The following is a 72089-nucleotide window of genomic DNA, read 5'->3' on the forward strand; positions in this document are numbered from 1 at the left end:
GAAACTTTATACAATATTTACATAAGAGTCCATTTGTATAGTCATGGGGAGACCGTCCCTAGAGAAGGTGTCGGCTGGGTAGTCGTCCACTCTCGATCTCGTTGTCTCTCTGAGTCTCTCGTTGGGTCTCTCCCGTCTTTACAGTACCAACCATATTTATATGATTGACACTCCACGTATGCTAATTAGGTGGATCCTACCACAACTTGTGTCAGCCGAAACGTTGTACAAATAACATCCTAGATGAAAACAATAATCCGAATAATCGAAAAAATAATATTGTTAAAATTATGGTAAGAAAAAAAAAGAAGAGCGTAGTAATAATCTCCCTACAGAAACATGCTATCAATTTTTCGCATTGTTTTTATATTCGTCCCAATCGGTTAGATTGTTTGAGCGGCAATAGTTTTTTTTTTTTTTTTTTTTTGTACTTTACTTTTATAAGTAATTTTTTAACCGTTGTTCTATTTGCGAACAAAAAGAAAAGGATTGCTACAAACATGAAACTGAGAAAGTTGCAATCGTTTTTTTTTTTGTTTTTTTTGTTTTTGTTTTTTGTTTTTTTTGTTTTGTTTTTTCTATGGCTTGTATGAACAAGAGATGAACGGAGATTGCAAAACGTGTGCATCCCAAAGATAAGAAGTGTCAAGAATATATTTTTTTTCGAAGTAAAAATAATTAGAACATTTTTATAAGCCTGTTGAGTCAATATTGTTTTGCATATAAAGCGAGTAAAAAGTAAACGGGCGGTCGAAAGCATTTTTAGTCAGAATTAGCAGTGAGCGCAATAATGGTCCCACCATTCCCCGGGTTAAATAGCCATGGCTCAGCAAGATGGTACAGTAACAGTGAGATCCTTGGATCGTAAGTTTTACGGCTTGTCCTTGTCCTTGCCCAGTTATACCGCCGGGTACTCGGTCGCGCCATGACATAACAAGCTCAGCGAACATGAGGGCACGACGTAACGGTTTTGCTATAGTTACAGTAATATACGAGGGGCGTGCAATAAGTAATGCCCCTGACCCACTTCCCATAGCAGTAGAGCAACGAAACTTGGCACAGTTATTAGTATTTCTCTACATAGGAACCACCCAGAGTTATGCATTTCTCCAATCGTTTGATGCAGCTCTGGAGACCGTTTTTGTAAAACATCCCAGGTTGGTCATCCAACCACGACGTGACTTCAGAAATCAAGGCTGCATCATCTGGGAAACGCTTTCCTTTCATGAATAATTAGGAAGATGTGAAAGTCAATGGGTTCAAGGTCAGGAGAGTAGGGAGGATGGGGAAGATTTCATAACCACAAGCCCGTGCTTCTGATCTGGCGACATGCGAGTTGTGGACCGGAGCGTTGTCCTGCAGGAGTAGGGTACTTTTGCTGATCTTGCCCCGCCTCTTGATTTTGGTAGCTTCCCTTAATTTCTTAAAAAGTGAAGCATAATAGGCTCCTGTAATTGTGGTACCCTTTGCCAGGAAATCTGTCATCACTACTCCGTCCTGGTCCTAGAAGACTGTGAGCATGACCTTACTTGCGGAGGGCTGCACCCTTGCCTTTTTTGGAAGTGGTGAGTCATAGTGCTTCCACTACATTGACTGGGCTTTGGTCTCTGGATCATAGTGATGGGCCCAGGTTTCATCCTGTGTAATCAGTCTTTTGAAAAACTTTGACTCATCTTCATGATACATGTACATATTAATCCTCGAGCACTCGACGCGTTCTCGCTTCTGTAATGGTGTGAGCAATCTGGCAATCCATCTGGCAGACACCTTATGCATATGCAAATGGTCATAAATTATAGTTTACACAGACCCTGTACTACTCCTGACATCTTGGGATATTTGGCGAAGAGTAATGCGCCGATCTTCCAAAATGGCAGCCTCAACTTGACGGACAGATGCCTCATCAATGGCAGAAGGGGGCGACCTAGTCTGGGAGCTGTTTCCACAGACTTCCGGCCATGTTTGAATTCACGATTCCAGCGTTTTACAAGGTCATATAATGGGGCATTATCACCATAAGTTTATTTCATTTCATCAAAAGTCTCCTGTGGTGTGCGTCCTTTCAAATACAAAAACTGGATCACTGCTCGACATTCAACACGCTCCATTTCACACCTGACTCAGTTCAAACACCTGTAAAACAGAAACCACAATTAGTTCAGAGCTGTAATTTGCCACATAACCCGTAGAGATATAAATCATCGTATATGCAAAATTTCGGCTAGATCAGACAACTGGAAGTGGGTCAGGGTATTACTTATTGCACGCCCCTCATAAGAGAGGCCATGTACAAGTGTTTTCTTGCTTGTGAATCCAAGCATTGACCCCGCGGCGATTACTACACCTGGGAAGAGGGGCTATGGGAAGCATAGGCCTCACGTATCACTTCTCATTGATGAGTGGAAGAATCAGCATTAGACCACACTAACGTTCTTCAATTCATATAACTAGAACACTAATAACATTTTGTTATTTTTATTAAAAAATTACTCTCTTAAATAAAATTGGAAAGCAATGGAAAGAAAGAATAAATACAATTTGTCTGGGTGATTGCGTGGGAGTTAGTAAATGAGTGAATCAGAGAGAAAAAGAGAGAGATAAAAGCAGTTATCTTCACTTCTCCATGACATCTTTCGTTCTCGCCAGTGAATTTTAATTGAATTTAAATTAACTCCCTTGAAAATTCATAAATAAATATTTTCAAAAGATTTTCGTAATATACTCTAATAACTTTAATCTATATATTAATACGATATGTGTGTCACGCTTACATCCGGGTCATTTACTTGTTATGTACGTCCATTTCTTGGAAATAATTTAACCAAGAAATCTTTATAAATTTTGATTTCGGTTTCGATTATACCTGACGGCACTCAAGTCATTTAATTTTTTCATATATAATTTTACTAAGAATTCTTCAAAATTTTTGTTCCGGTTTCGATTAAGCTGATGGCACTTAAGTCATTTATTTTTTTAGATAAATAATTTTACCAAGAATTCTTCATAAGTTTTCGTTTCGGTTTCGATTATAGCTGAAGGAACTAAAGTTGTATACATATATATATATATATATATATATATATATATATAGGGAGAGAGAGAGAGAGAGAGAGAAAGAGAGAGAGACTTATATGTAATATACTGAGTTCGTGTAATTCAGTAAATTTTCATATACCAATAGGTTTTAAGCCAAAATAGTTTGACTTAAGGATTAAGCTACAAAATTATCACATTTCATAATTGAGCATTAATAACTGTGTGTGCAAAATCAAGACTTCAAGACAATGTGTTGATGGCAACGAAGAGTGTATTTCATTTTATGTTACAATTGTTTCAATGTCCAGTTCGACGATTTCAAGCATTATATCGTTTGAAAATTTTCAAAAACCAGCATTTACTTTGGTTGTGGTTACGGAAAAGGCGTTATGTTTAAAGGTAAATGTTTCTCGCATGTTTTTCCCGTTAGGGATCCCCCCTCTTTTTTTCTTTCTATTCAAAAAATGTTACATTGCCAAAAGTGTGTTTATTCATAAAGTCTGAAGAAATGCTGTTTTTTTTTAAATACACTTGGCCAAGGCCTTCGGGACAAGATCAAAGTGTAGTAGTGAGACAAAAGCGGAAACACATAATCCCTTCTGCCACCGTCCCACCACCAGCCCAAAAATCGAGGCAGGAGCCTCTGAAAATGCAGCAACAACAACAGCCACCGCAGCCAATGCCGCGGAAACAACTGCAGCAACAACTACTGCAGCAGCAAAATCAGCAAGTGCAGCAGAAGCAGCAGCAGCAACGACACCAGCGAGAGCAGCAACAACAAAAACAGCTGCAGCAGCAAATAGAGGAGCAGACACAACCAACGGTCCCCACACCAATCGAGACGGGGATCAAGCGGAGAAAAGACTGCTCCTCTGAGGATGAATCCGCAAGTGAGAGGGAGAGGAACTCAACCTCACCTCTCCCCGGTTCATTCGAAAGAATGAAAAAGAAAAACAAAAGAAGAAAAGAGGAAGAAAAGGTGGCCCCCACTCCCTGTGAACATACACCACCCCTAACAACAAAATCCACTTCCACCCCCAAACCACACACTGCACCAACACCAGACACCGCACCAACACCAGACACCACACCAACACGAGACACCACACCAACACCAGACACTGCACCAACACCAACACCAACACCAGACACCGCACCAACACCAAACACCGCACCAACACCAGACACCACACCAACACCAACACCAACACCAGGCACCACACAAACACCCGTCCCCACACCAAGGCAAACTGAGCCACTACCCCAAAAAGAAAATGAAAAGAATGAACCGAGGGAGAGGAGAGACTCCTCTGCCTCTTGCAGACCAAAGGTCCTTGCCCCTGAGGAACTATGTAATGTAGACCCTTTATCTGTGGCCACAGACATTTCCCATCGGCAGAGGAAAAACTTAAAACCTCTGCTCGATTACAAACAGATAGAGGGGAAAGATGTAAATATCCCCTCAAATTTCCCGGACGCCCCACTCCTAATAACTTTTGTCAGAACTCCAGAGGCCTGCAAGACCAACTTGTGGACAAGGCTACAGGCCGCTGAAGGGGCGTTTCCGGGAATTGAACTGGTGAAAAAAAATGACCCTTCTCTTGATGAACTGTCAAAACAATGCAAGGGAAGGGTCCCCGTGTTGGTCCATCCGTCACTCTACAGGGCCATAAAATTAATTTATCCTTTGGACGTCGGCGGCATTGCGAGAGAAGGTCAGGATATGAAAAACCTGACCACCTTGAGCATGGCACATAACGTCGGCGTCCTCTCCCCAGCTGACTTCGGAGCTGAGTGTGACACACCCTAAGGTAGGTACCATGGCTTTGAATTTGGCTAGTTTGAATGCTAGGGGCTTGAGATCACCGGGCCGGGCGGCTCGCCTCCGGCACGACCTCTTGTCCCTGGGAGTGGATGTGGCTGCGATTCAGGAGACGCATTTCGTTTCCTCTGTGGACTGTCAGGTGCTGGCCAGAGATTTTGAGGTTTTCTCAGCATATGGCAGCCCGCGGGGGAAGGGAGTTTCCGTGCTGGTTAAACGTACCCTGTCGGCGACGGTCGACGTTGTCTATAGAGATGCGGCGGGCAGGCTGGTTGTGGCCGATGTTGCCGTAAAAGATTCTGTGTTTCGGGTGATCGCGGTTCATGCGCCCAGCGCCGCTCGTGAGAGGGTCTCATCCTTCAGTCAGCTTGACGCGTTTGTAGATTGTCGGAAGCGGGTAGTGCTAACAGGAGATTGGAACGCCATCTTAGACCCCGAGATAGATAAGGTAGGAGGCGATGCTAGAGGATCGGAGAGGTGCGAGTCCAGCCTGGCTGATCTGATAGCTAGATGCGGTCTGGTCGACAGGTTTCGGTTCGAGCATCCGGGGTGGGAGATGTGGACGTGGACCAATAGCGTTTCCTCCTATCCAAATACCTATTTGGACAGGATGTTAGTTAGGAGAGGCGAAGTAGACTTCTTATCTTGTCCCACGTTCACTTGGCTAGGCCGGACGGACCATAAATTAGTTATGGCCCGGCTGAAACTAGGAAATAGGCCTAAGTTAGCGGGGTACTGGAAGTTAAACACCTCCCTTCTGGAGATACAAGACTTCCAAGATCAGTTAAAAGAATTGATTAAAAAGGCACTAGTGGAGGCGGTTACCGGGAGTAAGTGGTGGTTAGGTCTCAAAGCCAAGATCAGAAGCTTCTCCGTCAAGTATGCCCAGCGCCTCGCACTAGATAAGGCCAAGACGAAGAAGCAGCTAGAGCAGAAACTAGCCCAGGCTACGGGGGAGGGTGATAGGGTTAGTCAGGAACTAGCTAAGCAGGACCTTCTACGCGAGACTAGCGAGCGTTACGAAGGCCAAGTAGTTAGAGCTAGGCTTAGAAAGATAGGCAACGAAGCAGTCAATTCTGATGCAGACGTGCGCCGTGAGGTTTCTAGGCGTGGCTCGGACAAATATATTGCGAAAGTCAAACATCCGAATGGACGCACCCTGGAATCGACTCGGGAGATCTGCGAGGGGTTTCGAGAACATTTTGAGAAGCGTTTTACGCAGCAGCCCGATCTTCCGGTCCTTGAGTTTAGCGACTATTTGGCTGACTCCCTGCCTCGAGGCGGCTAGAGCGGCTGGTTGCGAGGGCCGGGTGACGGAGCGGGAGGTCTTTACTGCGCTGAAGCAGGTCAGCTGTGACAGATCGCCAGGACTTGATGGTCTGCCATACGAACTGTACTTGAGGCTGTCGCCCATGTTTCTGCCTCTTTTGACGGATATGTTCAACCATTGGTTTGCTCAGGGATCCATCCCAGGGCAGGTGACCAATGGAGTGATCACATTGCTGAAGAAAGGTTACGGGCATTGAGGGGAAGAGTTAGACGACTACAGGCCCATAACTTTGCTAAACACAGAGTTGAAGATTTTGGCCAGGGTCCTGTCGAATCGGCTGCAGGTTGTTATCGACGAGTTGGTTGAACCGGAACAGAACTACGCTGTGAAGGGGAGATCGATTCAAAACAACTTGCACCTGATCTGCACGATCCTAGAGGGGGGAATAGATGACGACACGGAAGCCGCGCTGATAAACTTAGATCAGTCCAAAGCTTTCGATAGGGTCGACCATCGTTTCCTGGCATCTGTCTTGGAGGCCGCCGGTTTTAAACCGGACTTTTGCAAGTGGATCTCCATAATGTATCGACAGCCCATGGCTGTCGTGCAAGTCAACGAAAAGCGCTCGAAACCCTTTGTTATCTCTCGGTCGGTTCATCAGGGTTGTCCACTGTCGCCCGTGCTTTATGTCCTGGCTTTGGAGCCTCTTCTCTGCAAGCTGAGACATCGGGAGGCAAATTCGGCCCTGCGCGGAATGGCTCTGCCTGGCGGCTCAGCTGCCAAGGTATCCGCGTTCGCCGATGATGTCACGATCTTCGTGTCGGGCTTCAGAGACATTGAGGTCGTGTTGGAGGCACTCACACAGTACGAAAGAATCACGGGGGCCAAGATAAACCGCAACAAGTCGGTAGGACTGCGGTTGGGCGCATGGAGTGGCAACGCAAACCTCCCTGCACCCTTCAGCTGGACAGATGGCCCGGTCCGGATCCTCGGCGTGTGGTTCGGACCGGGTCTCCAGCTTGACAAGAATTGGTTGGAGGTACGGTCAAAGGTGGAGGCTGCAGTCAATTCGTGGCTTCCTAGGAAACTTTCCTTAAAGGGTAGAGCTGAGGCGTGCGCCACTTACGTCTTTCCTCTCATCCTTTACCGACTGGCCGTACTTCCCCTGCCTGCACAACACCTAAAAGCTCTTGTCGAACTCTTGTCCTCGCTCCTTTGGGACAGAGGAAGACACTGGGTGAGCAGACAGGTCTGTATTCAACGTCCGTGTGAGGGAGGCTTGGGAATGCCGGACTTGAAGTGTCATCGAGATGCTGAGAGGCTGGCCTTCCTGAGCCATTATATGCAGGATGACCAATCGTGGCACCCCGTGGTCACTGCCGCCTTCCCCGACCTCGTTCTCGACCCTTCCATCGAGAGCCGTCGCAGGCCGCGGGGAGAATCTGCCTACATGAAAGAGTGCCGAGCCGCGCTAAAACGACTACCAAGGTCCAGTGACCTTGTGACTGCTACCCGTAGGGAACTCCACAGGGATCTAATGAAGGGGGCCGCTGACGACCCGCTATGCGCGCGTTTGGGGTGGCAGCAGAGTGAGATCCGCTCCGCGTGGAGCTGGGCGCCAGGTTCTAGTCATCTGAACAATTCGGAGTTCTCTCTGACCTGGCGATTGGCCCGAAATGCACTTTCACTCAACAACATACAATGCAGTTCCGGGTTTTTGGAGTCGCCTAATTGTCCCCGTTGTGGGACAACGGCCGTAGAAACTACGGATCACGCTTTCTTCGATTGCCGCGAACTCCGCCAGTACTGGTCGTATGTCAGCGGAGTGACGGCTCGCATCGATCCTGAGCATCCTCGCCCAATTACTGTATCCAATGTTGTGGACAACGTGAGGCCGCCGTGGGACCGGGAAAGACAAATGGTCTACGTTACGATCCTGGCCGTGGCGAGAATGGTGATTTGGACGTCGCGTCTGCAAGGTTGCCGGGGGGTGTTGTCTTTTTCTGATCAAGATCTGATCGCTTTCTTTAAACACCAACTACGGGTGAAGATCAGATGTGATAGAAAAAGGCTGCATCGCGCGGCATTTGACAGAAGATGGATACATGTAGCAAGTCTGTGTGTACGAAGAGGAGCCAAATTTGAATACGTCTTCCCCGCCTAGGTGTGGAACGCGCAGTTCTGTAAAGTAAAATTAAACAAGTAGTCTCTCAGCTAGCTGAGTGTGTGCTCCATCCCTCCCCGATTAGGAAGCCTCCAAGATCCCCATCCCCTCTTACCTGCAATTTTTGTTTTCACCCCTTCCTCTAAATTTTACCCATCTTGGAGAAAAAGAAATACAAACTAACCTCCATCCCTTACCCACAAAAATTTTCTTTTCTCCATTCACCCCCATCTAGAGGGCATCCCCACCTAGAGACTGACCCGCAGAAGCGAGGTTCCTTTTACAAACCTAGTGGAACGGGCAGTCTATCAACTAGACGGGGTTGGGAGGGTCTTACTAATCACCTTTTGTTTTTTTATTCCCCCGCCCTCGACACAAATGAATTATTGTACCATTTTATTGTTATCTTTTTTGTTTTTACACGTCAATAAAAAATGTTTTAAAAATTGGGAGTTACTAGGACGTCCCCCAATATGAAAGGGTGAACGCGGTATTATGGTGAAAGAAGATACTAGCTGGGAGAAACTTTTGACTTTGTTTAGTTCTGGAGTGACAAGGATGACCAACGACCTCCAAAATCCCCCCTTTTGAGTTGGCCATGTGCCTAAGTTTTTTGTTCAACGTTAATTTTCAATGTATTTTTTTAACATGAATAAAAGATTTAATATCTCAAAGTGTAGTATCTGTTCCGGCAGATGCTGCAAGCTATGACTAGCTATGACTAGCAAAGACCAGATGTAAGGGAAACCCCACATGCCTGACCTTTAACCAGCTCCCATGTCCCACCTCTCGGGAGCTGGTCCCCTTTTTCCCTTCCCCCTCCCTTCACTTCTCACATTAAAAATTGGCCTTGTGCCTAATTTGCTCGGTGGGGGAGCAAATAAATACCATATGTTCCGGCAGATATTGCAAGCTATGACTAGCAAAGACCAGATGTGGGGGAAACCCCACATGCCTGACCTTTAACCAGCTCCCATTTCCCACCTCTCGGGAGCTGGTCCCCTTTTCCCTTCCCCCTCCCTTCACTCCTCACATTAAAAATCGGCCTTGTGCCTAATTTGCTCGGTGGGGGAGCAAATAAATACCATCTGTTCCGGCAGATACTGCAAGCTATGACTAGCTATGACTAGTAAAGACCAGATGTGGGGGCAACCCCACATGCCTGACCTTTAACCAGCTCCCATTTCCCACCTCTCGGGAGCTGGTCCCCTTTTTCCCTTCCCCCTCCCTTCACTCCTCACATTAAAAATCGGTCTTGTGCCTAATTTGCTCGGTGGGGGAGCAAATAAATACCATCTGTTCCGGCAGATACTGCAAGCTATGACTAGCTATGACTAGCAAAGACCAGATGTGGGGGCAACCCCACATGCCTGACCTTTAACCAGCTCCCATTTCCCACCTCTCGGGAGCTGGTCCCCTTTTTCCCTTCCCCCTCCCTTCAGTCCTCACATTAAAAATCGGCCTTGTGCCTAATTTGCTCGGTGGGGGAGCACATAGATACCATCTGTTCCGGCAGATGCTGCAAGCTATGACTGGCTATGACTAGCTATGACTAGTAAAGACCAGATGTGGGGGAAACCCTACATGCCTGACCTTTAACCAGCTCCTATTTCCCACCTCTCGGGAGCTGGTCCCCTTTTACCCTTCCCCCTCCCTTCACTCCTCACATTAAAAATCGGCCTTGTGCCTAATTTGCTCGGTGAGGGAGCAAATAAATACCATCTGTTCCGGCAGATACTGCAAGCTATGACTAGCTATGACTAGCAAAGACCAGATGTGGGGGAAACCCCACATGCCTGACCTTTAACCAGCTCCCATTTCCCACCTCTCGGGCGCTGGTCCCCTTTTTCCCTTCCCCATCCCTTCACTCCTCACATTAAAAATTGGCCTTGTGCCTAATTTGCTCGGTGGGGGGGGCAAATAAATACCATCTGTTCCGGCAGATACTGCAAGCTATGACTAGCTATTACTAGCAAAGACCAGATGTGGGGGCAACCCCACATGTCTGACCTTTAACCAGCTCCCATTTCCCACCTCTCGGGAGCTGGTCCCCTTTTTCCCTTCCCCCTCCCTTGACTCCTCACATTAAAAATCGGCCTTGTGCCTAATTTGCTCGGTGGGGGAGCAAATAAATACCATCTGTTCCGGCAGATGCTGCAAGCTATGACTAGCAAAGACAAGATGTGGGGGAAACCCCACAGGCCTGACCTTTAACCAGCTCCAATTTCCCACCTCTCGGGAGCTGGTCCACTTTTTCCCTTCCCCTCCCTTCACTCCTCACATTAAAAATTGGATTTGTGCCTAATTTGCTCGGTGGGGGAGCAAATAAATACCATCTGTTCCGGCAGATACTGCAAGCAAAGACCAGATGTGGGGGCAACCCCACATACCTGACCTTTAACCAGCTCCTATTTCCCACCTCTCGGGAGCTGGTCCCCTTTTTCCCTTCTCCCTCCCTTCACTCCTCACATTAAAAATTGGCCTTGTGCCTAATTTGCTCGGTGGGGGAGCAAATAAATACAATCTGTTCCGGCAGATACTGCAAGCTATGACTAGCTATGACTAGCAAAGACCAGATGTGGGGGCAACCCCACATGCCTGACCTTTAACCAGCTCCAATTTCCCACCTCTCGGGAGCTGGTCCCCTTTTTCCCTTCTCCCTCCCTTCACTCTTCACATTTAAGGTCGGCCTTGTGCCTAATTTGCTCGGTGGGGGAACAAATAAATACTATCTGTTCCGGCAGATATTGCAAGCTATGACTAGCAAAGACCAGATGTGGGGGCAACCCCACATTCCTGACCTTTAACCAGCTCCCATTTCCCACCTCTCGGGAGCTGGTCCCCCTTTTTCCCTTCCCCCTCCCTTCACTCCTCACATTAAAAATCGGCCTTGTGCCTAATTTGCTCGGTGGGGGAGCAAATAAATACCATCTGTTCTTCAGATGCTGCACTTCTATTTCTTGTTCTCTTTCGGTGGAGGAGAAATCCTTCACGACTGAGACAATTTTTATTTTTGTACCTTTTCTCCACGGTAAAAAACGCCCCCGGTGTCTAACTCTGTCCCGTTGGGAGACATAGTAAATAGGTACAATAATATCAGACCCTCTCCTTTTACTCTGAATATCTATAGAATCCAACATCAATATATTACATATGAATCAGTCCACTGTAGAATTTCACCTCTCCCTCTAGTTAGTTATTATTAGTATAACCAAAACTATTACATATATAAAAATAAATTAACAAATGAATCACACCAAATGTTATTTTATATAATATATAAAATGCACTATGTTTGTCTGTCTCCATATTTTCAATCTCTATCTCCTCCGAAACTAAAAGTCGCAGAGCGGCATTAGGGGCCTAAAATAATTGGATTTTTATAGACCGTTCTTTCATGGGTCTTTAGCCGGTAAATACAGTTATTAAGGAGTCAAAAGTTCGAAATAAATGTTTCTGTTTATAGCACAATTGAACTATTGACTTTTGCATTTTAAACTTTCAGGGAAGCCATTATGTATAGAAAATTTTATAAAATCAACAGTAGATTCTTTTTTTTTTTTTTTTTTTTGCAATGTTGACTACAATGGGTTGTGGACTAAGTCACTGCGGGAAAGCATGTGAACCTCCATCTCGGTACGCTGCGGTACCGGATAGGTTTCTAACTAGAACAGGCAAGCAACCGATTTGATTTGAAAAATGGTCGATTGCACCGATTTCGATGAGAATAAAAGTATTGGAGATTGAAATATTTGTTGATCATCATTCAATCCCGAACAACGTCGAGCATCTGTACTTATATATATATATATATATATATATATATATATATATATATATATATATATATATATATATATATATACAATATTTCAAAATGATATGTTGCATGCTTGATTTGAATAATAGTAAACCGTGTTAATGGTAATATATGAATGATAAATGAAAATAATTTCGTTTCGCGTTAAATTCATTTAAATTGCAAAGTTCATTGATATTTAGCTAATACATTATTAAATGTATATGTATATGCGACATTAAAGGTACGTTTATGAAGAAACAGACTAGAGAAATAGTTCGAAAATCCTACCTTTCCACAAAGCCCTCAACTCCAGACGCAATTCTCTACCGATATAAGAGTTAGACAGTTAAATTATCTAGATAAGGGTTAGGGTTATGGTGAGGTTTTAGCAGTTCTGTCACATCTAGAGAGATGTCTGTCTGGGCACCTTTTTCGGGCTTAGTAGATCAACTTCAAAAATTAATAAGAGTGATCTCTTCTCTTTCTTGCGAACTGTTTGTCACAGAAGATCTTGTTAGTTACTTATAGTATGTACTGTTATTCCCAAGGAAGAACTGACCTCACATCATTGGCTTATTCATGTAAGACATTCACAGTAAGGACTTGACCTTCTACGTTAAGAGAAAAAGGCTTTCCATTTACTTTTTCCTGTGCCTACCATCAGACGTAAAGGTATTTCGTCTGTGAAACACATTGCTGCGTAACTGCATCTCTTTAGATTACAACTTAGTCGTTTTTAAATTTAATGTAACCAAATGATTTTCACAAACCATTCCATGATTAATTAAACTTGTTTATTCAATTAAGCATTTTTATACTTCCTTAGTTTTATTCATCTTTCTGATGACAACAATTCATCATATTAAATATCTTTCCTGGATGACTCTTGGTCTTTATATTAGTAAAATACATTCACATGTACCCGTTGATTTGAACTATTATGTCGCTTTCGACTGCTCGATCGATTGCTTTTGTTTTTTAAATTCACCACGTGGTTTACTTTTATAGTACGTTTTTGCAATAAATACGCGATCTTTATTTGGCGAGTCTTGAATTATTCATTTCTGTCATTTCTAAAATACGATTTGCAATATGAACTAAACGCACACAAAATTGGTTACTTGTGGAATACATAGTCTGGGCAATATGGTGAGTAATGTGAGTTTTGTACACTTTTAAACTTAAGATGTACGCTCAAGACCTACATGTTTTTAAATAATGTAAGTAACCTGAAAATTAGTAGTGAAAATAATTGCCCTATACAAAATTCTTAATTGTATTATGTTACAAAAACTTGTGTGAGTGATCATCAATAAGACGTATATGCGAGGTAAACCGATGACGCTACGCATTAATTCTGGCATAATGGTAAATCGAATACTCACTTATGCGATACATGCCTGAATCCTTTGCCAACGACTTCAAGTCATTAGTAGAATTAGGTCAAAAATAGATGATAATGCTTAAGGCTACTAAGACAAAGTTCCTCTTAATAAACAACTACAAGAAACCTTCTCAACCATCGATTGTCATTGGTGATAGTATATTTCGTAAGAGTTCAACGTTCAAATACATTACAAGGTAATAGAGTTAGAATAAGTATAGAGGACATGTTGACAAGTTATCTATTTATTAGCTATTTTTTATTTCTGGCTTAATTTTATAAATGTGTTTTATCTTATTTTAAAATTAACTATTTTCAATGAAACAAATCCCTAACCTAAGCGGCGTGTGATCCGACTGTTTAATCGCATTCATTCGTTAAGCTAAGAAATATTATCAGTTGGCACATTTCAAAAACTCATTTATTCTTAGTATAAATCAGTGATTACTTTGCAGAATTCCATCGGCCATATTTCCTGTTGGTTTAGGAAGTCGTTTTAATATCAACTTTATATTCTCTTTACTGAATTTTACTGTATTTTTGAGATGTAGATTCCTTATTCGTATTATTTGGATTCATCGGACTCATCTTGAGCGTGATTTTCACAACGTTTCGGTCGAACAAAAACCTCCAAACTTCTTCAGATGTATCTTGTCGAACTACGGGATTTGGACGGAATTTCGAACGCACACCTTTATTTACTATACGGGAGTAGCGTACTCTTATTCCATCAGCTATAACTGGATAGGATCTGTGGCACAGTGGTTAGAAAATCCCTTGTAAAAGTGATATTCTCCTAAAGGTTGAAGATTCAATTCTCAGTGCCGGCGACCGAAAAAATACAATTTCGAATTACTTCAGATCTCTATCCAGACTGACGGAACAAAAGCATGCTAACTCCGTGAAGTAAATAAACAGTTTCGTTCGAAATTCCGTCCAAATTCCTGAGTTTGACAGAAACATTCTCGGGTTTGAGAAGATACGCCTGAACAAGGTCGGAGGTTACATCGACCGAAACGTTATAAAAATGACACTCAAAATAAGGACAGTAGTTCGATAAATCCAGGTAATAGGAACAACTTTATATTGCTTATTCATTTCGATTATCGGAAAAGCTGACAATTGTTTTGTGGCCTACACAAGGCAGATGACCCAATTACGTACTTATTACTAGCCATTGTAGAAACTATTGATACAACAAAACGTCTTGATAAATGACATTGCTTTTTATCGTAACATCTAATATATATATATATATATATATATATATATATATATATATATATATATATATATATATGTCACTGCTTTCTTAAGATATGCATTACAATATTGTTTTGTTCGCGACTAACAAGTTGCCAAAATTATATCTGTACTGTATTTTTAGTCGCTCACTCTTCAGATGTTCATCTGAAAAACATTTTTTACTAACGATCACCCCAAACAAGGCATAATATTGTAACTTGGACGTAATTATGCTTAGGGAAGATAAACAAGATGTTTGTTTACGTTATATTTAAACTTTTTTCATATAAGAACAGTCAGGAAAGAAAGCAACAGGAAGAGAATTCCCAAGTCTAGCTGTTTGATGGAAAAAACTATTAGAGTAGAAAGTTTTCTGGCATATAGAGACCTCAAGATTGAAGAGGTATGATTTTATTGCTAAGTGAGTTTATCGGGAGTATGTACGTCGATGGGGCACAAGTGCTTTGAGTTACTCAGAGCATATTCCATTAAAATGCTTGCAAATCAGACACAAGAATGTAACATTGCGGCGATGGTTCAGAAGTTAGAGCTTAGTTTACAAAACATAGAAAAAATATTTACACAGATAATATATATATATATATATATATATATATATATATATATATATATATATATATATATATATATATATATATTGCAAATCTTTGTTGAAATTTCGTTTATTTCATCCCGGATTTCTTCATTACAGCCGTTTCGTTAATGGGATGGCAATTTTATGATTTTATGTGTCCATAAAAATTTCCTGTCCTCACCAACTCGTCAGATGTTATTTCAATTTGATGTTACCAACAAAATGGTTGATTTTGTACAATATAAACCTAGTGTTTGGGAAAAAAGAAATTCCATCCCCACGTTGCTAGATGTCAGCCATCTTAGGTGTCATGCTAAAATAAATTTCTGTTTTAAACCATAATTTTGTCTTTTTATTTTTGTTTTAATTTCCATTTTTTTTTCATTATTTATTCTTTACTATTTTTTATAATTTTATTTCTACATTTATGCCTGTTTATTCTAGTATTCCTTTGTTTGGTTTTCGAACTCTTATTTATTAGTTAATTTCTTTGTTTCAAATGGAGGTTACTCTCATGGCATATATTTTATTTCTAGAGTTACTTCCCTTACACCTTTTCTTTCCCTATATTGTACGTGTTGTGTTTTACTTACTTTATTTAATTGTTTCTTTCTATTTCTTTTTATTCATTTTTAGTTATAGTCATCCAATTTTTTATTTATATTCTTACGTTCCATTTTGTTGTTTTATGCATATTAACTTTTTTGTTAATCTGGTCTAATGCGTGAAATTAAATAGATTTCTGTGCAGACATCCGTGAATTACGTCTTGTCGTCTGTTTAATTTTTCTTCCGATATTAGTATATGGTATACTTCTAGTATACATAGGTTGCATCTTTTTGATTTGCTTTGTTCATATTTTTCCGCGCTATATATTATGGACCATCTTCATTTATATTCAATTTTATTTTTCTTTAATTCCTTAACCCATACTGCTAAAGTGGTTGAGTTTATCTTAGTTTTTTTCTTGTGGTTTTTGTTATTACTATTATTCCTGTTTCTGTCTTCATTATTGTAATTGCCACTATTGTTGTGATCATCTCTTCTGTTGTTTTCATTTTTACTTGTTTATTTGTTGTTGTTTTCGTTATTTGTTGTGTTATTTTCTTTCTCGGTGTCGTTTTTAAACGATGCTAGGTGATTACGATATCTGTCCTTAAAACAAGTTCCGGTGCTCCCAAGATATACTTTAGTGTCATTATTTGTTACAACTTCACAGTTTTATACTACGTTTGAGGTTAAACAGTCCCCTCCCCCATTGCTCATTCAGTAGGGTTTCGGTCGTTACATTCTTTTACGTTGTTAGATTAATTTTCTGTCTTATATCTATTTTTTAAGAATTTGTTTTATTTTGCGTTGTTGGAGTCAATTATGATATTGGTTAAGTTAGATGTTGAGAATAAAAACTATATATATATATATATATATATATATATATATATATATGTATATATATAAACAGATAATTTATCGCAGAATTGCCCTTTTTCATCAAATTAAACTGAAAAGTATTAAAACATAAACTAACTAAACAAGAGATTGAATGTAATTTGAAAACCTTAATTATTAGATGGATATGGTTTTATTTACTAATAATTCACAACTTATAAAGGCAAACTACTTTTTCATGATAACGATTACTGAAATAGATTGATTTTCAGGTAAATCATGTATAATGTTATAAAAGGATTGAAAACGATGGATTAAATAAACAAGATGTTCTTACGTATGAGCTGTCTTACTTTCCATTCCACGGGCATCCCCAAAATAAAATTGCCTATATCGTATTTTTTACCTATAATATCTTATTATTGCCTATGATATAAGTTCTTTTCTTTTATAATATACAAGAACATTGTTAACATATCTTATAGCTCGACGGCTTCAAATTAAAACAAGTAATCTCTATACTGGATACACAATTCATGATTGAATCGTGATAATACAGGATAGAACGATCAATTTGTCGCCCTAAAGAAAACTAGTATAGCTGTATATTAAAACTGTTATTGAAAAAGTCAATTCAGGTAACTTGATTATGTAGTAAGGCTGACATCTATTCAATGTAGCCGCCGTCAGCCTTAATCTGGGAGCATGTCTTTTCCACAAACGTCGGCGGAAGCTCGGAAAATACTCAGCGGATGACTGTAATAAGGCTGGCTTTGGTGTTGTGGGAGGTCACGTCGGTGATGTTCTCGTCATATGATCAAACGAAGTAGTCCAGCTGGCTTAGGTCGGGGGAGGAGGGAGCAGTGAGAAAAGGGCACAAAGTCGTGGGTCTCCTTCTGAAGCCAAGTCTGGGTCTCTTTGGACTGGTGAGCAGGTACACATAGAGTCTGCCTGCAGCCATCTGATTACACCAGGGAATCACTATACTCTTCCATACATCCAAGTACACTTTGGTATTGACTTTCAAGCCGACTTCGAAATGCGACGTGGCACAATGTCGTCCTCACTTGAAACCATACCAAAAACCATAACCGTGGCCGGAAACTTCGTTGAGTTGTGTCCTCAAGCGTTGAAATGCGTTGATTTGCATTATGACGGTGTTCACAATGGTCCTGTTGTCATAACTTGGATCGGTAGAGATCATGCGTTTTACAGCGATGCATCTTCGATTTCGCATGTTGAACATTATGTCACTTTCAAACATGATAGAAGACTCCTATTTCTCTTGGGATTTGTACATAAACTGCAACAAAAACAGAAAACCGGTGTTCATTAAATGGAAAAGGAATCATATCGTCTTTTCTATGGCGACAATTTTATCGTTCCATCCTGTACTTGAAATCCATTGGTCAAAATTAGGACTGAATATTATGCCGATATGCATATTGATTCGCATTAATTAAACTAGATATTTTTTTTAATATATCTATAATTAAATATTTTTTACATTCAACAAATATAAGAAATAACATCGAAATATACGAATTAAGATTTAAAAAAGAAATGGACACATACGGACTTTGGTAATTTTATCTACAATAATGTTATCAAGAGAAAATAGCCGTTTGTAATAATTGTCTTGTGCATTTTGTATAAGATTCTAATCACACAATGTGGACATTTAAGCGGTGATAAGTGATTTGTCATTCAAATGACTGTTCCTAATTGTCTACCGAATAGGACAAGGATAAATGCTCCGTAATAATCAGTTTAAAGTGAAAGTCTTCTGGGGGTTGAATGGTCAGGCGATACGAAAATATAATTAAGAATTATCTAAGATTGTAGCTGACAGTATCAGAACAATTAACCTTATGGATTAAATCAAGATTCAGATTTAAATTCTGTGCAAATGTTCGACTCATGAAGGCATATCTGAAAGAAGGTGGGAGGTTGTAGGACTAACATCCTACATGAGAATAATATGTTTGGTCTTAATAAAATATGCAATGCATACGTTTCTGCAATTACGAGAAAGAGAATATATTGAGCGTGCATTGAATCATCTTAATGGCGGCAGTGATGATAATTGGACGAGGTAATTCTATTTATTTGCAATCGAAAATGAAATGCTTGGATTAGTTTAAACGATTTTAGGAAGACATACTCTCAGATAGATTTATGGATGATATACTATAAATTACGACATAATAAATCATAAATTAACAGTGAATGGTGTCATCCGTAAAAGACTGAAAACAGATACCAGTGCCGTTCAATGTAATGATAACATGTGTAACGTTTTCATTTTTAAACATCCGACAAAGTGAGGCAAGGTTTATGTAAATAATTCGTTTTGCACGGTCAGTGATATGAAAATATCCACGGCAACAAGTCCAATTATCTATATATTAATACGATAGCGTGTGTTATTTTCTGTGTCACGCTTATAGCGGGATCATTTAATTGTTATGTACTTCCATTTCTTGTAATAATTTTATCAGATGATTCTTCATAAGTTTTGGTTCTGATTTCAATTATATTTGATGTCACTCCAGTAATCTATTTTTCTATAAATAATTTTATCAAGAATTTTTCATAAGTTTTGGTATCGGCTCAAGTTATATATATATATATATATATATATATATATATATATATATATATATATATATATATATGCGTGTGTGTGTGTATGTATGTATGCATGTATATATATATATATATATATATATATATATATATATATATATATATATATAGTCATCCACATACAGTACTGTTTCGCTGTTTCACAGCTCATCAGTGCGGCTAGATATATATATATATATATATATATATATATATATATATTTCATAAGCTTTTATTTCAGTTTTGATTCAAGCTAAGGCACCCAAATCATATGGATATTTTTTTAATTATAACTATATATTATATATAATATATATAATTATATAAAAATCGAGAGAACATTAACTTTATAATAATAGATACGAAATCTGCCAAAATTAAAATATATTAAAGCGTACTTTACGGCCAGACTTTGCCGGACGTTCGTGCAAGCTTAAAAAATTATGTTTTCAGTTTTAACAAAAAAGCTACAATATTATCAGAGCGTCTCCATTTACACTGAACATCTACAGAATGCCAACATCAATACATTACATATAAATGAGTCACCTGTGGAATTTCCACGGTTCCTGCTTGGGTTTTTTAATTCCAATGAAAAGGCGATAGTTTTATATTATAATTTTGTTGTACTTGATACTATTGATATTAAAATTGGAGAGAAAATGATTTTATGGTGTATATATTTACGTTCAGAGTTAAAATATTCCACTAGACACCATCCTTGAACGTCTTCGGTCTTTCCGTGCAAGGTTTTGTCAGGACCACCTGATATGAGGATACTTAACTTTTCAAGTAAATCTTGACCAAATATTGGAAATGAAGTAGTATTCGAAGCCCAAGTAATCTCCCCTCGACACGGCTGTACACTAGATTATAAGAGAAATGCTACACCTTCTCCGAGAGATGCTCCCTTACGTAACAACACCTAGCCGGATAATTACTCAGACTAGATAGAACTATTTCTTTTGGAATTCAGCAAAATTCAAAATATACAACAATAATGATAAACTATTACATCATTAAGCAGCTAAATGGGGAGAGAAAAATAGTGTTTTGTACTGCTTTACAAACACAAAGATAACTTTAGTAGAATATTCGAATATCTGTGTATTTCATTTAGAGATCAAGTATTAATCCTTAATTAACCCCTTGCTTCCTGAATAAAACAATCATCTATACTCCTATAATTTTGTGGGTTTTTGTGTGTATATTGATATTCATATTAAATCATCTGTTATAAGGGTGGCCGTGATTAAAACTGTAATCTATAAGGAATAGAAAGGGGTGACAGCACTCGCACGACTTCTTTAGTTCGGTTTGTTCTATTGGTGCCAAAACACCCGACCCCCTCCTCTCCCTAATTCGCTCTCTTTAATGCAGCTAATTCATTCATTAGAAAATTAATACATATAAAAGTACACGCCCCGTACGATCCTTAAAGGTCATTTCCCGTACAAACCCATACCCATATCTATTCCTAAACACAGTCGGCCATCATTCTATACCGCCGGACACAACTGGTTATTACTCTACATCGACAGACAGAGCCGGCCATCACTCTACACCGCCAGGCAAAGCCACCTATCACTTTACATCGCCAAACACAGCTGGTATAGCACTCTACACCGTCAATTTTCAAAAGTGCAACTCAAATGGTGATTTAAGATTTTCCATAATGCGACGACTCCAATTTTCAATAAGTTCGACTCGAAAATCTTACTCTCGAAAATCTTACTCTCAAAGTCCGACATTCAAATTCTTATTTAAAATTCTTCATAACACGATGACAATTTTCGCAAAGTCCAGCTCTCGAATTCTTATCTAAAATCTTCTATAGTACGACGACAATTTTCAAAGTTCGGCTCTCAGATGCGTACTCAAAATTGTCCATAATACGACGACAATATGTCTGACTTCGGAATGCTGATTCAAAACTCTCCATGTCACCACGGTAATTTTAAAATGTTTAATTTGAATCGTAATTTAACCTTCTCCAAATTACGATGACTTCAATTTTCAAAACAATATATTTGAATCGTAATTATCTGCTTCATAAAATGCTGGCTTAAAATTTGCAAAGGTTCTATTTGAATCGTAATTTAATACTCTCTCAATAACACGACGACTTTAATTTTCAAAAAGTTGGACCGAATCGCAATTTAATGTCTTCATTTCATGATGAATTTTCCAAAATCCGACTTACGAATATTTACTTGAAATTCTCCAAGAACGAGAATCCTTGCCTGTGTTCCGCTTTGACGATTGGGTGTCCACAATAAGCCAGGCAGCAATATGGTTTATCGAAGGGAATTCTGAGAGACGAGGATGACTAAGGACAAGTGATTGATTCAATGGCGGAATTGCAGCTGACTAAAGTCCCCGTGTCAGATAGAAGCAGGATCGCATCCGTGAATAGTAGTCATACAGCAGCCGTCCAATAAAATTAAACCATAAAAACTTATTCTATTCGTACACTCATATTCTTCATAATTGTTCCCATCAAAACGGTGTTCAATCTTATATACACAACTACGAAAGCTAACTACAATTCGTTATCCTCTTATCTATTCGTTACATCTAAAAACATAGAATGAAGAAATAATATCGACAATACCATAGTTTCTTATTTTTCATACAAAAGCTGATTCAAGCTGATGGATTTATTATGAATTGTATACGGGTGTTCTATGTGAAATCATTCAGTTTAACAGTTAAAAAATTAAATCATATATTCATTTTTTGCATATTTCATTGTAAATTACATTTGAAAAAATACGCACTGTTTCCTGTTCACAAGCTAAACACAAGTAAGGGTCTTGTTTCATTTCATTTGTAATTTAGAAAATGCAATTGGTACTTCTACACAAGCTTTTAAGTTTAGTTTGGCAAAATAGAAGTACAAGAAATACATACGGTGATTTCCCATTCTAACACATGCAATATTTTACGGATTTCTTTTTATGTGTAGGAATGGAAATCAATAATAGATGTTCAATTTTTTAACACATAACTAAATAAATAATAGGTTTCTAATACCAATGAGAAAAAAAAAATCAACTTTATAGGTATACTAGCATCAAGCGTCGAAGTTGCTTGGGATTAAATAGTGATTAACGAATGTTTCACGCTCCCATATTTTTTAGTGTCATCAAAATCGGTGAAATCACCCATTTTTCAATCACATTGAATGATCGTATCCATACTGAATGATATTATATATTATTTTTATTATGTTTTTAATCCTGTGATATGAGTCTTCATAATTTGTGTACCAAATGAAAATGAATTTTAAATAATATATAATACCATTCTGTGCGGATCCGACCATGGAAAACCAGATAAGAACAGAAAATTGGATTTATAAAATCATAAAATCCGAATTTGATCGCCCATAGAGGCTCATGTCAGTAGATAGAGGTGTTGACTTTCTATGGTTCCAGGTGAGAATTGTCTAAAGATAACGGTTTCAATCCTTACGCAAGCAGAGCATTATTTGGCCAAAATGTGGTGAGACAACAACAGCTATGGAAATCAGTAATTATTGGGAATACAGTTACAAGACTCAACATCCATATTTCGGCGCAGTTAACCACTTGAAAAAGGCCAGAAAATGAGTTGGCTGAAACGTGATGAAACAACTGATAAAGATGAGGATAAAATCCGAAAAAGAATGAATACAAGAACTTGTTTATGTTGGACTTGATGACCATGTTGTAGTCAGCTAAAAAGTAGATCAACGAAACAGAGTTTCACTGGCAGGCAGTTTTAGGAAGAAAGCTTAGTCAAGGAATTTGCGTTTGGGTTAAGGCATAGATAAGAATGGGGACATTGTTGATAGTGGTTGTAGCTAGACGAGTTTTTTTGAAAAGTTTGGCAGGTATACCATAGATTGAAGCTCAAATGGTGACATGAAAATAACGATAGAATAGGGGCAGGATCGCAACGTTTCTTCTGTGAGAAAGAGTTTGTAGGGAGTAGAAAAGGGCATTACCTACTAGGTTTTAAAGCAGGTTTTAAACGCTGTAAAAGTAAAATAAGGTGCACCGAATAGCTCCTGCCAAGATGTAGCAACATGAGTCCATTTTAGTATGTATTTTTCTTGTATCGGAAAAAGATACCTTCTAGAGTGATAGAATAGCGCAGCCATTTTTCCAGCGACTTGTCAACAGATTTGATATTAATCTTCTATTTTAGATCAGGAATAAAGGTTAGTCCCAAAAGCTCGTTAGAGTGGGGTGCTGTTTTTAAACATTCATAGTAATTGAGGCCAAGTGGGGATCAGAGCGTTGGTGATGAAAAGATAGAAGCTTCGATTTGGATGCGCTAAAATTATCTAACCATCTTTTGCCCACTTGAATCATGTGCTCAAGGTCGGAGGAAAGAGAATCAGAGAAAGGTTGGTTGTTGCTGTCTTTTGAAGTGTTGCCATAGATGGCAGTGACGTCTGCATATGTATTGACGACTGATCTCAGAATATGATTTTTTGATTTGGAGATGATTGATGAAGATAAGGAAGTAATTAAACACGGGAGGGATTCTTGAAGCACGACAACGTTGATACTTTTAGCTTTTGAATTTTGCCCATCGACAACTACTTGTGTAAACCTATTAGGAAGAAAGAATTCGATGGTTGAAAAGACATTTCCAAATATTTCAATTTTTTAAAGTAGGCAATTGTGCTAAATATTATCAAATGCCTATCATGTGTCAAAATTAACTCTGACTTAAGTTTTAGGTTTATTTCGACAAACGTCACATTGGTTCAGTTCAAATTATGTAGAAGCATAAAAGTCCACACATAGTGACCCTTTACTGTAATACCTAAAATACTTTACAGATATATTTAAGTTAAATTATTATATTTAATCGCGAGCAACTTGTAAGTTAAGAATATAACAACATTGACGGAATAAGAATTACCTTTTGTTGACTTCAATTATATATCAAAACACATTGGGTAAAAATGAGTGGTGGAATTGTCTATATATATATATATATATATATATATATATATATATATAACTACTTCATTTACTCACATAAGATTAATATACGAGAGTATAAATTTATGCGTAAACTTTAATATTTACTTTGTTGTTGATCACTCTAAGTTGAAGTTAAAAGTCGGTCACTAAAGCTTACACGCGTAGATCATTATCTTATAATAATTAGCTCACTATCACCGTCTTGACATTTTAAAAGAAATAAATAAATGTTTAAAGTTCAACTGTATTACTCGCGGTTAACGCTGGCCGTGTGGGTTTGTTCTTTGCTAATAGAGTCAGAGATGGTTTCGTCGTCTGGTTCAAATGTTTCGACCGACTGTAATCGTGGCACCCTGCACTGAAGATTTCCGAAAGGATCAAACACTGTGTCTGTAGGTCTTAAGAAATATATATATATATATATATATATATATATATATATATATATATATATATAAGTGAACGTGTCTGTCTGTCTGTGTGTCTGTGTACATTTCCCTACGAAATAACTCCGTCAATTTTTAGTCTACAGACTCGAAATTTGATATACAAGGTACTGAGATTTGGAAAAATCGATGTAATGGGTTTTCGGTCAGAAATTTGGCTGTTAAGGGGTCAAAGTTCAACGATTTGACTTTTGAGAACTCTACCAATCTCCTCCGACAATTTTGGGTCTAAACACTTCAGATTTTAGGGGCCATAATAGGGGTCAAAATAAAAAAAGTGACCGTTTTTTATTTTATTCATTTATTTATTTAATTTTGCTTAGCATACATCTCCAAACACCTGGGCAACGCCGGGCACCCATGCTAGTATATATATATATATATATATTTCTGTGTCACTATACTTAATATCCTTATGATATATACCAATCCTTATTTAAGAAGCTCAATGTAGTTACAGAGTAATATAATGAATGAATGACAAAAGTTTATATTCTAAAGTTCATGATGTTGACCATCTAACAATTTATTCTTTTAATTTAGTTGCCATTTAAAGTTCTTGAGAGTATCTGTTTCGTAGCACGAAATCAATCACTTAATTATTATATCAATCATTAAACCTATTTTGCCCTTAACTCATCAGAATAAATAGCAACAATCAATCCATCAAAAGGAAAATAATGTGCGTTTTGACATGATTAAAAATCCGAAAATTGGAAGAGAAGCTGTAAATACCCAATAATATGTTTACATTACGCTATATGCATATATATATGTGTGTGCGTATATATATATATATATATATATATATATATATTCTTATATATATATATATATATATATTCTTATCAAAGGAATTAATTATAAGTTTTTAAGTTTTCATTTCGTGAGTATTTAAATTTATTGGTTTAATATTTGCAATTTTTAAGTAACCCCTGTAAATTTCAAGTCGCTCAAACACTTATCGTTTCTTAGAAAATGATAGAAAAGTTAAAAGATTGTTTGGACTGAGACATCGTCAATAATTGCAATTTAAATCAGTTGTTTTCCATTCGAAAATCTTTCTGGCAAAATATCCAAATCCTCTCATTCTTTTTGTGCGCCTCATTAATTCGCTTTTACTTTACGATTTGGGTGGCTATTATCTTTTCTTTCTTTCATGTCGCATAATACAAACGAACATTCGCGTAGCTGGCAATGCTTCAGTGTTTTCCTCTACACATTATCCGACATTTGTTTTCGAATTATTTTTCTATTTCTCAACCATGTCAAACAAAATCATTTTCCTAAATGACTTCATGAAAGATTCTTTGTTGAGATTTCTGATTCAAAAACTCATAAGAAAAAATGTCATATCGATTAGTATGTTCTGTTGTATTAGTTTAGCTATTATTATACTAGCCTACTCGTGTCCGGCCGTCGCTTGGTAACTTAGATATATTGCAGAAATTTTAGGCTCCACCCTGGACGTATTGTGTAATATTAATATTTATAACGACAATAATCACAGCCAGACCACCACCACCACCACCACAAACAAAAACAACAACAACAACAATAATAACAATAACTTCTAATAATAACGAACCTGATAATGGCAATAATAAAAATAAAAGAGAATAATAATAGTAGTATAATAACAATAAAGAAAGCTACTACTAATGACAACGATAACAAAATAACAATAATAATAACAATGCTACTATAAATATAAAGACAAATAATGGCAGTAGTAGTAGTAGTAATAGTAGTAGTAGTAGTAGTAGTAGTAGTAGTAGTAGTAGTAGTAGTAACACAAGAAGACACAACAAAAGAAACCACCACAGGCCTATAACATGTTTACCGACAATGTTGAAAATACTAACAGTACAACTAAGAGAACAAATTTACCACTCCCTTCATAATCGTGGACTACTTCCTGAGAAGCAGAAAGGATGCCAAAAAAGAAAAAAGAGGAACACGTAACCTACTATATATATGGACTTAAAAATCCTGAAGGAAATAAAAAGTAGAAAAAAGAACATAGCTACGGCATGGATCGACTACAAGAGAACGTATGACACAGTTCCTCAGTCATGTATAATAGAATGCCTGAGAATGTACATTTACCAGGCAAGATTATCAATTTGATCAAAAAATACAATTAAAACATAGAGACTTGAACCTACAGCTGATGAGCAGTACATAACTGAGATTAAAATATAAAGAGGTATCTTCCACGGTGATGCCCTATCACCACCGCTATTAATCATAGCTATGATGCCCCTTAGTAACATATTAAGAAAGTGCCAAGCTGGATACAAATTCGCTAATACTTATGAAAGAATGAACCACCTAATGTATATGCACGACCTTAAACTGTTTGTAAAAACCTAGAAGGAACTAGAGATGCTAATCAACATAACCAGAATCTATAGCCAGCATATCCGAATGGAATTCGGCATGGAAAAATGCGCACTGCTGATCATGAGAAGGAGAAAACTGGAGGCAACGTAACATGAACTACATAATCAAATTGAGATAGTGGCACTAGGTGAATATGACAGCTACTGGAGGTCCTTGAAGCAGGCACCTTTAAAGCAACAGAAATGAAAGAGAAAATTGGAAAGAGAAGTACAAGAAAACATTCTCGAAACCAAACTATATAGTAGAAACCTAATAAAAAGTATAAACACATGAACAGCATCACTAGTAAGATGCTCCGGACTGTTTATAGGATGGAGCAAAAAAAAAATTGATGCAATTTGACCAGAAAACCAGGAAAGTCATGACTATGCACAATGTACTACACTCAAATGATAATACTGACCGACTATACGTGAAAAAAGAAAGACAGGGATTAGAGGACTGGTTTGTATAGAAGACTGTATAAGTGACACGGAAAAAATATTACAGAAATACACATTGAATAACACCGAAAGAATAGTTACCGCAGTAAGGGACACCAAGGCAGAAAGGAAGAGACAAGAGATAAGATGAGAAAAGTAAAATAGGAAGAGAAGCAGCTACACGGACAATTCCTGATGAAAACACTTGGATATGGCTACAAAAACGGAAACCTTAAAAGAGAAACTGAATCCCTCATAAGAGCCGCACAAAATAACGCTATCAGAACAAACCACATCAAAGCAAAGATCAAGACACAAGAAAGCAGTAAATGTAGTCTCTGTGGACAAAGAGACGAAATAATAAACCATATAATTAGCGAATGTAGCAAACTAGTCTTTAAAAAATATAATAATAGACACGATAACGTGGGGAAATCGGTACATTGGGAATTATGCAGACAGCAATTAAATGGTACAAACACAAGCTGCCAGCAGTGTTTAAAAACAAGTCAGAAATTTCTATAGGACATCGATATCCAAAGAAACAAACCCATCCAAGAAAGTAATACTGATGTTATAATAGTTAACAAGAAGGAAGAGTCATTCCAGATTGTAAATTTTGCCGTCCCAGCAGACCACCGAGTAGACATTGAGCTCAAAGGGGTATGGAAAATGAAAAAGTTTAAATAACACTAACAGAGCACTATGAGCAATACCAAAATCTTCGAAACAAAAATGTACGAGATTAGAATAAGAGGAATGGCTGAGAAGATACAATGGATAACAATAATTAAAACGGATGAAATATTAAGAAAACCCCTTGAGTGCGGAGACTAATATACATGATCCGCGGGCGTTAGCCTGGGATATATAACCTACTAAAGAGGTATAAAACAAAGAAATACCACTTGGGACTATAAAAACTGAAAATGTAGAATTAAATAATTGTAAGTTAGCCCCCTCCCTCCACGTTTTCCCCTTTTTCGTGATTTTTCTTTGTCACCATATAAAACGGAGGGGCAAGGAGGATGGAAAGACTGAGGAGAGAAAGCACTAGCAAAACCTTCGCTGGATGCGTGCGAGCAGGACACGGATCTTGAGAAGGTTTATTGACACCCATACCCCAATGAAGACTGTCACCCAACCACTTATGGTGGGCGAATTTTACATTAATATCGGTTATAATCGAGCTAAGTAAGAGCTTTTATTAAGCGAACAATCCCGGGGAATACTCGATTGCCTTGCTGATTCATGTCGATGACGCAACCCAAAACAAAAACAAAAAGCTTCAGTTAGTGAATTGGGGATTGATAATAAAATATGAATACTAACATTGTCTTGCTAATAAAACATTGTATTCCAAGAGAATGGTAGTGAAAAGTTGATTAGGCTACGACCAAGAGCAGTACCCGACTCTACGGTCAACTCCCCAAGAACTTCCCGGCGTGAGAACACATCGACGGAAAATTATCTCGAGAAGCGATGGTGTACCGTTGGTACGAGACCAATTAGAAGAGAAGGGGATATGACGCAGCGATTACCGATTGGCTAGAATGGATCTGAGAGTCCAGTCCCCCAACCTTTCACCTCATTATATAATCTGATGCGCGAGCATTTTTAGACAATGGAGAGGAGACTAGAGTTAAATTTGAGTTTAAGAGAACAGATCTCGAAGATTAGACAAGTCTCGAGCCCCCTGACCGCTGAGCCATGCGCCGAGGTTGAGTATTACCCCTCATCTCTTCTCTCTCAAGGAAGCCGCAAGACCCCTGGTTGAATACGCTTGTCATATGGCACTTACACAAAAACAGATTCATGGTTCTCTGAAACCTCTCTGTTGCTAAAAACAATTTTTCATATTTACGCTATTGCTGACGGAAGCCCTCCCCCTACCTCGTATGAGCGGGTTGGTGGTGACAACAAAAAAGAAAGAAAAGACGAACTCGAGTAATTGTGACTGTTGACTGCGCCATCGCTATCAAGATTTACGATACATAAAAAGGGTATTTCTTTGAACGGAATATTAACGTCACTATTTCAAACACCCATACATACCTTTTATGCCATAATATTATAATAGACTTTGTAATTAGATAGTTGAGCTGTCAATATCTCTTATAGTTGTAGAAATTTATTCACGTCTTCATTGATGTTTTTCTTAATTGCTGTACGGAATGATGTGCCGTACCCTTAGTCTGAGTGGCCACACATGGAAATTAACCTAATCATAACGTGGACTCCCGAGAGAAAGATTGAAGGAAGCTGAAGCGACCAACCAAACCTGTCCCTGTGTCGAAGATCAAGACCAAGGCATCGTGTTGTGAGAATTGGTCTGTGTGATCAGAATAACTGTTAAACTTTCTTGGGCGTTCCGAGATAGGAAAGGCCTAAACGAACTCATATTTCGGCGAACCTCCCCGCTACTGTGTGACGTCGGGTTTTAAGACCAATGGTTGCTACTAATGAGAAATCAATGACAGATGACTGTTGCGATAACGCTAATTCATTTGAAAAGGTTGTCGAAAGAGGTGAATATTACTGAAAATCTGCGGAGACTTGTTGTTACTCAGACTCCGGGGAACAACACATGCTGTTTTAAAAGAGAATTCTCAGATGATGGCTTGTCTGAAAACTCCTAGTGACCAAAAATAATTTTTCTAAATGTCTTCATGGAAGATTCTCAATCCCATATTCCTGCATTCTCGATTCCATATTCATGGTCTCTTGTTAAAAAAATGCTAGAAGGCAAAATTCACACCGATTCATATGTTCTGTTGTATTATTATCATTACTATTTACTCACTAGGAACAGGCACACAGGCCATCACTAAAGATTTCCCTTTTGCGAACAATTAGTGGCGTTCCCTGGAGTCTGAGTGACAACAAGTCTCCCCATATTTCCAGTACTCCCCACCTCTTTCGATAATCTTTGCAGATGAATTTCTGTTATCGCAACAGTCGCTTTCCATTGATTTCTCGTTGGCAACGATAATGGGTATTCATAAGAATTTGGGTGGCAATAAGCCTTCCCAAAGTCCCAGTCCTTTTTGCCTTCACCAGCGGGAGTTTGGCTAGTGCTTTCTCTCCTCGGTCTTTCCATCCTCCTTGGCCCTCCTCACTTATTTGGTTTGGCGTCAGTTAATTGTGACACATAAAAAAGAAGGTGTTAGGGGCGCGCGGGAGTGGGTTAGCTTACATGTATACAGGTTCGGTTTTTATGATTTCTTGTGACGTTTCTTTGTGTTTTAGATCTGTAGCAGTTTCTGTATCTCCGGTTTGTTTCGGTAGCTCGTGTGTGTTAGTCTCCGCATTCAAGGGATTTCTTTAATATGTCCACTTTTCTTCATCTTCTATATCCCTTTGTGCTCTCTGGTCAGTTTCGTGTATTTGCTTCGTTTATCTATCTCCTACTCTGTGGTCTGCTGGAACTGCAAAATCTACAATCTGGCAGGACTTTTCCTTCTCGTAAACTATTATGAGATCCAGTCTTCTTGCATGGATGGATTTATCCGTTTGTTTGTTTGTTTTTGTTGTTCTTTCTTGTTACTGTTGTTGTTGTTGTTGTTGTTGTTTACTAGAGGAAATTAAACTCATCAATTCAGAAAACTTGATTATATAGTAGAGTTGACACCTACTCAATGTTACCGCCTAAAGCCTTAATCACCGCGTCAATACGGTTCCGGAACTAGTAGCAGGGTTTTTTCCACAAACGTTGGCGGAGGCTCGATAAATACTCGGCGGATAGCGACGATCAGGCTGGTTTTGGTGCTGGTGACATTAAGGTACACTTTGGTGTTGACTTTCAAGCAGGTGGCATTATGTGGCACTCACTTGAAACCACACTAACGACCATAACCGTGTCCGGAAACTTTGTCATTATCACCCTTGCACGTCCCTTTTATTCGTGGCAACCCAGCGATGCATTTAGAAAGCTCTGGCAATAGTCCTGTTGTAATAACTTAGATCGGTAGAGAACATGAATTGTACAGCGGCGCATCTCCGATCTCGCTAGTTGAACATTGCATCACTTTCAGACATGATAGAAAGCTCCTATCGCTCTTGATATTTGTACACAATTGGCCAACTAGTAGGTGGTCTGCAACAAAAAAAAAAAAAGAAAAACGGTTTTCATCATACGGAAATGGAATCATGTCTTTTTTCTAGGGCGACAATTTTATCGTTCCACAATATATATATATATATATATATATATATATATGTATATATATATATATATGTATATATATATATGGTAAGTTTAAATGTATTGAACTAAGAAAACATTTTAAGTATCCAGTACATAAATAGAGCTTACGAGGGGCGTGCAATAAGTAATACCCCTGACCCACTTCCCATAGAAGTAGAGCAACGAAATTTGGCAGAGTAATTAGTCTTTTTCTACATAGGAAACACCCAGAGTTATGCATTTCTCCCATCGTTTGATGCAGCTCTGGAGACCGTTTTTGTAGAACACCCCAGGTTTGTCCTCCAACTACGAGGTGAAAGTCAGAGGGTGCAAGGTCAAGAGAGTATGGAGGATGGGGAGGATTTCATAACCACAAGCCCGTGCTTCTGATCTGGCGATATGCGAGTTGTGGACCGGAGCGTTGTCCTGCATGAGGAGGGTACCTTTGCTGGTCTTGCCCCGCTTATTTTTTTTTTTTTTATAGCTTCCCTTAATTTCCTCAAAAATGAAGCATAATAGGCTCCTGTAATTGTGGTACCCTTTGCCAGGAAATCTGTCATCACTACTCTGTCCTGGTACCAGAAGACTGTGAGCGTGACCTTGGCAGTGGAGGGTTGCGCCCTTGCCTTTTTTGGAGGTGGTGAGTCATAGTGCTTCCACTGCGTTGACTGGGCTTTGGTCTCTGGATCATAGTGATGGACCCAGGTTTCATCCTGTGTAATCAGTCTTTTGAAAAACTTTGACTCATCTTCTTGGCACATCTCCAAATTCATCCTCGAGCACTCGACGCGTTCTCGCTTCTGGAATGGTGTGCGCAACCTGGGAATCCATCTGGCAGACACATTATGCATATGCAAATGGTCATGAATGATAGTTTCCACAGACCCTGTACTAATCTTGACATCTTGGGATATTTGGCGATTAGTAATGCGCCGATCTTCCAAAATGGCAGCCTCAACTTGACAGACAGATGCCTCATCAATGGCAGAAGGGCGCGACCAGGTCTGGGAGCTGTTTCCACAGACTTCCGGCCATGTTTGAATTCACGATGCCAGCATTTTACAAGGTCATATGATGGGGCATTATCACCATAAGTTTCTTTCATTTCATCAAAAGTCTCCTGTGGTGTGCATCCTTTCAAATATAAAGACTGGATCACTGCTCGACATTCAACACGCTCCATTTCACACCTGACTCAGTTCAAACACCTGTAAAACAGAAACCACAGTTAGTTCAGAGCTGTAATTTGCCACATAACCCGTAGAGATATAAATCATTGCACATGCTAGCTCAGACAACTGGAAGTGGGTCAGGGTATTACTTATTGCACGCCCTCTTAGTTAAATTATATTAACATCCAAAAAAAATTAACGCAAGTAATAATTTTATTGAAACCCTGATGAAATTGTTAACGTCGAAACGTAGATAGATCGATTTCTGATATTTATATAATATTTATATGTATATAATTTTACCTAACATTATCTAAGAGCCAAACCAACCACGGATTTGATATCAGCACTTTCGATCCGATGTCCCTATTGACGTCAGAAATTCATTAAAGGTCAGTATTCAACATTCAAAGCACATAAAAATAACATTTAATACAAATATTCCGACTTTTTTTGTGCTTTTGTCAAACCGATCGAACACGATACTTTTATGGTCGTTTTTACTACTAATGAACATTAGTTTAAATATATAAAAATAAACCAAGATCGTTTTTAGTAAAATTATTGTACATATTTGACATGTTTTATTCAAATTAGAACTGTTCTTTATATTTCCTTATATATTTAATACGTTTCAGGTATTCTATATCTATGGGAAGATTTATGCCATTTATCATATTTCGAACTTCAGCTCAAACAAATTTTATTGCTATAACATGTTAATGGTTTCTTGTTCATTTTTAATGTTTTTATTGCGATTGAAATTTAATTTATCGATTTGAACTGACCTGCACAAACAAATATTTCAGAAACCTGAGTTTTGACGGATGTTTTGACAATTACCTTATTATAATTCACAGTGTTGCATTCATGCACCCGTCTAGCAACAACCACTGTTCGCAGGTTCCTATTTTTTACTTTATACCTGCCTAAAGCAAAACGAAGCTTCTATATTTCTTTTATAGTACTACGCGCGATGATGCTTCCCAACTTTCTATAGCATGTTTGTTTTGAGGTCTAATGTAAAGAAATTCTTGTTGAGTCGCCATCTTAAATAATAAAATTTTGACCAATCACAACCATCATTATCAATTATTATTGTCTCATTGTTCACCTAAAGCTCATTATCACCGAAAATCCTTTTAGACCTTAATAAATAGTGACATCTTATTTAAAAAAAAAAAAGTACGTTTCATGCAGTAAAATTTAATGTTAATAACTGGAAAGCTTACTAACCAATTTCAATTTTCCTTAGCATCGCATGATAGCAATTCCGGTAATTATTATTCTGTAATAAAAGCTGATATAATAATAAAAAAAAATATATTTTAAATACGTAGACTTCAAACTTATAGTAAAAAAAAAAACGTTTTGCTTTCAATGTTTTATTTGAAATTCTTCCGATGTCAATGAAGAGAGTTACATTACGTCAGAAATAGGAAGCTATTATCTCTCTCCCTTCAGTTTTTCTAAGACAAAAGAAAAGACATTGATCCGGATTAAATATAAAAACATTAAAATCGATTGTAAATGCAAGTTTTATTTGTAACAACACTGTCACAATAGATGTGAGTGCTTACCCGTATAAGATGTTTTGTATGTTGTCAACCGTTATATGCAGAGAAAAGAACTCGTGTTTATATTAGCCAATTGTTATAGTTGGAATTAGTTTGTATGTTTCAGCAATTAATATGCATGTGTAGATAATAACTTGTTTTTAAAAATGCAAATAGCAAGTTTGATTTTTCGACAGTTGGAGGCAAGCGATAGCATTGGGAATTTTTATCAGTGTTTTTAACGTTTTGGGCGAATAGGAGTTTCTTTTGAAGTTTGAACCGTTATTGTGGTCATATTACGACTACAAGAGATTTACACACATATTTGTTTCCTATAATATGCAACGTAAAACTGAGATGAAATAGAAGTTTATTTGTGTGTTTTAGTAAAATGTGTGTGTGTGTGTGTGTGTGTGTGTGTGTGTGTGTGTGTGTGTGTGTGTGTGTGTGTGTGTGTGTGTGTGCGTGTGTAATATTGAAGCTAGTCCCTTTAAACGCATGTGTCATCACAAAAAATATTTAATGCAAAAGCGGTTTGATAAAAAGGATAACAATTTCAGTTATATTATTGGGATTCTTCTGACTACGGTTCTCATCTTGAGTGTGATTTTCAATTTCATTAGTCTCTATATCTGATATGTAGCCTCGCAACATTGCTTGAATTCATCTAAGTAAATAATTTGGAATGAAAGAAAACATATAATGAAAAGACGAATGAATTCTCTTCTGTACTAATCGTTCAAAGCTTACCGAGATCTAAAGGCTACTTGAGGAAAAAGGTTAATGAGTTTGTAAGGCTGACTGTAAGAAAACACCATGAGGGTTGGTAAAGATGGTGGAAATGAGCAGAATTTAATCATTTAAGAGCACGGCTCAACAATAATTTATTTACATTGGACTTGAAAACGACTATGTTGTAGTCAGTTAGGAAACACTCTCGTGTTATTGTGTTCTACAGATGAGTAGTTTTGTTGAGAAAAATACTTTCTCATAGAGTTTCCGTTTATTTTTCGACGTACGAAAGATACACATTTTTACAGTAGGTGTAACTAAACGATTTTTGTTGAGAATGATTTACACAGAAAAGAGGGTCTCAGCTCATTCGACATGCATCTACTATAGAAATAAAAATAAAGGAGAGGAAAAATAGAAAATTCAATTGGATGAGAAAGTGATTGTAGGAAGAGAAGATTAGATTTTGAAGTCAATTTTGAATTTCATCAAGACAGGAGACGTTGCTCTAAGTGATACCCCCCACATCCCAGAATAGCTTATATTAAAATTTAGTGGAGAAAGAAGTGTGTAAACAAATACTATAAAGAATATAAAAAGACGCCGCTACGTCGAACGAATAGATAATACTAGCTGGCAGCTCGGCGTTGCTCGGTCGTACAATACGCTTAAACATGATATTTTAATTTATGCAGATGGCGTATGTATTATTATAGAATCAATCATCTATTGATTATTATATATTAAGAGGGATAATTTCCCTGGTGGACTGTTTTGAAAAAAAAAAAATAAAAAGATAATAATGATAATGTTTTTCATCAAATTCCATCTGTGTTTGTTTACAATATCAAGTCACTTGACGATAAATGCCCTGTAAAAGTCACTTCTGATTAATATTTAGTTTTAAAATATGCAAACGAAGAAATGATTTGCGACGATTTTAAACGGTAACATCTTCTTTTATCGTAAACTGAATTCATTAATAAGAAAAAATAAAATAAAATGGTGATGTAAACCCGAGCTTGAAAAAAGGAATCATTCGATCTGTAGTCGAATTATCTACCACTAAGCTATATGTCCAGATTACAATAAATCTGTTTTCTTATTTTTTTTTTTTTTTAGAAGAAATGATTTGCTTAATTTTTATTATCTCTCTTGACAGGTGTAACGTAAAATATTCCCGTGTAAAAATTATTCTTTTTATCTATTAGACAGAAAATACTATTTTTTTTCGATTTTCGATATGTATTTGTGTATCGGATGAATTTCTGTACATATCTAAGACAATGTTGGACATATAAATTTAACTTTGTGTGAATTTTGCGAAAGATAGGCTCAGCCGTTTCGGAGCCTATGAGAAAGGAACTCACACACACATACAAACTACCTTCATATAATAGTAATAACTTTAATATTTTTTTATGTGTTTGTTTCTTTATTGTGTTGTTTTACTTTTAATTCATGCCAAAAAAGGACATATGTACCACGGAGTCGTAACGGCCGAATTAGATGCCATAGTTGTAGAGGCATCCTAAGCGGGGAGTCATGCCGAAAGATGTCTTCTTTTACATTTACATTATATTCAAATATGTGCATGTTCAAACAGGAAGCAAGTAGTGAATTCCAACGGATAAGAGTTTGAGGTGAGAAGCTGTTAGGATCGAGAGTCTGTAAACTCTGGGGGGGGGGGGGGTTTATCCTCGAAAACCTTTACCATTGTGACAAGTGTAAATGGCCTTAATTTATCAACAGTTTTTTTTTTTGTTTTGTTTTGTTTTGTTTTTCTGGAAACTTTATTTTTTCTGGAAAATTTCATTTTTTTAAGAAACGCCACAAAAATACATTAGGAGGACGACTTTATCATAAGAACAACATTCCAACGCGCTCTTGTATTGCATACATGAATATGGCGGTAAACCTAAAATTAAATGGCGCAATACAAGACGGAAAAAAAAACGGCGCGGGTAAAATGGTGTAGTACTGCAGTAAAACAATTTCTTTGTTGTTAATTCTTATTAAGTGTTGACATTATCAGACGTATAGCTTTTATGTTATTAAAATGTTAAAATAGATTATTACTTTTTAACAACGTAAGTTAATAGATTTTATGTAATGACGAGATTATGTAATCGGACACATTGTTAGGATGCAAAGGAATTTATTTTTTTTTTTTTTAGTGAGGAGAAGACTGAAGGGCAATTATAAGCTGATATTCTCTTCGCATTCTGAAGAGTCTTAATTTCTATAACTCAAAATAGAAACTGAGAAAGACGCATCAGACTTTTGGCATCATTGAGTCAAAACCCGATAAAATCTACTTTGGTACTTGTCCATGGGACAATTTACGATTGGCAGGAAGTCAAGCAAGACTAACGAACCTCAAGTTTCTATATAAGATTTTTGTCTAAATTCAAATGGCTTTTCTCTTCACAAAGACGCAGCGTTGAAAATATCTCGTTCAAGCCTGAGGTAATTATCTTTCACAGCACACTTTGTAGCCCAAGAATGATTTTAATTAGCAACATTGCTATTGCATTGCTCATCAGCATGACTCCTTGCCAGTAAATCTATTTTTGCCTGTGTACCAAAGATCTTTCCACTTATCAAATGTGTTCAAAATGGCTATTAGGAGGACATTAAAATATTTGATCAGTTAATTTTACGCATGTAAAACATTCACAGTAGAAACTCGTCTGGATAAAATTACAGCGAATAACTTCAAATTCGCGCGCGCATGCGTGTGCGCGCTAACGCACACAAACATTATCAATCTTTACGAACGAAAAACCAAACGGAGCTTCTATTAACAAAGTTGCTTTCCTAAAACATCCCATCTGTGAAATGAGATAACACGAGTTCTTTTGGATAATCAATTCCTCTTAAACAGCCATCTGTCTATTAAACTCAATGTTACTATTTTTAAATTGCTATGCTCAACCTTTATTGTCATGATAACTGTGTCGCTCATATTTTTTGTAATTCTAATGGTTGTCAATGTTAATTCTAAAATATAAATAATATAAATTCCAATAATATTTCAGCTATATTAAAAATAACGTGTACTTAAATACGTTATGTCCCATATATATATATATATATATATACATATATATATATATATATATATATATATATATATAAATCCCTTCTATAAAAGAAAAAGTAAGTTTCCGTCTTTGGCTAAATTCAGATTCCGTAATTAATTGGGTTGTCTCCCTTGAAAATAAACACCTCCTTAACCTTTGACATCCAAAATTATTATCAATCAATTTCTCCGATCCTTTTAAATAAGGCTCTAATCTTTGCTAAAAGAAATTCTGACTTAACTAATTTAGAAATTAAATTAATTCTCCTAGCGAGAAAGTCCCGTGTACAATTTAACAATAAGCTTTGGACTAGAAAGGACACCCCTGATAATGTTGACATTTGATGGACTTCTGACTCTGCAGAAGTTACCGATTAAGTGGGACACTTCTTATTGAAAGAACTTAAATACCACTTTAAACATATCCAAGGGGGCGTTTATAGAGATGATGCCCTTTTTACTACAACAGCCAGACCAAGAGAGTACAACAAAACAACTATGAAATTACATAACTTCTTTAATAACTTTGGCCTTTCTATAATTATCGAACCAAACAAAAAAAACTTCAAATTTTCTAGATGTTACACTTAATCTTAACACCGAAACCATAGCCCCTATCATGAACCTAACCTTACGCTTTTATACGTCCATAAATCTTCTAACCACCAAAACTCAATTATAAAATCTATAGTACCATCCGTCTCTAGAAGAATTTCTGCTCTTTCTGCTGATAAAAAAACTTTTGATCAAAATGTTACTTTCTTCAATAATGCCTTGAGGAACTCAGGACACAAGGAAACGATTAAATACAACTATATGCTCCTCCTGCAGACCGCCTTAAATCTATAATCACACACAATATGACTCGTAAGAAACCAGTCCAAATAACAAGATCTGCCGCTATTAATAACAATGAATCAGTCTACATATATAATCCAACCAAAAATACTAAGCGCAATACCTCCAACCCACCCAGTCGCATCAGGAAAAATAAAAATATTTGGTTTAATCCTCCATTTAGCGTAAATATCAAAACTAATATACCTAAGGAATTCTTCAACAGTGTACAAATATCTTTCAAATACCCACACAGATATAGTACTATTTTCAATAAAAAAAACTCAATCAGGGTTTCTTATTCAACAATGTAAACATAAGTCCAAATTTAATTTTGGTAATTTTGAAATTACATAGTTATTACTTTAACCTTTCAGATAGATATATAATTTAACTTTATAATTTTTTCTACATACTTTCTTAATACTTTATAACTTAATAATCCTTTATTTTAATTTTTTATTTCTTCATGGTTTGGCCGGTTTTTTATCTGCAATTTCTGTTTTAGTCTTTAAATATTCCTATCTATCTAATATATCAATCCATCCACACATCTATATCCTGTATGTATATTTACTTATATTTTACTATATGTATTTACTTACATACTTACTTGCTTTACCCTGAATTTGCAGATACTGACCATCCTCTCCGCTTTATTTTCCCCTCTTCTTCCCTGATCTTTCTTATTATGTCTCGGCAGTCGTGTGAAAACATATCTTATTTTTCTTTTATTAATATTATTAGAATTTTCCCCTTTTCCTTGTACATATTTGTGAATTATTCCATGGATTTCGGCCTTTTGGATTATTTTGGATCATCTTCCAATTACACGATTTCCTTGGATTTTACTGGTGCGAATGGAAATTCAATTAACTTTCTTATTAGTTATATTTTTTTATTTTATCGTCATTGGATTATTTACCTTTCACCAGACTATCCATTCGCGTGTAATCACCTTAAACCTTCTGCTTCACTTTTTGTTATCAAGTAAGATCTTTGACTTACTTGCAGTTTCATCAAATGCTTGCTTTTGTATGCAAAATCCTATCCCGCATTTTGCTAATTCCTACCCTCTGATTAGAAGGAAAGTATTTCTTCGAAACTCCGCGGATTAAGGTCTATCCACTTATCAAGTGCTTCCTTTTCAGATTAAATATGTTTTAACCCTTTTTCAAAGTGTTTTAACATGTTTTATTAACTGTTTGCTCTTATATATATATATATATATATATATATATATATATATGCATAAACATGTATTTTTTCTGTAGAAATATAGAAATATATTTTTTATAATATATACAAATCCATTATTTTAAAAGCTCAATGTAATTGCAGAGCTATATAGAGAATAAATGACAAAAAGTTATATTCCAATATTCATGATATTGATCATCTTATAATGTATTCCTTTAATTCAGTTGACTTTTACAGTTCTTCACAGTATATTGTTCGTAGCGCAAAATGAATCACTTAATTATTATATTATGGAAAAATGCGCGCATGAAAAGTAATATTCTTAAGATTTTATTAAACCTGGAAAAGTAAAGGACAAGAAATTCAACCTGGAAAAGTAAAGAATTTTTGTAGTGAAAATTGTTTGAAAAGTAAAAAATTTATGTAGTGAAAATTGTTTGAATAAAATTAATTCATTAGTTAGTTAGTTAGTAGATGGAATCAATAATTTTATAATTTACATAAAAATTAATAATTTTATTATATCATAATTAGGATCATTTAATTCATTTTTATGTAAATTATAAAATTATTAATTCCATCTACTAACTAACTAACTAACTAACTAATGAATTAATTTTATTCAAACAATTTTCACTACATAAATATATGCAAATAATAGGGGGGAAATAAGTTCAATCCAGCGACTGACACCCTTTCTAACTCAACAATAAACCACAACATATGCAAATAATAAATAAAATATTTATCAATAATCAAATTTTATTTTTAGCTGCAATATTTGAAGTCTAAAAAATTCTTAATTTTTACTTTACTAGAATATCTTGTTCTTTACTTTTCCAGGTTGAATTTCTTGTCCGTTACTTTTCCAGGTTTAATAAAATCTTAAGAATATTACTTTTCATGCGCGCAGGTTTTTCATATAATCCATGATTTTTCCAGGCATTGCTATTGTATTAATATATAAATGTATAATATTTATTAATGATTGTCAAAAAAATTAGCTCTCAAACACACATTTATGAAATATTTATCATTCAATCACAGTAGTTCCGAGCCAGGGTCTCTACCGAAACTGCGGTTCATGAAGTTGACGTTAATTTATACGTTGATACATAGGGCCTTGGTTATTTGTTCCCCCTGTCGACTAGATACTGTAATTACTAAAATTAAGGAAATTCTAATCGATAATGGCTACCCAGAATTCTTGATTGATAAATGAATTAAATTCAAAATCAATCAATTTAATAAAAATGTAACCTTTGGCACTTCAAAATGTCCTGTTTATCTTAAGTTGCCATCGGTTGGTGAAAAATGTGTCCCCCTCATCAATCAACTTGAACAGACTATCAGCAACTGTTTTCTGTCTTTTTTACCTATAGTTTTCTTAAATACGAAACCTGCATTTTCTTTTTCAAAAAGGACGGTTTGCCTTGCACTAAACTTAGCAATATTATATACAAATTCTAATTTCAGTGTGATGCTGTCTATGTCGGTCGAACCAGCATCCATTTTGAAACAAGAATTGGACAACATGTTCCTTCAGGTTATCAAAATAAAAATAAAAATAAAAAACAAAATTATCCTCAACCCCACCCACAATAATTTAGATTCCGCAATTGGACAACCCAAAATGTGTGCAGGCTTATAAGGACGACTTTTCTCCAATTTTTTTCGATGCCGATTGAGTAGTCATTTGAAAACTCTCGAATCCGTCTCGATTGCACACCTTAAACCCTCTCTCAGCAGACAGAACACCCTGGACCTGTTTCGCAAATTGTAGAGAGATGTTTTAGATGGTTCCCCATTCTCTTTTTCCTCTTTTTTTACTCCCCGTATACGTATATGAGGATTATCATTCCCCATTCGTAATGGTTTCATATGTTTTTAAATAATGCTCATTATATATATATATATATATTAATTCATTTTATTTTATCCTTTCCCCGCACTTTTTCCTGTACATATATTTTATTATAATTGTAAATTAGTCCTTCCCATATTTATTATTAATTTTAATTTCTCTACCATATTTTCTTTTTTAAAAAAGTTCGAAAATACCATCGTTTGCCCCTGCTGAGGATGGTGAAATTCTTTTTTCTGTTATTTGTAAATTCTGTGCAACAAATAAACTCTTTTACTATATATATATATATATATATATATATATATATATATATATATATATATATATATATATATATTAGTGATGGGACAATTCTAAAATTTTTCCCGATCCCGATCCAATTACCGATACTGTTCTAAATTCCCGATTCTGATACAAGTACTAACTCTGAGTATTTTAATATTTCTAAACATTAAAGTAAGGATTTCATGCTTTTTTAAATGTTAAGCATGACAGTAACGTCCGCCGGTGTAATGGCTGTATATATTTCGCAAAACGGAAAACATACACTTTGGACGTATATTAGACGAGTAAATATTTCTAAATATCTTTGTCAAATGTTTTCTTTGTAGTTGATTGAAAGTATGAACCATTTTTTAAATAGCCTCATTTGCATTTATTTCTTGTTAATGCTATTTGGAATTTTCATAAACTATTAAAAAGAATCAGTGATTTGGTATGCAATAGAAGACAACAGTGTAGGAACAGATTAGTAAATCATGAATGGATGTCTACATAATAAGGTACTATTTAGCAAAGCGTTATGAAAATTGGGAGGGTTTCTGTAACCATCAACTCCCCATATTTCCTCCTATAACACAGAACACGCTAGGTAATATACAAATATCTGTGCATGAGGTCGCCAAGCTAATCAAGAACCTTGATTCCAGTAAAGCAACTGGCCCTGACGGCATCCCAATAGTGTTAAAAAAGCTTCAACCAGAACTTGCATTTACGAAAATGTTTAAGCGTTGCCTTAAGAGAAGTGCTTTCCAACACCCTGGAAGACCTCATCGGTATGACGTGTATTTAAGAATTCAGGTGATAAGACATCTCCCTCTCAGTACAGACCAATAAGTCTCCTGTGTGTCATGAGTTGGAATACATATTAAATAGAGAAATAGTCAACCACCTCAGCAGAAATAGTGACACGCAATATGGTTTCCGTTCGGCAAGATCTACCGCAGATGTGCTAACGGTTATATCTCATAGGATTAGTGAATCTCTTGACAAAGGCTTCCTTTCTAGAGCAATTGCTCTTGACATATCAAAGGCCTTCGACAAGGTATGGCATAAAGGCCTACTTCACAAGATTTCCAAACAAATTTTTCACATTTTATTGCACTAAAAGCTATAATATATATGCGGTATAACTGGAAATGTTTTCTCTATCATTAAATCATTCCTCTCTGATAGGCTCATAAGAGTAGTGGTCAATGAACAAAAATCAGAGGCCTGCAATGCTGAAGTCTCTCAGGGGTCCATCCTGGGCCCGACTCTCTTCCTGACCTACATCAATGATCTCCCTAAACACATACTTAAATCATTCATTGACATCTATGCTGATGACACGACCATCTACGGCAACACATCAAGAGCTGTAAATTACTAAGTTCTCTCTGATTCTCTCTCCTCTAACCTCGAGCGCGTGGTTCAGTGGGGGGTAGACGTGACTGGTTACCTTTAATGCATCTAAAACCAAACTCCTATCTTTACATCATCAACGCTCTGATCCCCATCTGACATCAATTGAGATGGATGGCGCTCGTCTAGGAGAGGCCCCATGTTTTGACAAGCTTCTGGGCTTGACCTTTACTCCTGATCTGAAATGGAACACGTACACCAAGTCTGTTGCCAAGGTCACTGGAAAGATGGTGGGATCCTTCTACCGCTCCAGAAGATATGTCACTACTTATGCAATTCTCTATCTATATAAAAGCCAAGTACGTCCAAGGATGGAGTACTGCTGCCATATGTGCAGGAGCTGCTAAAAACAGTATATCCTGTCTTGACAGAGTACAAAATAGACTTCGTGGCTTAGTGGGGGATGCCCTTTTCTCTTCCCTGCAACCTCTCTCCCACAGAAGAGACGTTGCGAGCCTATCTTTGTTTTATCGTTATTTCTATGACAGGTGCTCGTCTGAGCTCAAATCTCTGGTCCCCCCTCGCCAATCTTTCACGAAAAACACCCATCTAGCTGAAACCACTGTCAAAAATTTTCCCCACTCTTTATCTGTGCCTAAATCAAAACGTAGATTCCATGAACAAAGCTTCTTTCTTAGAACTGCACGCCTGTGGAACTCTGTTCCATCTTTCTGCTTCCCACATGACTACAACCTGAATGTCTTCAAATTCCTGATGAACCGCCCCCTTAAGAAGACACTTTACTAAATCGCCACACTAACGTACTGTACATGCATAACCCTTATCCTTGAGTAGCTTCCGGGCCTTGATGTGGTGACCTCCTTGTAAAAAAAAACAAAAAGCTATGCTTTACCTTCACTTTATGAAAAAATGTACATATTTTTCTCGTAATTATAAAAAGTTAGTCGGTTATTAGATTGATTTGAGTTACACTAGAAGAAGTAAATCATGATGATGATGATGATGATGATGATGACGACGACGACGACGACGACGACGATGACGACAACAGCCGCAGAAACAAACATTCGGACTAAATTAGTCCCCAATAATGAGATTCTCCTTTTTTTAGACAATTACTGGCCTAAAAGAAAGAAAAATAATTATTTTAGAGTTTCGAGTTGGAAATCAGTTTCGCACATGAATTTAACTCAACACGATAATCATTACAGGGCTTATGGGGCAGCCATTTTCATACTAACTCAACAGAGGAGATACCAAGTTTTGGAATTAAAACCAGAGGAGATACTAAGTTTGGAATTAAAACCACACTTTAAAATAAGTTTAAACACAAACACCTTATCCAGGTAGGCAGAAGAGTATTGCCTTTGGTAAAATTTGTTGCATATTTTTTGCATCTCTTTTTTCTTCTTTCAGTTACAGTAACAAATACCCGATTCTCATTTTTCTTTTTGGGGTTCGTATATCAATTAGAATTTAAACATATTCTTTTTTAATTCGAAAAACTTCAGCATCTTTTCTTTTTATGCATTTTATATAAGATTTTAGCTAAACTCATATTGAGATTTTCATTTATATTTTTTCACTTGTATCCAAAAATAAGATGTTCCATAAAACATTAATTATTTCAAAAGAAGCCGATGACAGACACTGCCGGTGTACAACTGGCGCCAAAGAATTCGAAAAAGTCTGTCCAGAGCATGTATGTATATGTATAAATACATGTTTTTTAATATGTGTTATGTATGTTATTTAATATATGTTATATATGTTTTATATATGTTATATATGTTTTATATATGTTATATATGTTATTTTACATATGTTATATATGCCATTTAATATATGTTATATACGTTTTTATATATGTTATTTATATATGTTTTATATGGGTTATAAATGTTATTTAATATATACTCATGAGCAAAAAATGGATCAAGAGTGAAAGAAGGAAAAAATCGATTTTTCAATATTTTTCTAATAATTTTTGTTAATTTTAACTAAAAATTTCTATTTTGCAGATCATTATTATTATAGCATTAAATAATAAGTGGAAAAATTAATCCTAAAAATGGTAAGACCGCATCTTGGCGAGGATATAAAAAAACCGAATTGCAAGATTAAGGCAGTCGAAAACGACTTACAAGCAGATGTTTGATATTTTAAGAAAAGAAAAAGTGAAAACACCTCTTTCTTTAGTAAAGCGAATTGGTCAAAGATTCGAAGTCGAATGCTTGGTAAAAGGCAAATCTGGATCTGGTCGCCCTAGAGCATTCACTTTAAAGGACGGCCACAGGCTTAAATTAACTGTTTTGAATGATTGAAAGAAAACTTATGTTGACCATAGCAAAGAATTCACACAGGGGCTGGAAATTCTCTTTGTAGATATACAATATCTAGAAGAATTAAAGGAATGGGATTTTCTTCTAAAAAGTGTGCAAAGAACCCATTTTTATCTAAGAAAAACATCAATGATAGAAAGAGATTTTTCTCGTGTTATGGCAAGAAAGATACAGACTGGTTCAGGAATGTTTTCTGGTCAGATGAATCAAAAATTTGTCTTGTTATTGATGCTCCCGATACTCCCGAATGGTGTAATCGAAGAACTGGAGAAAGATTTTCACCAAATTGCATAAGAACGACAGCTAAACACGAGAATTGATACATAATGGTATGCGGAACTTTTACTGCAGCAGCAGTTGGGGAAATTATTATTTTTTGACATGATAATGCCCCTGCACACACTGCTAATGTCACAAAAAATGCTTTTTGATAATTCAATTAATGTGATATTTTTGCCAGATCAAAGCCCCGATTTATACCCAATCGAGAATATTTAGTCCATATCTCGTGCATTGGATGAAAGAACTTTTTCGAAGCATGACAAACTGTGGGAAGCTGTGCAAAGCGAATCGAATAGCATCTCCTCTTCACGGTGTTTCATTTTGGTTGAGAGCATGTCTAAAAGGATTGATCTTTTAAAGAAATCAAAAGGAAATGCGATTCCATCCTAAGCGTTTATTAAAGTAAATGTCTTGTTCTGTGTTATTAGTCTCGTTTAAGTTTCCTTTGTTCTTTGTTCAATATAGCTTTTAGTGCAATAAAATGTGAAAAATTTGTTTGGCCCATTTTTTTGGCTCACGAGTGTATGTTATGTACGTTATTTAATATATGTTATATATGTAATTTAATATATCTTGTATATGTCATGTAATATATATTTTTTTTCATTTTTCTTAACCCTTTTCTTCTAGGGGGTGAGTCATCCAACCAGATGTCTGACATTCACCCCTATTTTAGTGAGTCCAACCAAGAGATCTTTTCAGGATTCTAGCCGTCCCTTTCAGTGCAATCGTTTGTATTTCACTTGCACTTGGTTCACCGGGTATGCTTGCTATGTACTTTTTAAAGTTCTTTTTGATAAGCCCAGTTGCTCCTATAATGACTGGTATAATTGAAACGTATTTTAATTTCCAATTTTGTTTCATATCATACATAAGTCCTTGATACTTTGTTATATTTTCCCTCTCAGCTCTGTTAAACCCTGTATCATTGGGTACACTGACCTCTATTATGGTCGCTTTTTTTGTTTGCTCTGTCCCAAATCACTATATCTGGTTTAACAGTTGCGTTTTCAAGATATGTACCAGTCGGGATTATGTAGTCATAGTAAATAGTGTAGTTGTCATTCCCAACTGCTCGTTCGGGTAAATGTTCCCAGGATTTTTTACTAGGAGATTGCAACTAGAAATCAGGTGACCCACACTCTCAAGCTCGGTGCTACAGAACCTGCATTTATTATTGTTGCTTAGACCACACATCTTTTTGAAGGTGTTCGTCATGAGGCCCTGGTCTTGTGCAGCCAATATCAACCTCTCTTAGTCGTAATGGAGGGATCCTCTTTTGAGCCAGTCCAGGGAACCATCCCTATCGATATATTCTTGAGATAGTTCAGTCGGTAGATATTTTGCCCGTTTGTGGTTGGTCCATTCTTCTGTTTTAACACTATGGAACTGGCTAGTGTATTTTTTCCGACTTTTCTGGGCTATGTCAGTGGCAGGCTTGTTTGGGTTCTCAGCATCATTCGTAAGGCAATCCTTTCCAAAATGAGTGGCAAGTTGTGTTATAGATGTTGCACTACTTGATCTTTAGTGCCCAGGCAGTTTTTCCTGCATCCTGTTTGTACCTCCTCAAGATAATTTCCGGGTGAAAGATGGCCATAAATGCTGTCAGCTATTAATCCAGTGAATAGCTTGTAAGTTGTGGTTAGGCAGCATATTGGGCGATATTTGCTGGGCAGACATACATATAAATACACAGAGCTAGCCAGAGAGTTAAAAGGGATTTGGATGATGAAGAAAGTCCAAATAGTACCGATAATAGTAGGAGCACTAGGAACAATCCCGAAAAGTTTCGAAAAAAGAATGTCAGAAATTGAAATCAGAGGAATAACTGCAAAAGTACAACGACTAACGAAAATGAAAACGACTGAAATATTAAGGAAAACCCTTGAATGCGGAGAATAATACAAGACAATATAACGAATAAGCGTTACAGGGAATGAAGAACACCGAAACTGCATATTTACAAGTTCTACACCCCCCCATCATGCACTCCCCCCATTGTTTCATCACCGATCCCCCCCCCAAAAAAAAGATACCAAAGGGCCGAGAAGGGTCAATAAGGACTGAAAGACCGGGGAGCGAGCGCCAACCGGACCTCGGCTGGACAAGCGCAAAACTGGGACCTTGAGGAGGCTGAGTGCCACTCAAATTCCAGCATAAACCAATGGCCACTACCAGCGAGAAATCAATGGTAAGCGGCTGTTACGATGATGCAAATTCATTTGCAAATGCAATCGAAGGAGGTGGAGAGGTCTGGACGTCTGGACGTCTGGGGAGACTTGTTGTCACTCAGCTTCCAGAGCATACCACAGGTCTCCAATCAGATCGTTTGTTGACTTGTGTGAAAGCTCCATGTGAGCCAATAATAATAATAATAATAATAATAATAATATCTGCATTTCGTTTTGTTTTGTTTTTGTTTTTTTACAGCAAAGCAAATCAATTTAATAACCCGCCAAATTTTATAATTAAAATAAAATTTAAACTTCATTCATAGAAGGAGGCATATAATAATTAGCAAAGCTGACGCTCTCTCCATGTAAAAATCGTATTCTAAATAGTAACATTATTATTTAGAAATTCGTTCTTAACAATAAGAGGGGTGGAGAGTTGTTAATATTTTGTTCTTACATCTTTTTCTCATTTTATCCTACCAATCGTCGACTATTTTCAACATGAAAACTTCCAAGTAGCATGTTGTACACTAACGAGGAACTGATACAGTTTTTAAATTAAAATAAATTTTTTTATTTTCTTACAATTTTCAATCAATTACAAGGAAAAATATACCCGGAAATTCTCCGGATGTTTATGCAATAATTAGAAAATTTGCAAAACAACTTATCTCTAATTAGACATTTATAAATTTTAAAAGAATGTGTATCTAAATCGGGAATCGTATCGGAATTGAAAATTAAGAATTAAATGAACCATAATCGAATGTTAAGAAAATGAAGAAATAATACCTCAGTCGATTAAAAATCACGAAGTGTAATATAACCAGAGGGGGAAAAAGTTAACAAGAGTTCGGAATGTAATAAAAGAAGAGAATAAAAAATTACGAAAATGCAAAAAAAAAAAAAAAAAAAAAAAAAAACGAAACTCAAGGCGCTTTTCGTACAGACGGACTTTGTCAAGGATTTTACGTCTGTAAAAAGGAATTTGATGTACAGGGTACTGAGATTTGGGAAAATCTATGTAATCGGTTTTCGGCCAGAAATTTCGCTGTTAATGGGTCAAAATTCAACGATTTGATCTTTGAGAACTCTACCAAACTCCTACCAAAACACTTGAAATTTTAGATATAGGTTCCTTGGACATGGATCTAACTTATTAACTCGATTTAAACGCTAAACAATAAATGTTAAGGGGTCATAATAGGGGTTAAATTTAAAGAATTTGACCTCTGCAGTCTCTGCAAAATTTCCGGTCTTAACATTTGAAATTTTACATAAAGTTTATTCAGAGATAGGGCAAGGTTTTAATCGGTTTGGGTCGAAAATTTGAGCTACAAATATATAAATGTATGTATGTATGTATGTATGTTTGTATGCCTGCCAAAACTTTCGATAGAGGCGGCGGATTTTCACAAGATCAGTATCGTTCTGAAGTTCGACCTTTCAGACGACAAATATCGAAAAATTGGGTAAAAACATTAATATTTTCACCTACAACTGGGCACTTTTCTACAGGGCTAGGTCGCTTTTTTCGCCGATATTTTCGAAAGTCAGCCTCTCCTTTCGATTGTCTAGCCTTGTGTAGCCTACGTATCTCCGGTTTGGCGGTGGTCGTAACAGCAAAGACATCAGTCCCCTTCATTCCTTTCGTCATTTGCGGTACGGGTTCGAGCCCGTCTTTCTACTACCACTTTTTTTTTTTTTTTTTGCTCAACAACATACACCTCTAAACGCCGGGCATCTATGCTAGTATATATATATATATATATATATATATATATATATATATATATATATATATATATATATATATATATATATTAGTGTATTTAGGCAGCATTCCTTCATTCAGGCAAACATTATTAAAAACAACAGAGATACCTTACTTAATGATTCTTTTTTTCATTTTTTCGATCTTTCGTAAGATTTTTTTAACTTCAAGATGGAAGGTATTTACAAATGTTCCATGGTGTACACGAGCGCTTTCGATTCTTTCTTGAATCATCATCAGGTGGAGATAAAATATTAAAAATAGAAGTGAAATATATAGTTACGAATGGTAAAAAGGGTCAATGAAAAGTCGATTAAAATATACATTTACGAGTGATAAAAAACTCGATTAAAATTAGGATGATAAAAGGCAATGTTAGTAAAACCAGTCGTATACTGGTTATGCTAAACATTTCAGCACATTATTGCTACTTTCAAAATTAATGCTATTTATAGATGGGTGCTGGGTTTTTATATATAGTGCTTCAAGTATTTTTAATTTTTTACAATAACTTTCTCGTTGCAAAATCCTTGTGTTGTCCACGAGGACCTTTCTAAGATTAGAGGGGGGCAGCTATGTTGATTTATTAAATGCTGGTATATTGAGCTAGTACTGTTCAAATGCATCGTTAATCGACGGGACAATGTTGTTTTTGTATGTCCAATATATGCGTTTTTATTTTCGGAGTTACACTCTCCTAAGGGGCATTGAAATTTGTACACAATATTGGTTTGCTTCAACGTTGTAAATACCTTCCATTTTGAAGTTTAAAAAATCTTAGGAAAGATCGAAAAAATGAAAAAACGGAATCATTAAGCAAGGTATCTCTGTTGTTTTTAATAATGTTTGGCTGAATATATAAATATATATATATATATATATATATATATATATATATATATATATATATATATATATATATATATATATATGCACGGTAATGTATTTTAATTCTTCACAATTGTTTGAACTAAAGAGTTTAATGAAGTTATATTTCCAGCCTGAGAAGATATACATACGTTGACTTCTATTATATATGGAGATGTAATCGGGCAATTTCAATTACTAAAATTCCAAGCATTCATGACAGCATGAACTAATGGGAGTTTAATGCTGCATGCATGAATAGTTTTAATTAGAGCATGAATTTGATTTTTATTAAAGTCAATATTTCAAATAATAATCGATAGTTAATATAATGCTGAGAACAATTATCGAACGAGTTGAAAATCGATAGTTAAAAGTCCATCAAAACTTTGGTCGATTCATGCCTTTATTCAGTTTTCTAAAACTCGGCAATAAACAGGAAAAGGCAAAGTGAAATTGATTGCATCATAAAATTCATTGTCATCTTTGAATTAATCGATATTCCAGCGTCTCATTAATTAGATTGAAAGGTTAAATACGAAACAAAAGATATTTTCATCTTCGTGTATCATTTTTGAACTTAGAAATCTGTACGTCGAACTAAAGAACCTGAACGAAGTTTCCAACAGAATACTTTAGTTCTCTTAGGTATGTTGTTCTGGTCGAGACTGGGTAGAATTGTTAATTTATTAACCCAACAATAACAACCTACCCCATGTATTTAATTAAAGGTTTGGTTTAAAATTCTGTTCCTTAATATTAAAAAACATGCGCCAGCGATAACGTTATAAATCTTACTGTCAAAGAAAATATCCTAGTCCGAATAATTTTTTTTTTTAATCTAAATACAGTTTTAAATTAGTTGTGGTATGCAAAGCGTTTATTTTCTTGACTTCGGCAGGACTAAAGCAACTGAAAATTATACACCTGATAGAAAAGCGAGCAAGACATCGTGTGTTAAAATATCATTTATTTTGTTGCTGCGTTTGGAAAAACAGAAATCTCGCGAGCAAAAAGAATCAACGATTACGTTCTTTCTCGTGACGACAAAAATAGAGTAAAATAATTTAATGAAAAGAAAATAGAAAGAAATGATCATCAAAAAGAAAGAGAGAAAAGAAACAAAATTCTCTCGCTGTAATTTACCTACCGTCTTTACCCAAACACTCACACATCGAGAGCCGGCTGTGAGTCGTAGATTATTTGGCTTGTAATTTTGCGCGGGTTATTGACAATAAATCTGAGTGGAGAGGTGAAGAGAAAGTTGATCGATAATGCCGAGTATAATTATATTTTGGTTGGAAACAAGTGTCATCTTCCGTTAGAAAAAAAAAGTTTGGTCCAAAGCCACGTAAAAGGAGTGAGCTTCCTTGCCTTGTGCCATAAAGTTGCTGTTTTATTTTTCAATACATTTCATTGGAATTTTGATTCTAAACAAAAAACATTAACGTAGCAATTGAGATGTTTATTAACTGAGACGAGTATTTATTTATATTAAGTAAATGTAACTTAGTACAACTCAACATGGTACGACTTTTTTGACCGGCTTCATGTACACCGGTGCCTTCGAAGAGAGACAATCTGAAGGTTTACAACATCAATGAGTGAACGTGGGACCACAGGACCAACTGGGTTCGAACTTAGCACATGCAGTCTACTTTTGTATCACTTCGCTTAAATCACTTCCCTCTTAATTAATTAGTAAGACACTTAATTCAAGCCAAACAGGTGAAACAGTTATCAACTGATTGGATCTTTGTAATGCTGAACTTGCGCAGTGTAATTACATTGACATAAATATATTTATGAACTGAGCTCTCTGAATAAGTTTCACTTGTGTGACATGTCTTTTTGCACGCAAACAGACGGCGTCCGCATGATTAGGCTTATCGCTTACAAAGTACAGAGGTGATTCGTGAAACGTGTCTGGCACAAAAGCGTGAAGCAACCATCAGAGCACGCATCACCACACACATTTTTGCCACATAACTGCTGGCCAATAAATGACACATGAGTCTGTAAGCATTTAGGTGTACTCTGTAAACGCTAAGATGCGGTGTACGAACTAGACGATCACGACATAACCCCGTTTAAAGTAATGTTGCATCTACAAAATGACGAAACGAAAACAAATAACATCCTATCTAGTGGTCAACGCTGTCGATGACAATATGAGTGGCAGTACCATCAGAGCTACTAAAACCGTGGGAAGCTGATGAGTATATAACACGTGGGATTGTACGAAATGAATCAAATATGTCCTAAAGTGTGCCCTGTAAACGCTAGGGTTCGATCTACGAACGTCGGTATGTGCTCATTAATAAATTTCTTTTCCACACCCATGACTTGCGAATTTTGTGTTACTTTAACCTTCGAGTGTTTGCAAAAGCCAACTGTTACATGATTACCTTAAATTTTAAAGAGTTCTCTGAAATTTTCATAGTTTTTAAAGAAAAATTATGCTATTACATTTCGAATATTCTCTGAATTTTTATAATTTCTAAAGAAATATTAATTGACTAACGAAAGAAATTTTCCTGAATTCTAAATGATTTTTAAGGAAGAATTATTCGAGCGAATTCTTTAATTGAAGGTTTATTTGAAATTGGACCGTATGATAGAGGTCCCTGAAATGTTGACTGAGGAGTATTTACGAAAAGTTGAATTAATTCTTAATAAGAAAAAATTTCCTCGGTCTAGAAAGATCTGTTTTTAATTGAAACTTTAATTTTCTCAGGATGTTAACTATACAGAACTGGTCGTTAATTAATATAGCTCCCAGATGTGGTGGGAGTTGATTAATTAGAAATAATCTTTGTGAATGATCTTAGGAAGAGGGTTGCATTTAAAATAATAAACCAATTACTTTGAACGAAAAAGTTACTTAACATAAAGAGTTTCTGAATTCGAAATGATCTTGATAATGATCTATAAGAAGAAATGACCTTGATAATGATCTATAAGAAGAAATGACCTTGATAATGATCTATAAGAAGAAATGACCTTGATAATGATCTATAAGAAGAAATGACCTTGATAATGATCTATAAGAAGAAATGATTTTAACAATAAATTAAATAACTTTAAATCTACACTGAATTTTGAAAATAATAATTACAAAATTGGAGAAAAGTTGGGATGTCTCTGAATTTCACTGTGAAAAATGGGTCGATTCGAAATTTATGATCTTTTGTAAAGAAAATTGTTTGGGAAAAAAATACATACTTTTTAAATGTACCCTGAAATTTGGGAAAAAGTTAATTATGAATGTAATAACTTGAAATGTGTTTGCATTGTGTAAACAAATTCTAATTGTAACCGAGGTGCTCTGAAATTATATTTTAAAAATGTTTTCTTTTTTTAAGAAAAAAAATTGTTAACACCCTATTTCATTTATTTAATGTATACCAGGTTTCTGAATTGTTTATTTTGTGATTTTTTTGCCCTAATTGAGTATTCCAACGCATGAAGGCTGAGTGCCCTTCTTCAATTAATTCTTGAATAATATTATTGTGATTAGAGAAAAAAACTGAATAATTAATAAATATTCCGTAGTTTCTATTAGTCGTTCAGCGGCAGACTCCTTGCTCTAACAGAATTAAATTGGATTAGATCGAGGTTTAACCAAATCCATATAGGTCAGCTTATTTAAAATACATTACACTGGTTGCTGAAGAGAGCGTAAATCCAGTTACTGAAATGATAACTTGAAATACGTATAGGTCGGCGTGATGAACTCACGTAAACTCCGGTTTGGTTAAAATACATTATGAATTGAAATATGTAAAGGTCGGCGTGATGAACTCACGTAAATTCCGGCTTGGTTAAAATACATTATAAAATGAAATACGTATAGGTCGGCGTGATGAACTCACGTAAACTCCTGCTTTGTAAAAAATGTATTATACTGGTTGCTGAAGAGAGCATAAATCCAGTAACTGACATCATGAGGGCCTGAGGGTGTAAGTTTTATTATACAAGGAGGTTGGAATCATTTTTCTTCACTGTCTCGATGGAGGGTGAGGATTATTACCCTCTCTGGTATTTTAAGCAGTATACCAGTCTACCAGGGGCCTGGCGGAAAAAATAAATTGCTTCACTGAGTTCCTGACGGAATGAAGAACATGATGACATTGATCGCTGACGGCCGGTTGACGCACCATCCACGGAAAATTAGGGACTTCCGAAATTTATGAATACTCATAAATTTCGGATTGCATAGGGAGGGATGTGGTAGTATTTCTCAGAGCCATGGTTTCTAACACACTCTACAGCATGGCCGAGTGGTGATGATGATACAAAGAAATGCATTCCCATAATTCCCTTTTTAGCTCTGTTTTTTTCTTCACGGACCATCATGAGGTGAGCACGCATAATTCTGTCTCTCCGTAAATGGGGGGTGGGGTGAACACCCCCTCCCTCAACACTAGTTAGGCTAGTTAGTTTAGTTTTGAAGATATGTAAATTGTAAAAGTTTTTGTAATATATATTGTATCCATGATGTAAAATAAAATAGTTGTTTCATATATATTACAATTGTGTCGCGTGTCGTTTTTTTTTTTTTTTTTGTGTCTGCCATAAATGCTTTGATTGAAACAACGAAGCGCTCCGGAGGATGAAGAAAGAAAATTCCAACCAGAACGCCACCAGAGTGAAGAAGTCGTCTTGAGAGAAGAAGGAGCCACTCAGCACATCCAACATCTCAGGTATGCTTTTCTTCTTACACAGACCCTAATGACTGGCCATCTGTACGTCTTCCCGAGACCACTTCTAAGACATTTAGTATAACATGTGAAGCCAGTCACACCTCAGTGACCGGCTGATCGTGTTATAATGGTATTGTTTTTTTATCGTTTTTTATACTCATTTTTCAAGTTCCATCGACAGCTTAAAGTCATTCACAATTTGTATAAATTTCAGAAATATTTGAATGCACATATATTCCACCGGGTATTGTTGAAATTGGTTTGTAATGAAAACGAGACATGAGTATACCACTTCACTCAGAAGTCAGATTTGCAATCAGCTGTGTAGACAGCAGCATTGGAATTGCAGTCTAAATAATACATCTGCGCAGTAACTAATTGTCTGGTGGCGAGAGTCGATCTTGTTCTCTACATTTCATGATCCACTATAAAATATTCATCTCTAAAAAGATAACTTGATAATCAGAAATCATTCTTGACGAAAGAGTGCACCAAATACTTAAATCAAAATAATACCAAATGACATGTTGTATAATGGCCAAGTGGATAGCTTATTATATATCAAATTTGATTGGAAAAAGTTCATATATATTTATAACTACTTACTTCAACAAGATAGATATTAATCATCGAAAAACTAGGTATAAAGAAATAAAAAAAATTAAATGATTACGCTAACTTCAAACTGATTGGACTAAACATTCCATATTTTCTCTAATCAACATCGGCCAAAGAATTTCTATTCATATTAACATGCATATTTTTTCTTTTCAAAATGGCGGCTATAGTTTCCTTTATCCAGTCCAGCATTCTGACGCCAATAGTTCCATGTGGCTGGCTTTACAGCAAGCCTTTCTGGATTATGCAAGTTTGCAACAATCGATAATGTAAAATAAAAAGAATATCGAACACAAATTAATCTATAATAGTATACAAGTGACCTTTTGCCTTCGATGTGCATCTATGCATTGAAATATTGTTAGATTTCTCCACCAAATTATACGAAATTTGTAGAGGATCAATCGTAAATCAAAATCATATTATGTGGTTGATTCAAAATTGGGACCCTTTATCCATTCGAAATTAGCGATATTTATACTACGATAAGTCACAAATGTGACACGATGAGAAAATGTCTGGTGAAATCTTAATTGATTTATTAATTTAAATTAATCAACTGAAATACATTGGAGTTAAGCTCATAAGATATCACCAAATTACCAAGTAGAGGTAACTTCCCTTGGGAGGAGAACAACAAGTGACATGTGAGCGAATCGATATGAGTTCCTACAAGTTGAATTCATAGAGAATAACTGGACACATAGTGGTTTAATGTGATTGTTTCATTTGACGGTCAACTATTCTTTCATAACCATAATAGTCGGTCGCCAAATGCAGCCTTCAAACAGAATCAGTCATTCTTGGGGAAAGGTGTCAAAATGCGAATCACAACCTAATGCTATCTGAAATAATGCTTCATCAACAAAAAGGCGAGATAAAAACAAATAATATCCTGTCCAGTGGACAACGCTGCCGGTGACGACAAAAGTGACAGTACCTTCATAGCTACCGAAACTGTGTTAGCATCCCTGATGAACGGCGGATCAGTATATAACGCGTTGAATTGCCCGTTATGAAATACATCCTAAGATGGAGTATTGCTGTCAAATGTGTCTTGAAAAAATACAAAATTGACTTCGCAAATATTATTACAGTATCTTTCACAAAGAAGAAATGTTACAAACCTCTTGCCTCTGTACCTATATATTCATGATAGGTGCTAGACTGAGTTCCAATATCTAGTACCTCCTGTAAAACATTCATAGCGAGAACTCTTCTAGATACAATCACAGCAAATCACTTCTTCTTCTGTCTGTGTGTCTGTCTGTCTGTATGTCTGTCTGTGTACCACAAATGAAACAGAACTGTATATATATTTCTCTCTCTCCCCCTCTCTCTTTCTCTCTCTCCCTATATATATATATATATATATATATATATATATATATGTATATATTTATATAAGTGTGAGCGTGTGTGTGTATGTGCGCATGTGTGTATGAATGTGTGTATAGCACACATGAAACGTAGCTTTCATGAACAAAGTTTCTTACCGAGTACATTTTATATATAAGACAAGATACCACGAGTCTGTTTCCTAATCGACTAAAGAAAAAAAATGCTTGTTGGGTCGTTCTCTTCGATAATCAATTCTTCTTAACAATCGTCAGAGCTTCTTTAAACTGAGGACGAAAAGCAAAAGCCACAAAAATGAATTTTTAATCAAAAACCAATGCTATGTACTTAATTTTATATCAATTTCAACTAAAAGCAAATTTTATTTACTTAATTGCCACGTCTAAATTAGTAGTATATTATAGCATTACTACATAAAACATGTACTTTCACGATTTCACAAGAATCTGCCATTATTGGAATTGTAACACGACGGACTGCAGTGATTTCTCATGTTTATTCTGTTTTCTATTTAATTTGCAATTTATTTATTCTGTTTTTTTATTTAATATGCAATTTTTCGAAAATTATTCTTATAAATAATTAAATTTCTTTTTTATTATTTTTCGTAATTTGTTAATATCTTACTAATTTCGACATGACAATTGAATAGATATCATTGGATTTAATTCAAATTCCATATTTTAATTTTTATTTTTGTTTTAATATCAAACAAGCGCACAATCTTCTGCCCATTTCACCCATTATTTCCGGTTCTCTCGTGATGGTTATCATTGGCCAATTGACGACCTCTTTTATTCTTATCCTCGTGTAACCCTCGATATTTTATAAAAGTGGGCCCATCAGTAAAAAATTTCATTGTGAGAATCAAAAAGAAATTTTCCTCATTAATCAGAAAAACAATGTATCGCAAAGACATCGGACATATAAGCATATATATATATATAGAGAGAGGAAATTGTTTTGATTGGGTTGTCATATGTGCATCAAGTTTGTCGTTGGCTTTTCATATAATGCGTCGTAGGCTTTTTATATAATGCGTTAAATTTTGAGAATGTAAATAAATAGATTATTAGAAATTTTTTATCGAATAAGGTGTCGATACGTAAAACAACATTCGCTGCTGCTCCGTTTTCTAACAAATACGACTAGAATGAAGACTATTGTTTTAAAAGATCTATGTGTATTTTTGTGTTACATGAATTTTGTCATTCTATGTGTTATTTGTAATGTCTTATTTTAACGAACTATAACAAGCCTATATTTTTTACTTAAAAAGTTGAAGAACTACGAAGACGGGAATGGTAACATTAAAACGAACCCAATTTTGTGTTCCAGAAATTGTTTTTCCCATAATCACAACCATTCTCAATATATAATTCATACCACTGGCAAAAGTGCATTGATCATGATATGTAGGAAAATAAATTCTAGATTACAAAAGATCACTCATTGTAATAGTACCACTGCCGTCTCCGCAGCTCTTCAACCTTTTGAGATAAAAAAAATAAAAACCTTTACATTTGGAACGACTGTCGTATAACAAATCGTGCTATGAACACTCACACACAGCTATCATTTATCGGTAGCAAAACTGTTGGAGAATATATAAAAAAAAATTTGAGATACAAGGTGTCGTTCGTTTTAATGCCACCATTCTTTGTTGCTATTACACATTTGGAGTTAAAACAATATAGGGGGCTTTACTAAAAACAGACAAATGTTATAGCCTGTTAACTTAGAACGAATGCGTTATGTCAAGCTTTTCAAGTAAATGTGGTACCGTGGTGTCCTGCACCTTTTAAGCCATATCGACTCTGTAATTTCCGATAAGAGTTAGAATAAATGTGGTATTTTGATGCTTAACCCGTTTAATTCGTAAAGGCATATCGAGCGGATACCATAATCCTCTATTCGCTGCACCTAATAACAAAGGATAGTACAAAATTTTCGTAGATCAGCCAAGTAGTTTCCGATAAAAGATGTAAGGAGCAAACAAACTGGCAGATGAATCTATATATATAAATTCGTATTCCTGTCTGTTTGTTTGTTTGTTCACAATTTGATTAATATATACAAAACGTGTCTTACTTTAATCTTTCATTTATTTCTATTTATAGTATGATACTTGCAAAAATATACAATTAAGAGATCACCTTATTAGCATATGACATTAAGAAAAATTGATTTTGCTAAATAGCAGTATCTTATTTAATGTTTTTAGCGAGAGAATTATTTTAAGTATTCTACTTAAAATTGTTATTTAATAAATTTTAAACAACAATTATATTGATAATATATTTAATTTAATTTACTTTGTAATTAATATTTCCAACAGCGACATTTTTAAAAAACTTTTTTAGAGTTATTTGCACCTAGATGCTATCCATAAAAAACAAACGTTTAGCAAATATCATTTGGTAATTTCATTAAGTTACTAGCTGGAATAATGATTCCGTTTGCGGCGTAAATTATTTGACAGACAAAAGAAATTATAAAAACTATTTATTTTTATATAAAACATTATTAGATCCAAAGGCTAAAATAAAACAAAAACAATCATTTTTTCATTAGACCAAATGTGCACGCCTTACATGTTTAAAATTTGGCCTTATTTAGGTTTGACAGATTGGCTTTTTTAAGGCCAAATTTCGCCCTTTTAAACTCTTTCATGACAAAAAAAAAATATGGCGGCCAAAAACTTAGTTCATGAAAGAGCTTAAAAAGGCCAATCTGCCAAACCTTAGAAAGGCCAAATTTTAAAAGCGATATAGTGGCCTCGAATAATAAATATAAATGATAAAACATAATAAAAATTATTTTTTTTCTGGTTTTATTTCAACCTTTGTGTCTGACAATGTGTTTTATATAAAAATAAACAGTTTTTTATTTTTTTTGTCTGACAAATAATTTACGCCGCTAAACTACACATTTACCAAAATAAAGAATAAATGCAGCATTAATGTTTATAAACGTTATTTTTTTAGGTTCACAAAATCGTGAGTTTTCTTAGGACAGTGATCCCTTCTGCCGAAATATCTGGTGGAGAGGGTATCAGATACTTCTTTTTGGGGGCGATTACATTCACGTGTTTTTATCCGTTCTTTTATTTTTGAAATTGTTGTGGGGGTATCCACGTTACCCATAATGAAAATGATTAGTATAGCAGGCGTGTTTCAAACCGAACTTCATGTCAACCCGGGCAACGCCGGGTACCCATGCTAGTATATACATATAATTATTGCTTATAATAAACAAATATTTTTTTTAAAAAGATATGCATCGTGCTACCTTAGAACTCATCAGTCTGGATAATGAAACCGTACCGCCGTCAAACGATGCGAACAACTTGTCCGAATAACTCGATTTCAAGTTTCTTACGGTCGTGATAATCTCAATTCAAATGCGAGAGAAATGTTTTGTATTTTATTTATAAACGCAATTAATGAGAAACAATGTTTTAACTATATAGGGGAAGAGATTTCGCAACGTGGCTGAATTTTAATCTTAATTTAATCTCTCTTTAAATTATCGATTTACGAAGCTTTAAATTTATGTTATATATATATATATATATATATATATATGCGTGTATGTATGTGTGTATGTGTGTATGCATGCTTATATGTACACACATAACGAAATATATATATATATGTATATATAATTACTTTATTTAGCCTGAAAATACATTCGAGAAACGTTTTTATAGCGTACATACACATAATACTACAACATATAAATATTTGTTTGTTATAAGTGCTGCACGAATATATTTCAAATGTGAATAAAACCACTATCCACAGAGAAGACCTTTGTCCTATAATTCGATCAAAGACAAAGACGACAACGACGACACGCGCGCAGCAACTGAAGGGTGTATAATGCGTATAATGTGATTATACACACCTTGAATGACATCACAGCGTTCCAGTTTATTCGCTCACAATACATCAAACCAATAACTTCGTAGCCGACTAAGTTCTAGATATGTGCAGTAATGAGATATTTACACGTGTGTTGGTTTCCTAGGCTATGAATCTGAGAGTTCTGATTTTATCAAACAGACAAAATCATTTCTCTGTTTGTAAATGTGTTTATCTCCACACCCTTACATTGTCCTCCCTCTAAATCTAATCTTTCTCCGACGAGCTAAAGGTGGTGATAATGTGGTATTATAACATCTATGCCGTCTGGAAATCCGGTTCCCAACCAGGTCATCCATGGCAGACAGGTTTAGCATCAACTTGCCTAACAGGACTCTGGTGAAAATATAAGTGTCAGCATCAGGATTGGTTGTCCTCTGTCTCTGTCCCTACGTCTGGAAAAAAAGAGTCATGTTAGGAGTTGAACCGCAAATCAATGGAAATAGAATGCGTAGGGCAACGCGCCTTCGGTGTCATTTATTTGTGTGTTCTTGCACAAACCTTCAACTACGAATGTAAAAGTTGAAACTTGCTGTTTTCGATGTTGGTAATAAAAAACAGCAATCGTAGAGATTAACGAATAATTGTAAATATCGAGGACTCCGTGTATTTCAGAAAGGTCTGGGGTACGATCATTGCGAGCTTTATGCGGAAGACCGACTCATTTAACAAAGGAAACAAGCAAGGACAGAGCAACCCGGAAAAAGGGAATGGTGAAATCCAGGTGCAATCGGCATCGCGGTCCGTCGTACCTTTGTTCATCTCTATCCCTATGTATGACGAGCAAATATATTATTAATTAATTTATTGCAGACTTTTTTCCTCATCTTCTAGTTGTTGTTTCGGCCAACTATTCGTCTGATCTTCGTCAGGTGGTTAACCGCGACAGGATAGGAATGCCAAATCTCTTAACTGCATCCTCAGCAATTATTGGCTTCCATAGTTTTTGTTGTCTTACCCTGTTTTGCCCAACTAAGCCTCTGGTCGGCTTTGGGTAGGATTGAAGCTGCTATCTTCAGACAACGCCCACCTGGAACGGTAGAGATTCAATATTTCTATCCACTGAATCATGGGCCCCCAAAGGCGATCAAGGTTGAATTTTTTGGTCTTATAAATCCACGTGCATTTTTTATCTGTTATCTGATCGGGTCAATACCGAATGGTATATCATTTAATTAATTGGAATTCTTAGTGAGATGATTGATTTGCATTATTTATCAATTTAATTATTGCAGACTATTAGCCTCATTTTCTAGTTGTTGTTTTACATTTCGGCCAACCATTCCTCTGGCCTTCGTCAGGTGATAACCGTGGTAACGGATAGGAACTCCGAATCTCCTAGCTGTATCTTCAGCAATTACTGCTTTCCATAGTTTTTGTCGTCTCACCACGTTAACTAAGAAAATTAGAATGTTCTATTTATAGACACTGTCGATAGGAACTGACCAATCAAATGGAACCAATTTCTTCTGCCAACCAATCAGAAACCGGAATCACTTCATAAAAATACTGGATCCTTTAGATTTCCCGCACACGAGAAAGTCTACACGAGAAAGATCTTTGCTCTTCGTCAGCAAACTTTAAAGTTCAAGACTTACACAGATTAACCAGTCATCAGAAACTCAGCTAAAATTAAACATGGCTTTCAAGGCAAGCGCTACATTTATAAAAAATGTAAAGAGCAATGGAGAGGAAAACGGTACAAATAATTAGCACTAGGAACAGTCCCGAGTAAAATGCAAAAATACTAAGAAAAATTGGAACTAAAGGGAAACCCGAGACTATGCAATGGGCAGCAATCGTGCAAGCAGTTTAAATTTTAATAGAAATGTTTGCAGAAATCAACATTCATAAACTTCCAATGCTAACCGATAACATGGAAATTACAACAGAAGTTTTTATTTTTTTAAATCCTGAAAAGAACACAACGTGAATTCGAGGGAAGTAAAACTGGAAGAAATCTCATCAACTGTCAATAAAAAAAATGTCATGGAACCATCTTGGACTGATGCTGCACAAAAGAGTTGTGAAGAGTCAAAGAGGAGAGAAAGTGCGACGAGAGAAAAAGCATTACCTTCCACTGAAAAATACATGCAAAGTACTGGGACCATATGAATGCATAAAACCACTGAAAGTCTAGAGCAGACCGATGTTCGTTTTCAGCGAGTAATCAATAGTAAGCAACTGTTGCGATAACGCAAATTGATTTAAATAATTTTCGAAAGAATTGGAGAGAGATTTGTTACTCAATTCAACACTACCAGTTATTATCATTTAGCAATCCCTGTGTAAAAACTCTAATGAGTAAATAATAATAATAATAATAATAATAATAATAATAATAATAATAATAATAATAATAACCGGAGAAAATTCCCTGAGAGCTCAAAGGTCTATGAAAGATGAAAAAATTCAAGATAACACCACTAATATTAGGAGCACTAAGAACAACACTGAAAAACTTTGGGAAAATAACGGGAGAGAATGGCATCAGAGAGATGGTTGAAAAGATACAATGGATAGAAGTAATGAAAAATGCTGAAATATTATAGGAAAACTCTTGAATGCGGAGACTAACACGCGAGCTACAGGCACTAACTGGACATACAGAAACTGCTACAGATGTAAAACACAAGGGATCCTTACACGGAATCATGAGTTAATCCGCCGCGCCTCTACTTTCGCTCCATTTTGGTCACCAAAAACTGACGCGACAACAAATGAGTGAGGAGAATGAAGGAGGATGGAAAAACCGAAAAGAAAAAACAACTGAGACCTTGGAGAAGATTTTGGCCACCCAAATTCCAGACAAGAAATCAATGGTAAGCGACTGTTACGATTACACAGATTCATTTACAATGGTTATCGGAAGAGGTGGAGGGTCTTAGAAATGTGGGGAAATTTGTTGTCAATCGGACTTCAGAGAACACCACAAGTCGTTCTCAAAGAGAAATCTTTGATGATGGCCTGTGCAACTACTGTTAGTGAGTAAGTAAGTAAATAAGTAAGTAAATAATAATAATAATAATAATAATAATAATAATAATAATAATAATAATAATAATAATAATAATAATAATAAACTGAATCCCTAATAACATCAGCACAAGATAAAGCAATAAGAACCAACTACATCAAAGCAATGGTGAAAAAATACAACACCTCGTCAGTAGTTGTGAAAAGTTAATTCAAAAAACAAGTTCGAGAGGTTGTATGACAATATTGCAAAAAACAAATTCATTATGCAAGACAAAAGGGTTGGAGTGCAGTTAAAAATTGTACGAACATGTTTTAGAAGGGATGTGAAATTATTGTGAGATATAAATATCCAATGTGACAATTTGATTAAAGCCAGAGAACTAGATTTAGTCTTGTTAAAAAAAAGAGGAACACACGGCAATAATTATCGATATCTCAGTACAAGCTAATGTGAATCTGGATGAAAAAAAAAAGATCAAAAATTACCAAGATTTGAAAAGGGGAATATAAAGATTGTGGAAGTTGAAGAGAGTAGAATTTGTTCCTATTGTGATTGGAGTTCCGGAAGTGTGATAAAAAGGATTTGACAAGTGAGTTGAGAAAATTGGAATTCATTGCAATGCTGAAGTGCTTCAGAAGACTCCCATTGTTGACAACCGCTGAAATCTTGCGGAAAGTACTTGAGGCCTGAGAAAAGAAGATGATGATAGCCTATGGTTATTTGTTACGATCCGCTTACCAGCATAAAATCGGCGATAAAAACAGCAAAATATAAAATGTGACCTCAAACAATTATTATTATTATTATTATTACTATTATTATTATTATTATTATTATTATTATTATTATTATTATTATTATCGTTATTATTATTATTATTATTATTATTATTATTATTATTATCGTTATTATTATTATTATTATTATTATTATTATTATTATTATTATTATTATTATTATTATTATTATTACAACACATGCGATGACATCAGCATTGGATGATATCATACAAAATTATCGTGAAAGGTCAAGAATAGAAAAACCTAGTCCTATTGCATATATATTACTCATTTATTAATAGACTCGCCTGGGTACCCGGCATTGCCTGGGTCTTTGGAGGTGTGTGTTGCGCAAAATAAAAGAAAAAAGAAAACAGGCAGGCTCAAACCTGTTCCGCGGAGGAAAAGAACGTGAAAAAAAACGTGACGTCTTTGCTGTTGCGTCCATCGCTAAACCAGAAGTGACTTATGTTTAAACTAAGGCTAGTCAATCGGCGAAAAAGCAACCCCTCCCTGTAGAAGTTTCCAGATAAGAGTGAAGGAATTAATGTTTTTCGCCAATTTTTCGATATTTGTCGTCTGAACGGTCGAGCTTCAAAACGATACCGATCTCGTGAAAATCAGTTGCCTTTGTCGAAAGTTGTAAATAGACATACAAACATACATACATACATTTAAACAGACAGGTGAGATTTATATTATAGAAGATGACCAAAAGAATAGTTATGCAGCCTCTTTTTAGATGGTGAATAGTGAAAAAGAAGATCACTAAAACATTATGTTTCTTGATAGACCTGGAGGAACAGGGAAGAATTTTTACAAAATTGAGTTTTGACAAAAATTACGTCAGAAAAAAACATCGCGCTAGCAACTAAATCAGGTGTGATTGCGGCGACGCTGTTGGGAAGAGGACGTACTTTGCACAGCTCTTTAATAGAGTATGACATAAAGGTTTACTTCACAAGATCTCCAGCTACGGTATAGCTGGAAGTGTCTTCTCAATTATTAAATCATTTCTCTCTGATAGACTCATAAGAGTAGTGGATGGGCAGAAATCAGAAGCTCTTAGTATTAATGCTGAAGTCCCTCAGGGGTCCATGCTTGGCCCAACTCTCTTCCTAATCTATATTAATGATCTTCAAAATCACATCCTTACATTATTCGTAGACATCTATGCAGATGACATTACTATCTATAGTAGCACATCTAAGACTGTAAACGACCAAGTTCTCTCTGATTCTCTCTCCTCTTATCTTGAGCAAATGGTACAATGGGGAAAGAGGTGGCTTGTTACTTTTAATGCATCTAAAACCAAGCTTTTATCTTTACATCATCAACGCTCTGATCCCCATCTAGCATCAATTCAAATGAATGGTTCTCGTCTTGGGGAGGCCCCATGTTTTGACAAGCTTCTGGGTTTGATCTTTACTCCTGATCTTAAATGGAACACATACATTACATCTGTTGCCAAAGCCGCTGGAAAAATGGTGGGATCCTTCAATCGACCAGTAGATATCTCACTGCTGATGCAATTCTCTATCTATATAAGAGCCAGGTACGTCCAAGGATGGAGTACTGTTGCTACATCTTGGTCAGGAGCTGCTAGAAAATCTTATCTTGCCTTGATAGAGTTCAAAATAGATTTCGTAGCCTTGTGGGGGATTTCCTTTCCTCTTCCCTGCAACCTCTTTCTCAGAGAAGAGATGATACGTGTTCGTCCCTACGTAATCGTTATTTTCCTGGCAAGTGCTCGGCTGAGCTCCATTCTATGGTCCCCCCTCGCCAAACTTTCACAAGAAACACCCGTCTTGCAGAAAATACTATCAATAATTCCCCCCACTCTTTATCTGTGCCTAAACCTAAACGTAGATTCCATGAGTAAAGCTTCTTTCTTAGACCTGGACGCCTATGGAATTGTCTTCCGTTTGTCTGCTTTCCAGCTGACTACAATATGGTTGTCTTCAAGTCTAACGTACCTATTTACAATGCCTCCCCACGGGACAGAGTTAGACACCAGGGTCGTTTTTTAACATGGAGAAAAGGTACAAAAATAAAAATTGTCTCAGTCGTGAAGGATTTCTCCTCCATTGAAAGAGAACGAGAAATGGAAGTGCCGCATCTGAAGAACAGATACTACACTTTGATCTTGGCCAAACGTAAACAAGTTTTTGATGAGCCGTTCCGTATAAGTTAACAAATTTACCATCACTAACGGTTGCTATATTGTCCAATTTCTACTGCACACTCTTTAACCCTTATCCTTGAGTGGCCTCTTGGCCTTGATAAATAGTGATGCCTATGTAAAAAAAAACACTTTCAAGGTGCCATCGAATGCACATAGAATGGACGAGCTTACATGCTCTTATACTCGAAACTCTAATATGGACAAAGTAATACGAGACACGAAAGTAATGCTCATTGATGAAGCCCTAATGGCTTATAAAACTGTTTTTGAAGCTAGTGATCAAACATTGCAGGATATTACGGGTGTCAAAAAGCCAATGGCGGTATTCCAACACTATCATGTGGGGACTTCCGTCAGATTTTACCTATTTTAAAAATGGAAACAAGGGAAACCATAGTTAAGGCAAGTTTAAAGGAATCTAATCTTACGTTTGGAGAACCTAACAAATACGAGGACTTATATGACTGGAGATTTAGAATCCGCTGTTCAAGTCTTCTGCTTACAAATAGTAATACTCAGTTAGGTTTAATATACGACTTCAGAATAATGTACTACCTTTTAATGATAAATCCAGGCTGTAGTGTAGTATCTGTTTTGCTGTAAGGACATCCTTATCAAGATATCATTAGCTCCTCCTTGGGCGCAGTATATTATTTGCTCGTTCGTGGTGAGACGATCCTTCCAGGAATTACGTTCTCCTTTTTTGATAAGGGTAATGTAGTATCTGTTCTTTAATTATGATACCATCCACCCAGGCATTAACTAATTTTGGGGGAAGTGTGTAATGTCTTAGATGTTCCGTTGTTATGTGACCATTCTCCTAGGAACTACCTCCTCCTTTGGAAGATGTTGTAGCAGTTGTTGTTCTCATGAAACCATTCTCCCAAGGATTGCCTCCTTCTTTTGATTGAAAAATTCAAGAAAGAATTTCTCACAATAACTATTCATTAGCAAAAATAATTGTTATAGATTGCAACCGAAGGGAGACTATCATTGCTAGTAAATATAACTTGATCTATGCTAAATCTATTTGTTTGACTTTTGCAAATGATTTTTCTACCGACAAATTCATTCGATTTTATCCGTCATTTCCTAACATTCAAAATTATCTTCTAACTAGCAGGGAGATCCGAAGTTGCCCTGAATTGAATAATGATCGACAAATGATTCACACCCCGATATTTTATTGTCATCGAAATCGGTGAAAGCGCTCATTTTTTCAATCAAATCGATCGATTACCAGGTCTAGTCGGGGACAGATCGCGGTGCACCAGGAGGAAGTTTTACATGCCTTGCTGCAGTGACTTAGTCCACAATACATTGAAGTATACATTGCATTGTAGAGAATCTACTGTTGAGTTTATAAAATTATTTTTATATATAATGACTTGAATTAAAGTTTAAAATCAAAAAAAAGTCAAGTACCATGGTCCAATTATGCTATAAACAGAAACTTTCATTTCGAACACGCCTCTGTCATATCAAAGAACTTACTGTTGATTTTATATGTCGGGCCGCTTGGCTTGTCTGGTAATAAAACTTCTCAAATGCACTTGTGGTGTTAGGCTGTGTAAGGTGTTAACTTTGGTCAAAATTGCCTGTTTCTTTCTGCCATCTGATTATTTTGATTATCAATACTTATGAAAGACATTCAGATACAAAGCCTATCTAAGAAGACTGCTGAACGCAGTCGTTTTCGAGTCCATAGGGAACGAACGCACAGACACGCAAAGTTCCTTTTATATAATAGTAGAGATAATACGTTATTTTCCTTTTTAGCTTCGATGTTTGTTCAAATAAAATAATTTTATGAACAAATGTCGGTCTCATATAAAAATAGTGATTCAATCGAGAAAATAATCGTGGTCGGTTTTGGCAGTAGGCGTGTAACTAGAGTTTATAAAACATTAAAGCGATCATATTTTAAGATATACCTGAATTCAAATCCGATGTATTCTAGAAATATCTGCGCCCTCAATATATTTGATATTGTGAATAAAGTAACAGAAAAAGTGACGAAAGTACAATAGTTAATCGCTCCCCCCACCTCATGGCAGTATGTTGAAAATAGGTTTCTAAATAACGTTATTATTTAGAAACATATTCTTAACATGAGGCCAGGGGCTTTCAGAACTATTCTGTACCTTCACGGAAATAGTTTGCGAAGAAATAGCTGCCGATAAATATTTTCCAAATTTAATAGAACTATCATGTTGCCAGGTTCTTTGCAGTTTCGAGCAGTTATTATTCATTACTCTCACTCTATTTTATGCCAATAACTTCTGCACTCTATAAAAAGAGTGGAGAACGCATTTGTGCGAATGCCATATTTGTCGATTTCCTCCTTTTTCGATTATTCCACTGTTTCATTTTTTATTTATATATTATATTTATATCTCTTTTCTCTCCTCTTTATCTCTCTCGCTCTCTTTTACTATATATATATATATATATATATATATATATACAGAGAAAGAGAGAGAGAATAAATGACGAAAAGTTATATTCCAAAATTGATGATGGTGACCATCTTATAATTTATTCCTTTAATTCAGTTGACTTATACTATTATTGAGAGTATCTGTTTCATAGTGTAGAATCAATCACTTAATTATTATATCAATCAGTGAATCTATTATGCCCTTAACATATCAGAAGAAATAGCAACGATCAATCCATCAAAAGGAATCGAAATTAGGTTTAATGACTTTGATAAAAATTCAATATGGCGTAATGGAAAAATATAAAGATAACTGCAGCTTCTCTTCCAATTTTCGGATTTTTACCATGTCAAATTACATTTTTATTCCTTTTGACGGATTGCTCGTTGATATTTCTTCTTATGATTTAATGGTATAATAGATTCACTGATTGATATAATAATTAAGTGATTGCTTTTGCGCTACAAAACAGATACTGTCAAGAATTGTATAAGTCAACTGAATTAAAGGAATAAATTATAAGATGGTCAACATCATGAATTTTGGAATATAACGTTTTGTCATTTATTCTCTATATTGCTCTGTAATTATATGTAGCTTCTTATATAAGGATTGATATATCATAAGAAAATATATTTCTACAGAAATATATATGTATATATATATATTTGTGTATATATATATATATATATATATATATATATATATATATATATATATATATATATATATATGGATGTATATTTTGGCAGCAAGTTATTATTCAAGCACGTCTGATTGAACACGACAGAGGTATTCTTTTTTTTCCGAGTTTTTTTTTGGGGGGGGGATAATTTTTCAATTCGCCGAGCGGTCTTTTTTATTTCAGCTGGGATGTATTATATTATGGCTCCCAAGTTGTTGTTCAGTCACATTCTTCTCAAGCGCTTTCTATTAGTACATCCGATTGTCATCAAGAGCGATTGTTGTTATCGTTTTGTTTTTCTTTGAGGCTTGGTGTATATATATATATATATATATATATATGCGTGTGTTTTGTAACTTTTTGTATGAATTAGCTCAGCTTTGAGTGTTTTTTCTCTTTGCATATACATTATTGCCTCACATTTCAGTCAAACATTATTTGATGTAGCGGTTTAGACATGTGATTGATATCTCTGTGATAGTAAGTTCAAATCATGACATAATCAGCCACAGTGATGTGCCATAGTACGACTAAACACGTGTCCGAGGATAACTATAATATATATGTTTTTCTGTGTGTGTGTGTGTGTGTGTGTGTGTGTGTGTGTGTGTGTGTGTGTGTGTGTGTACAAAGTAATCTTCTAAATTAAAGAACGTAATAATGTGAACTCACCATCGCCCAAAAAGACCATTTTAAAATAAGCTCGATACATAAAATTGATAAAGAAAAGATTTTCTCTATCAGATCAAATTTTTAGTTATATTGAATAACTAGAAAGGGACACCCGACCTTGCCCAGATTGAATGATGATCAACGAATGTTTCACACTCCCATAATTTTATTGTCATCAGAATTGCCTAAAGCGCCCGTTTTTCAATCAAATCGATTGATTACCTGCTTTAGTTGGGTACACATCGAAGAAAGCATCACGTGCTACCCGCAGACTTAGCTCACAATACATTGTACTCTAGGTTGCACTGTATAGAACCTACTATTGATTTTATTATTTTTTTATATAATTTTATATAAAATGGCTTGAATTGAAGTTTTAAATGAGAAAAGTCAAGTATCATGCTTCAATTGTGCTTTAAAGGCAA

This window comes from Euprymna scolopes, chromosome 12 (assembly GCF_053919585.1).
Source record: "Euprymna scolopes isolate OS-2025 chromosome 12, ASM5391958v1, whole genome shotgun sequence".
NCBI lineage: Eukaryota > Metazoa > Mollusca > Cephalopoda > Sepiida > Sepiolidae > Euprymna > Euprymna scolopes.